The sequence below is a fragment of the Callorhinus ursinus genome, unplaced genomic scaffold, assembly GCF_003265705.2.
Source record: "Callorhinus ursinus isolate GAN/ISIS: 27379988/994484 unplaced genomic scaffold, GSC_fseal_2.0 scaffold110, whole genome shotgun sequence".
NCBI lineage: Eukaryota > Metazoa > Chordata > Mammalia > Carnivora > Otariidae > Callorhinus > Callorhinus ursinus.
In genome coordinates, this window is record NW_027397172.1 from 1,084,480 (window position 1) to 1,153,447 (window position 68,968).

The window sequence follows — 68,968 nt, forward strand, 5'->3', positions numbered from 1 at the left end:
GCAGACGCTTAACCACTGAGCCACCCAGGCGCCCCAATAAATAAATCTTTTATTTATTTTTTTTTAAAAGATTTTATTTATTTAGTCATGAGAGACAGAGAGAGAGAGAGAGAGAGGCAGAGGGAGAAGCAGGCTCCCAAGGAGCAGGGAGCCCAATGCGGGACTCGATCCCCGGACCCTGGGATCATGACCTGAGCCGAAGGCAGACACTTAACCATCTGAGCCACCCAGGCGCCCCAATAAATAAATCTTTTAAAAAATACTCAACAAACTAGGAATAGAAGAAACTACATCAATATAATAAAAGCCACACAATAACTCACAGCTAACTGCATACTTATGGTAAAAGACTAAAAGCTTTTTCTCTAAAATCAAAACAATACAAAGATGTGAGCTTTCAACATTTCTATTCAACATCTATTCTCTGGTCTCTGGCCAGAGAAATTAAGCAAGAAAAAGAAATAAAAAGGCATCCAAATTGAAAAGGAAGAAATAAAATTATTTCTGTTTGTACACGGCATTATCTTACAAGACCCTAAAGATCATACAAAATACTATTAAAACCAATAAGCAAATTGAGTAAAGTTGAAGGATACAAAATCACACAAAAATCAATCGCATATCTATACACTAAAAATGAATGATTCAAAAAGAAAATTAAGGAAACAATTCCACCTATAATAGCATCAAAAAGTATGAAATATTTAGGAAAATCTTAAGTAAGGGAACCAAAGGTTTGTATGCTGAAAACTATGAAGCATTGCTGAAAGTAAAGAAGACGCAAATAAATGTAAAGACATCCCAAGTTTGTGGTCTGGAAGACAATATTGTGAAGATGTCAATGCTACCCAAAATGATATACAGATCCAATGAAATCCCTACCAAAATTCCAATGATGTCTTTTGCAGAAATAGATAAATCCATCCTAAAATTCACATGGGAGGGCACCTGGGTCGCTCAGTCGTTAAGCGTCTGCCTTCGGCTCAGGTCATGATCCCAGGGTTCTGGGATCAAGTCCCACATCGGGCTCCCTGCTCAGCAGGAAGCCTGCTTTTCCCTCTCCCACTCCCCTTGCTTGTGTTCCTGCTCTCGCTCTCTCTCTCTCTGTCAAATAAACAAAATCTTTAAAGATAAATAAATAAAATAAAATAAAATTCACATGGGATTCCAAGGTACCTCAACTACTCAAAACAACCTTGAAAAAGAAAAAAAATAATTGTAGGACACATGTGTCCTGATTTTAAAACTTACTACAAAGCTACAGTAATCAAAACAACATGGATACATACTGGCATACAGACAGACAGAGCAGGTGCTTCAAAGTCTTTGTCAGACATTTCCAACTTCTATGCCATGTCAGTGTTGATATCTATGGATTGCCTCTTGCCAGGCAAATTGAGATTTTTCCTGGCTCTCTTTGGGCTGAGTGATACATGTTCATTGTTACAAAATCAGTGGATTGTATCCTGGACATTTTGAATATTATGTCATGGGACTCGGTGTTCTGTCTAAATCCTATGAGAATGTTGTTATTCTTGTTTAAATAGGCAATTGACTTGGTTGAGTTCAGGCTGCAAGTTTTATCCAGTTTTCTGTGGGTTATGATTTGGTATCCGTTCCATTTACAAAGTCTTCGCAGTGCTATTCAGCTCTGTCCTCCAGATGCACCATCCAGTGGCCAGTCTGGGACCTGGGTGGTGTCTGCCCTAGTTTAGTTTTCAAAATCTATGGTGTGCTGTTTAGAGTCAGACCCACACAGTTAATAAACCACTTTGCAATCTTCCCAGTCCTTTCTAGTTCCTTGGGGTTGGTTCCCTTTTGTGGTCCTCTGTCCAGAAAGCTACGGCTTTATTTCCCCCATTTTGCCACATTCTCCCATGACTGGACCCATATGTGGAGCCAAGTGGTGGGGGGGTGGAGAGAGAGAGAGAGAGAGATTAAGGCTCTCCCTCTTGGGAATCACAGGCCCTCTGATCAGAGATGAAGATTCTCCTCACTCAGAATTTAGGCTCCCGAAGTTCCCCTGCTGTCACTGCTCCTGCTGCTGCCACCATCAACTCAAATTGCCTAGGGGGTGAAAAAAGAAAGACCAGAAAAAAGGCAAAAAGAAAAACGGTATCTTCCCATATTTCTCTCCATGTTTAGAGTGCCCTTTCCCACTCCTCTAGCTCCTGGAGCTCTCTGTTCGTGCTATGTGCATTTCCAAATTTCAGACTGTGTTGAGTCTAGACTAGGGGATACTTGAGGGGGAAAAGGAGGAAATTCACTACTGGTCCAGTAATACTTTGAATTCTGGCATTCTTCCCCAATGTGCCCATTATGATTTATTTTTTCTCTCCAGGTTTTATGTCTGCATTCAGAGGGAGAGACAGGGTGGAGTGTGCTGATTCCATCTCATCTGGAACATTTCATTTTGGAGGATGTCCTCAACACAGGGGTGCGTTATGACTTTGGTAGGTCCTAGGCACTTTTGCATTTGTGGGCTCCTTCCTCTATAAAGGAAAAATAAAATACATTTCATATCGCTTTGGTACAAAGATGAATATAATCCAGACTGGGTGCATTACTATTAACATTCATTTATTTCTTCTGATTTCAAAATAAATTAAGACTAAAATATTTTTGTGGGTCTCTAAAAATATCATGGATAAATTGGCACCGTCTCAGTCTGGGTCTGTTCAATGTTTCATTGAGACTAGACCCAGAACGTGTCAGAGTACTGCTGAAATGATACTGTGTTATTCTCAGCATATCAAGATGACTTGATCATCATAGGAACCTTGGTTCTATTGTCAAATTGCTGCCTGCTGGACATTTCTTCCCTAAAGTTAGCATTTTCTCCTTTGTGCTGGATAAGTATTTTGTGGGGAGATATCTGAGGCTTTGCCAATTCTCCAGTTGTCTCTATTTGCCTAACAAACTACCCTCAAATTTACTGCCATTACAAAAACCATTTTATTGTGCTTTTGGATTCTGTGGATCAGGAATTCAGACAAGGCACAGGTCTGCCTTGTCTCTGCTCCTCCATGATCTGGGGCCTCAGCGGAAATGACTTAAACTACCGGAAGTGTCTTAAATGGCTGGTGGCTGGAGGATCCACTTCCAAGATGGCATCCAGGCTGGGGGTGCTGACAGATAGGCTCGGTGGGGATTCTTGTCACCAACATGTGGTTTCTTGTTGTGGCTTGGGCTTTTTACAGCATGACTGTGTGGTTCTGAGAGTTCACAAGAACACCAGAAAGAGGTTCCAGGGGAAAAGGGCAGAAGTTGCAGGGTTCTCCTGGTCTGGTCTTAGAATTCACAGTGTCATACCTGCCATGTTCTTTTGGTTACTGGTGAATCTCTGTGCTCCGCCCAGATTCAAGGAAAGGGAAACTATTCACCTCCTGTTAGGGGGTGTGCCAAAGAGCATGTGGGGTAGGGAGATTTTGTTGACACCAATTTTGCTTTTGGAAAATACACTCTGTATTTTACAGTATTCTCTTCCTCATCGAATCTTCACCTACCAGCCTTAGAGCATCCATGAAGTCTCCAGCCTGAATCAATCAACAACTATGAGGGTTTCTCTATTTCCATCACTCCCTCTATTTTTATTGGTTGGCTTTGTACTGTAAGGAAGAGGTTTCCCTTCTCCTTAAACAATATGATGCATGGATTTCTAAGTTACAGTGTGTTGTAGTTGGTTATCATCATTTTTATTTTGATGCTCTAATTGCCCCAGACTTGGTAGGTGGGAGCCCCTTTATGTCCTTTTGGCATCTCATTATTATTCTCTTATTTTTATTTATTTTTTAAAAGTAGGCTCCAGGGGTGCCTGGGTGGCTCAGTCGTTAAGCGTCTGCCTTCGGCTCAGGTCGTGATCCCAGGGTCCTGGGATCGAGCCCCGCATCGGGCTCCCTGCTCTGTGGGGAAGCCTGCTTCTCCCTCTCCTACTCCCCCTGCTTGTGTTCCCTCTCTTGCTGTGTCTCTCTGTCAAATAAATAAAATCTTTAAAAAAAAAAAAAAGTAGGCTCCATACCAAGCATGGAGCCCAACATGGGACTTGAACTCACAACCCTGAGATCAAAACCTGAGCTGAGATCAAGAGTTGGACACTTAACCGGCTGAGCCATCCAGGTGCCCTGTCACTATAATTCTTTGAATGCTTTCTTATTTTCCAGGTGCCCCACTGACACTGGAATCATTCTTTTCTTCAAGAAGACCTAATTCCTTTTGGTGAAGGATGTTGTTTAGAAACCAGGATCTGGGTGTCTGATGTGCTTGTTGCTAATGGGATGGCGATGCTTCTAGGCCCTCTCAGGGAGCAGTGCTAGGGCAAAGTGCACACACACAAACACATGTGTATGTATATACACACACACCCCCACATATACATATACATATATATAATTTATATAATTATATAATATATATTTGTTATATGCATGTGTTTATACACATACATACAATACCTACACACACATATGATTCACCCTGACAGCTCCAATTCCTCAGGCCTGCTCCTGCTCCACATTTGTAATTCTCCTCCAACAGTGAGAAAAACCTGGCTCCCATTATCCTCAATAGATTTGCTCAGTCCCCTGTGTGTAACTGATTTTCCAGCCGTACCAGCTGCCTTCTTGGCTTCCAGCCATGTTGCCATCTCCACGGGAAAGGAAGGGAGAGGGAGGGAGGAGGGGGGGGAGGAGGGTTTCAAGTCCTTGGCAAGCTTGCCCTCCACTCCACCCCTACTTCCCCTGCTTCAGTAAGTCTCTGTGGCTAGGGGCCCTAGGCTCTCTCTGCCTCAGCCTCTTCTTCAGCCCCTTCACTCCTTCTGGCTCCCGAGAGAGTTTCTTTCTTTCCATTTTATGATTTTTTAATTTTTTTATTTTTTAAATATCTTATTTATTTATTTGACAGAGAGAGACACAGCGAGAGAGGGAACACAAGCAGGGGGAGTGGGAGAGGGAGAAGCAGGCTTCCCGCGGAGCAGGGAGCCCGATGCGGGGCTCGATCCCAGGAGCCCGGGATCATGACCCGAGCCGAAGGCAGACGCTCAACGACTGAGCCACCTAGGCGCCCTTTATGATTTTTTTTTTAATTACAAAAACATTTCATGCTCATCTTTACGAATTCAAATAATGCAAAGCATGTAAAGTGAGGCACGAAAGTGTAGAGCCGCCCCTGCACTCCACCTCCAAGAGAGAACCAGAATTCTTTCCTGTGCTTCTAAGAGCACTCATGTATATTTATAAAATTTTAAATATTCATAGGCTAGTTTGATATATTTTCATTGCTTGTTTTCTGGGTCTGAGCATAACACATCTGCCACAATCTTAAACAGACACATTGGAATCCATTAAAAGAATGTACAGTAATTTATCGTTTGACCTACAGACTGGTTTCAAAGGTAACTTTCAGGTGGCGCCTGGGTGGCTCAGTCGTTAGGCGTCTGCCTTCGGCTCGGGTCATGGTCCCGGGCTCCTGGGATCGAGCCCCGCATCGGGCTCCCTGCTCCGCGGGAAGCCTGCTTCTCCCTCTCCCACTCCCCCTGCTTGTGTTCCCTCTCTTGCTTGTCTCTCTCTGTCAAATAAATAAGCGAAATCTTAAAAAAAAAAAAAAAAGGCAACTTTCATTGGTGCCGGATGCCCTTCATAACCAGTCCCCCCCCATCCCCAGCCCAGAACCCTGTTCAGCATCGGCCGGTGGGGTTTTGCCCGGATTTGGTCGGGGAAGGCGGGCAGGGATGTGGAAGGGGAAGGAGAGTGAGTTCTGGGTGCTTACTACCTCACTTCTCCGCAGGGTTGCACCGGGTCGGCCATGACCCTCACAGCTCCTGCAGGGGGCGCTCTCCATACAGCTCCTCCTCGCATCCCTCCAGGCCCAGGGAGGGCGACAGCCACTGCCCGGTACTTTGTGGTTTCCCTCCACCTTTCCCACACTTGAGTAAATAGTCCCTTTATCAAATTCAGATTAGCCTATTTGCATGTGCGGGACGGTTGCACGCGGGGACAGCACAGCATGGTCTCAGGGACCGTTTGCCAAGCGCTCACACACACCATGGCAAGCAGTTCCACCCACCGAGGGCTCGCTAAAATGTGCATGCAATTACTGCCCCGCCCCCACCCCGAGAGACAATCCCGGGCTTGTTATTGCTGAAGAATAGAGAACAAACCCTCGGGGGCAGCACCAGAGGCCCCTGGTCCGCCGGGCGTCTGCACATACCACACCCCCTGCTCCAGCCACACAGGGGTAACAGGTCCCGGAGACGTCAGATTTCCGTAAAGCATGTTTGAGGCTAATTGCCAGCGCACAAAGAATTCTAACAGACGTCTTCTATTCTGACTCAGCCACATGGACAGCCACGCAACGCGGGCTCTGTCCCTAACGCGCGGGCACACACACGCACCCCACAGCCATCTGGCGGTCCCTGCCACAGCAGGTGATGCCCAGAGGTGGGGAAGCTCAGTCCCGACTGTCCGGGAGAAGGCGGCCTGGGTTGTGCTGCATACTGGCCATGACCTTGAGTTGCCTGCCTCCCTGCTGCCGGGAGCCTCTCCTCAGGGATCACGAAGACCATCAGGGCCACGGTTATACTGAATGAGGCCGGCACAGCCTCTCAAGCCCAGGGCGCTCAGCAAGTGCTAACTCCCTCCCAAGCTCCTCAGGGGCTCACGCGGGTTCCCTTTGTCTCTCCTGGCCCAGGGGTCATCTCTCCACACAGCCCATGGTCTACCCACCGGTGTACCCTTGGCTGCTGGCCCACTGAATGTTGCTGACCACCCGTCCCTGTGGCCACCTTGCAGCTCCATGCACAGCCCTACTGCGGCACTGCCCTCCCTGGGAGGCCTTCCCTCTCAGCTTTCTGGATTTTCCTAACCACACTACCCCAGGGGAGCCCAAAGTCTGGCCTGAGCCTTTTTACCTTTTTTTTTTTTTTTTTAAAGATTTTACTTATTTATTTGACAGAGAAAGAGAGCGAGCGAGCACAAACAGGGGGAGCAGGAGAGGGAGAAGCAGGCTCCCCACTGAGCAGGGGCTTGATGCTGGGATCATAAGCTGAGAGGAAGGCAGAGGCTTAACCAGCTGAGCCACCAAGGTGCCCCAGAGCCTTTTTACTTTTTATCAAGGTGTGCACCCAGAAGAAAGGGGCCTCTGTCCCCAGATCTGCACTCTGAAGTCTGAGTGGACTCAGCAAGCAAGCACTTGTGAAGGAATGAACTGCTTTGGTGTCCTGAAATAGCATTAAAGTTTTTCCCCCCTTCTGATCTTAAAAGTACAACATACTCACCAAATTTTTGGAAAACACAAAAATAGTAATGCGAAACCAAAATAGAAATCCAACCACCCAGAGGTAATTATGATTCCAATTGTGGTAATTCTTTTAGGTCTTTTTCTTTTTAAGATTGTATTTATTCAGGGGCACCTGGGTGGCTCAGTCCTTAAGCGTCTGCCTTCAGCTCAGGTCATGGTCCCAGGGTCCTGGAATCGAGCCCCGCATCAGGCTCCTTGCTCAGTGGGAAGCCTGCTTCTCCCTCCCCTGCTCCCCCTGCTTGTATTCCTGCTCTCTGCTCTCGCTGTGTCTCTCTCTGTCAAATAAAGAAATTAAATCTTAAAAAAAAAAAGATTTTATTTATTCATTTGACAGAGAGAGGGGGGGGAGAGCACATTCAGGGGGACCCGCAGGCAGAGGGAGAGGGAGAATCAGGGTCCTGGGATCAAGAGCTGAGCTAAAGGCAGACGCTTAACCGACTGAGCCACCCAGGCAGCCCTTCCTTTGGGAGGTAAGCTCTACACCCTACAGGGGGCTTGAACTCAACTCACAACCCCAAGATTAACAGTGGCATGTTCTACTGACTGAGCCAGCCAGGCACCCCTCCTTTGAGCCTTTTCTATGTGTGTGTGTAGGCTATGTATATATATATTTCTCTGTATATTTGTACATTTATGTATATAATTAGCACATGCTTTCATATGCTTCGTGTTTTGCTTTTGTTATTTAACATCATTTTTCTCGTTTTTCTAATTTTTATTTTTCTGATTATTTAAATTTCCCATTTTCCTATGTAAGCCTTCTAAAATTCAGGAACAGCAGTTCAAAGGCTGAGTAAGATTCCACCCTATGAGCAACTCCAGCTGGTGGAGATCTAGGCTGTGTTCCATCATTGGCTACAGTAGCAGCGCCCTGGTAATTATGTTATTCATTGTCCTCACCTCTTGTGATACAGTTATGCACTCAGCCATGGGAGTGTTTGCATCTTGTTCCAGTCCAGTCATTAATAGGGCCCTCGCTCACTGTCAGAGGTGTCACCTTGTGGAGAATAGATTACATGGACTTCCCTAGGAGGACTCAGAGGCACCACAGGGGAGAAGGGGTTGGCAGGGTGGGGGGAGGCAGATGGAGGTGGTTCCTGGGTTATGTTGTGGGCACCTGGTTGGAGGATGGTGATGCCAATCCCTGGGATGTGGTGGCACTTGCAGGGAGTGTGATGAGTTCTGGATACGTTGAGTCAGAAGTGCCCAGGAGACTTTCCAGGACATTCTCTAGGGGCAGCTGGAGACCCATTCCTCGCCCCGCAGAGGTCACTCAGTGTGGGTGGGGGGTGGACTTTGCTTTCCATGAATTGCTCAGGAGCTCGGTGGAAGGAAGAAGCCATCCCAGGCACTTCACCAACACCTGTGTCAGGGCACCAGTGAGTGGGGGAGGGGGAGGAGACGGGACACTGAAGTTTCCAGCAGTTTATCATGACCTTCCCCTAAGCTTATCACACACAGGTCTCAGATGGTCGATACTGAAATACAGCATTGTTATAACCTGTACCTCAGTCCAAAAAAAGGGGGCTGTCTCAGCTGGAGCTCTATCTTGGCCGGCTTTACTTTCCAGCCTCCAACCTCTGCCTCTGTAACTCAGTGGCCCCTCAGTGGGGAATCAATGATGGCCCCCTCCCCTCACTGACAGAGGAAAGATCTGATGCCCAGAGAGAAGAGCGACCCCTCAAGGTCGGGTCTGGGGGATGCAGCCTAGAATTCCAGAGGCGGGGTGAAAAGAGTAACCACGGCTTCCACATCTAAATTAATCCTCGCTGCAACCCGGGGAGGGGGCCATCATCATCCCCATTTGCAGATGAGAAAGCAGAGGCTCAGAGACGTGATGTCCCTTGGTTTCACTTCTGGGTAAACACTCCAGAGAAAGTCGCATGCGGGTACTAGGAGACCCAGCAACGATGTTCAGAGCAGCTCCATCTCTGCAAACGGCCAGAGACCCACACCGCATGGATGAATCGGAGAAACAGAACGCTGAGTGACAAAAATGGGAAGAACGCACACAGCCAAGTCCCATTTTCATAAAAAAGACAAGCAAAAAGAACAGCGTTGTGGTGGGCTCCTGGCTGGCTCAGTCAGTGGCATGTGTGACTCTTGATCTCGGGGTGGTGAGTTCGAGACCCACGTTGGGTGTAGAGACTACTTCAAAATAAAATCATGGGGCGCCTGGGTGGCTCCGTCGTTAAGCAGCCGGCTCTTGATTTCGGCTCAGGTCATGATCTTAGGGCTGTGAGATCGAGCCCCACATCGGGCTCCATGCTTAGCAGGGAGTCTGAGATTCTCTCCCTCTGCTCCTCCCCCTGCTTGTGTGCTCTCACTCTCTAAAATAAGTAAATAAATCTTTAAAAAAATAAAATCTTGGGCGCCTGGGTGGTTCAGTTGTTAAGCATCTGCCTTCGGCTCAGGTCATGATCCCAGGGTCCTGGGATGGAGCCCCGCATGGGGCTCCCTGCTCAGCGGGAAGCCTGCTTCTCCCTCTCCCACTCCCCCTGCTGTGTTCCCTCTCTTGCTGTCTCTCTCTCTGTCGAAAAATAAAATCTAAAAAGAAAACAATAATAAAAATAATATCTTAAAAAAAATCCTTTACAAAGATGATGCAGAGAGGTAGGCCCTCAAAGGCGCACGTGGAGCTTCGACATTGTTGGCTGGACCCTCTCAAGTTTGGTGGGTGGGTCTGTAATTATTCTGCATTATATCTAGGACATTGATTCTCGAGCTGTTTAGGTTGAATACTGCGTATTTGGACCAGAGAAGAACCCACCTGGGCATGCTGCGCTGTCAGGATCAGGCATGGAGAGACGGATGGCTCGAGTGGCCTCCTGAGCGTTAGCAGAAGCTGCTAAGAACCAGCCTCCTGATGGGAGGTCTCTGTTCCCGGAGAACATAATGCTGCAAAACAGACAGTAAACGGGGCACGTGGCTGTCTCTGTATGTAGAGCTCTGACTCTATGATTTATAGCTTTTGTACTTTATGTTTCATCTTCAGTGACTTTATATTGTTTTCGTCTCTGGGCAAAAAGGTGCCTTTCATTTCAAGAGGTTTTCCTTTTTTTCAAAAAAAAAAAAGCTTATTTAATTGTTAGAGAGAGAGAGAGAGAGAGTGCACGCACACGAGCTGGGGGAGAGGGGCAGAGGGAGAGGGAGAAGCAGACTCCCCACTAAGCGGGGAGCCCAACTCGACTCGGGGGCTCGATCCCAGGACCCTGAGATCATGACCTGAGCTGAAGACAGATGCTTAACGGACCGGGCCGCCCCGGTGCCCCTCAAGTCGTTTTCCTTTTTAAGCTGCAGTTCTAAGCACTCACCTTGGTTATTTTGTTCTACACCCGAAATCAAATCTTGTTCGCCCTCTTCTCTTTTTTCCAAGTTTTGTCATGTTGTCCTATTTTATAATTTCAGGAAGGAGCACGAGGGGGAGAAAAAAAGGGGGGAGAAGGAGGGGCAGGACGCCACAGCCATAATGACTGAGGGGCCTGCCTGGGACGGGCGGCGGGGCCACCGAGGCCCCCTGCGCTGTGGCCGGAGCTGGTTCCTGCCCAGGACCCTCTACCCGGGTTGGAGCAACCCCCCAGGGCTGCTCTGAGGAGGTTGAGGCACTCAGATGGCCTTGGGCACTCAGATGTCTGGGACTCCACTGACTCCCAGCAGACCCCAGATGAAACGAGGCTTTGTGTGTGGGCCTGAGGCCCTGTCCTTGACTGGTTCAGAGCCTTGTTCTGCCCCAGACCAGCCTGCCAAGAATGGGAGCACCACGCAGGACCAGGAAGGAGGTAGCTAGGCATTCTGGGACCCTCTGCGGGGAACTCTGGGGGCAAGGTAGTCATCAGCCCTTCCAGCTGGCTTCCAGTCTCTTGTCTCCCTGGCTCTGTTGATTGTTGAGCTTGCTTCCCCAGGCTGAGCGCCACTCCCCTCCCCCGGGGGCGTAAGACCCAGTCCTGACCACCCTGCTCTCACCCTTCCTGAAGGCAGACAGTCCTCTGTGCCAGACTTGGCTTCTGCATGCAGGTCTGTCTCCCTGCTGGCAGAAAGCCTGGCTGATACCCCCAGCCCCCACCTGCCATCACGATGGGCTGGTCTGGCAGGGGAGTGACACGCAGCTGCCCCAGAAACCACTCGGTCCCTGCCTGCCTGGGTGCCTGGTCCCTCAGGCCTTCCCCCACTCTCCCTCCCCAATGGCCCCAGAGAGGATGCTCTCTGGGACTCAGAGCTCAGTGACAGTGGGGTAGGGGGGGCAGTGTGGAGCCACCATCTGGCTATAGCAATGAGATTCAGACACATGAGGCAATTCGTTTGTGAACAATCAAGACAGCATATACTTAAGAACGAGGTTCTGCTGGGCAGATTCTGCAGGGAGCTTCCAAGGAGGCGGAGAGGACCTGGCAGGGGGAAGACAGATGGGTGAGTGGGCGGGGCTGGGGGCGTGGTGCTCAGGGCCTGGTTGGGAGCCCCAGCCCCCTCTCGGTGACATGTTGGAGACAGATAAAGCTGCCTCCCTTGCAATGAGGCCTGGAGTGGGAGGGGCACGGAAAGCTCTCAGGGTGATTTGAGAAGGGACCAGAAGCTGGTCTGGCAAGGCCCGAACGTGGGCAAAGGCTTGGCATCCAGGGCAGGGCTGGGGGGTGGGGAGGGGGGCAGGGACGCAGCAATCTGGCTAGCTGGCCCCAACTAACCCAAGTGCCTCCCTTACATTTTGGGGAGTTCGGGCAGCATTTTGGGGTCATCGCTCAGCAGTGTTTGCATGGAGGCATTCTGGATGTTTTCCTGTTTCCCTGGAGTCTGAGTTCAGCCAGGAGCACAAGAGAGCCCCAGGCAGCTGCTGGCCTGCCCTCTCCCATCTGAGTGTTTTGCTGGGAGCGTCCCCATCCTCAGTGTCTCTGGGCCACTCCCGGCTGCCCCGGGCTCCCATGTTGTGAGGTGCCCCCCTGGGGCCTCACCCCTCTCCTGTCAGCCCCTGCACAGGCTCACAGTGGCCCATGCCCTCGTGCTGCAGGGACAGTTGTGGGCTTGGAGCCCAGAGAAGAGAACCAGGCCTGACTGGCTGGCCAGAAGGCAAGGCAATCTCCCGAATTAGTCTGCTGCTTTAGCCTTTGGCAGGTGCCCCCCGCCGCCGCCAGCACCCCGGCGGCTTCTAAACGCACCCTGGACATTCAGGGGCACCAGGTGCTCAGGGGTGAGAGAAGGCAAGACTCAGGCGACAGGGTTTCAGAACTCATGATTTATTGACACTTAGTGACCCCTGGGAGGAGACCGAGTTTCTGGCCCCCTCATCCTGGCACTCGTCCCTACAGACAGGGGAAATGGCCATCCCGTCTCGGGACGAGACGCCTCTGGCGGAGAACACCTCTCCCAGGAGCCCTGATGAGATGTGCACAGATGAACCCTTGGCAAGGCTGGCATGGCGCATGAATGGCAAAGCTCGGCGCATTTGGCAAAGCTGCGGAGCCTCGGCGAAAAGCACAGGCCTCCTGGGGCTGCCTCCCTTGGGCGACAGGCAGAATCAAACCCAAACCAGCTTATCTTGCATAGGCCCAGCAAGTTTCCATTGAGCCCTTGTCAGGGTCAGGCCTAGGAACCGGCGGAGCTGTACCCCAGGCCCCAGGAATACTGCTGAGGTAGCCGGGCCACCTGCAAGGGGACACGGGAAGGGGTGAGGGCCGCATGCCGGCTGGGGAGGGTAGGGGGAGAGAGGGCTGCGGCCAAAGGCTGGCTCGGGACCTCGGAGAGCTTGTGCGTCTCCAGTGGGGCCTGCCCCTGTCACTGTTCCCCCTAAAGCACATCCCTTTCCTCGTCCTGGGTGCGAGGTCAGGGAAAGCCCAGCTGTACCCTGCCCCTCTCCATTCCCTTTTGCCTCACATATGCAGAGGGAGGGAGCCGAGCCTGTCTGCTTCTCCCACCCCTGCTGGCTTGCAGTCAGCTCTACCTGTAAAAGCAGGGCCTGCTCTGAGCTTTTGTGTTCCATGTAAGGCCCAACCCTAGCATCTGCAGCTCCATTCTTTCCCAGCCCACTTAACTGTAAGAATAGACGCTAATAATACTTCATCACCCCTCCCTGCTAGCAGCCAGGGAGGGCTCTCGTGGCACGGGCAGCAGCTCCCTGGGACGCACCAGGCTTGCCTCGGGTAGCCCCCGAACCTCCAGAATCACAGCTTTGGTGCAACCCTGTGCCCTAGAGAGGAGAAACTGAGGCCAGGGAGGCTCCATGACTTGCTCAGCTCATACAACAAGCTAGTGGCAAAGCGAGGATTTGAGAAGGGGATTGGGGCTTCCAGACCTGGGGCCCTCTTAGGACTGTGGCCTGGAGAGGAGGGGGGCCAGGGCTTTCAGAGGCCGAAGACACCCAGTGGCTCCCAGTCCAGACCCAGTCAAGAGGGAAGAGGCCTCTATGCCTAGGTGCTTGCACAGAGCCGGTGTCTGTGCAGGAGGAAGAAGGGCTCCCTCAGCCCCCAGGCAAAGATGAGCAGCACCAGACAGCAGAAGCCTCTGCCAGACGGGGGTGGTCACTGGGCAAGCCTGGAGAGATCTCCTGATGGAGCCTCGAGCCAGGGCGTGAATCAGACCACCACACGGTGAAAGCCACACTCCACGGGGGAAGCCCCACTCTTGGTGGCAATCACAGGATCCGACTGGCAAAGAAAGGAGGACAACAGAAGTCCACGCTTCCACCCTCTGCTAAGGTCATGCCGGGGAGCAGCCAGGCCGCTGGTGAAGGGCAGGCCCACATGCTGCCTCTGACCAGCCCTGCGCTGGGGAAGGGCCGAAGAGGGGGCTTCAGACCCCTAGAAAGCAGCGACGCCTTCAGATTAAGTGGGGCAATTCTAGGTCACTGTTGGCTCCCACCAAACCTCTGAATTGCAGTGACCATGTTTAAGATGCCTTCCATATCGAGCCTTGGGGCAGGGCATCGGCTGCATCATATGGGCTCCCTCATCCCTGTCGTGGGAGTGAGGAGTAAAGGCTAAGCCTGCGGGGGGCAGCTCCCACTGCCCCGCTGCCTGCCCTGAGCTGCCTCCCTCCCTTCCTGCTGCAGGGTCCGGGGGGGGGGGCGCCTAGGCTCCCCTGTGCACTGGGATCACGGTCCTCCCTGCACTCTCCTTGCTGGGGCCTAGCCACTGCGGGTGGATTCTGAGTACCCTCATAGGACCTCCCAGCCTGGGGGACCTGGTGCCAAGCTTCCTCCTGCTGCCCACCTCCCAGCGACATTCTCCAGAAGCCTCAGCTAAGCCACCCACTGCCGTTCCCAGACCTGTAGGCCTGGGTCCTCCCACCGGAGACCCCTCTCTCTGGGCCCTTGACCTCTGCCTGGACTCTTCACCCAGCCCTGCCACTTCCAACTGGACACCCATGCCATATTCGCCTCACTGGATGTGAGCAGCCCGAGTCACCCAAGTTTCGTGGCTCCCGAGCCTCATGTGCCCAGAGCATGCTAGGGAATGTAGAGCTCTCCCCCATGTGGTCAGAGCAAGATGGCAGAGGGTGCAGCCGTGGCAGGCGGGAGACAGGAGGAGGGGTTTTGGGGGCTGTGGGGCGGGTGGGCGGGATAGGCTCCAAACAGAGCCCAACGCCCTCAGGCTGCCCTCGGACTTGCTGGGGACTCTAAGCGTGTTTTCCAATGAAACCAATTTGATTGCTAACACAAGACATTCTAGGACATTCCAGTCAAACGAGGAGCCCACTTCATGGAGCTCAGTCCCTCAGCCTGGGCACCAGGCCAGAGACATGAGCAGCAAGGCCCAGGCGTGGAGGGAGGCTGGCGGGGCTGTGGTCGCCCTGATCTCCCGGAGCCCTGCCGTCTGGCCCAGGCCACACAGCACAGCCTATGTTCTTCAGGGCTGCTCTGCTGTCAGCAGCGAATGGAATCACAAGAGGTGGAAAGAACTCGTCTGGGAAGAATTCTAGCCAAAATCATGCCACTATAACAAAATAAATCCTGCTTCTGTAAAAACGGAAACATGCCTGTTAGAATCCGTCCAGGCCCGGTGGTTCTAACCCTACCTAAAGCTGTTTAAGGCACTTGAATGGCTTATTAACACCACCTGGAAAAGTTTTTGTTTCAATCCTGATTTAGGGGAAAAAAAAATTCAGTAATACTGCAAAAGAAGTTTCTTCTAAAAAAAAAAATCAATACTTAAGTTTTCTAAGAATAAAATAAAAGCTAAGCTCTGCTTAAGTTATATGACACAACAGGTCAACTTGGCACTGACAAAACAAAGACAAAAACCTGAAATACTGCTTCTGAGTTAGACTTCCCTGGGGAGAAAAAAAAGACCACAAACAAAAGACACACGTGTCATCATTCTGACCTTCCCCTCCCTGGGTGTGTGCGCGCTGGGAGGGGACCAGGGAGGCTGGGGGCCGCCGAGCACCCACCGCAGAACAGATCCCTGATGCTCCCTCCTTCCCAAAGGGGCTGTTTTCCCCACTCTGGGAAGCCGGCTTGGCAGGCCAGGACCAGCCAGGGGCATCTATACAGATGAGTCCTCCCAGCCGTGGCCAGTGAGGAGCCAATGAGAAACCTGGGCCGGACACCCAGGACACACCTGGAGATGTCCATGGCCCCTGGGTCTGTCCAGGGTCTCATATGCAGTGCCCTGTTGCCCCAGGCGTGTGCCCAGCGTCTTTGGTCCGACTGCGGCCCGCGCCTGTGGCCTCTGGTCCTGCCCCCTACCCAGCGGGGCCTGGAGAAAAGCTAATCCACTTCCCAGGTCATCTCTTTGGTGAGGTCTCCTCCCTAGGCCTCCTTTGGAGATCCGGGCCATCCCACTGCCTGCACGAGCAGGGCATAAATACCACCCCCCCCCCCCTCGTGCAGTTCTGCAGCCACCAGGATGGACTGATGCAAGCAGCACAGGGGACTCGGGGCCCTGGGAAAACACTGTGACGGGGACACCTGCCCGCCCACCGCCACCGCCTCCGCCGGTCAGGTCCTAAGGCATCCGAGGGGGAGGGGCCTGAGGTGGGGGCAGGGGGCCTGCACCTCCTAGCTTCTCTGTGGAGTGTTGGTCTCTGGCTCTGAGAGGCCAGAGGGCACATGCCCTGCCCCCTGGGCCCCGCCCTTCAGTAGGTCTTGGGGGTCCCTGAGGAAGACCACCATGACCGTGATGTTGTCGTGGGAGCCCCGCTCCCGGGCTGCAGCCACCAGCTCCTCGGCCACCTGCAGCCCGCTGCCCTGCTGCCTGACCAGGTGGCTCTGGACAAGGCCAGCGACCTCCTGGTGGGGGACGACGTCGAAGAAGCCATCACAGGCCAGCAGCAGGTAGTCCTCGGAGCCCGTCAGCTTCCGAGAGGCCGAGTCCGCCTCCCCTGACACGTAGGGCTTCTGGAACACGTCCCCTGCGCGAGGGAGAGAAGGGCCTCACGTCAGAGGGCCGGGCTGCCTGTTGCCGAGGGCCACCTGCCGGGCCCAGGCCTCACCACGGCCACCCCCCTCTGGCACCCGTGCTCACTGGTGAAATTTGGTAATTTCACACAGTGCTAAGGGCTATGAAGAAAATAAAGAGAGGGCGATGTGGCTGACTTATTCTGGTGTCCCAGAGGGCCGAGTTAGGGCCCAGTCAGGCCAGAGGTCAGCTCGACAAACAGCCTCTTCACTGCCAGTGGAGCCTGGCCCGGAGTCGGAGACGGGGGAGAGCTGAGGCGGAGGACCTCACTTTTCCTTCCTTGTGCTCAGGTCTGCAGGTTCCCTTCCCCTCAGGACCCTCTCTGTGGGACCCCACATCCAATCCACTAGCCAGTCCTGCTGGCTTTACTTTCAAAGTGCGACTGGAACCCACCGCCCCCTCCTCACACCCTGCCCAGGCCCGCGGGTCCCCCGCCTTCCACTCCTGCCCTCCGAGGGCGCACCAGCCCACGCCGCTTCCTGACATGGACCTGCCCAGGGTGTTCCCCTCTGTGGAAGGAGCCTCTGCTTGGAGAGCTCCGCCACCGCCACCTCCCCACCTTAGTGTGTCCAGAGGCCCTACGGTGGCGGCAGCAGCAGGGAGAAGGTGCCACATTGTGGGGTTCAGCAGGAACAGAGTGGTGTCTAGGTACCTGGAAGGAGAGGTGTGGCTGCCGAGCCCCAGCCTGAGGCCCAGCGGCAGCAGGATGCTGACAAAATAGGATTGTGGAAGAATAGGGGTCTTTTTTTTTTTTTTTTTTTAAGATGGAGAAAAGAATCAGCATGAATGGGGGGAGGATAATCGATAATCTTCATTTATGGACTATTTGAAAATGACCTTCCAGCACAGATAGTAGCTATCCAAGGGTCTCCTAGTAGGTTTTTTCTGGGGAACTGTTTTAACGAGGAGATAATCGCATACAACTTAAACTGGGATTATTCGTGAGAGATGGAAGTCTCTGAGGTGGTTGCACGTGGGCTATCTAAATTCACCAGAGGTCCTTCACAGACTGATTACACGGCCCCACAGGTGCTTCATCAGCACTGGACACTGCTGTCCCCAACAGTTGGGTGACCCTCGGGCCGCAGACAAGAGGCCTTGGTCCCCCGCCCCTTGCCTCCTTACCGATGGCTCTGGACACGGCCAGGGTCCCGTTGACTCTCCAGCAGTCCATGTGAGACACGAAGCCGCCCAGTGCCTCGATGCGTTCCTTCTCGTCCTGTGGGGGACAGCCAGAGTGGGGGCCGGGGCAGGGTGCCTGGCAAGGCTGCGCGAGCGCAGATGCATTGGTTTCCGACACTGAGCTGTGACCACAGCCCGGGAATGACACCCAGAGGAGGCATCAGGAGAACAGCGAGAAACCATGAAGAACCTGCACGTCCTCCTCTGAATGCAGGCAGGGCCACCTCAGCTGCACTGCAGACACAGCCAGACCAGCTGTGGCCACTGACCCCCCGCTGCCTCACCTTTCACTCTGGGATACTGTCCCCTCCTCGCAAGCCGCTGGGGTGAGAGCAAGCCTGTGCTGTGTGTGGCCACCTGGCAGGCCTGGATGAAACCTCAACAAGGCCTTGTCCTTTCTCAAAGGCCCCCTGCTCCCCCTCCTCCCAAGAAGTGAAAGCAGCACCGCCATGTTGGGCCCCAGGGTACCAGCTTTCTCAGCTGGGAACTTCCCATGCCCCCACAGGACACTGTCCGCTGGATAGGCCAGTCCCCTCTCTCTGGGACCATGGATGTGGGCCCTTCCACCCGGAGACGCTCTGTGCACATACAGACCCGCTGCAGGGCGGGAGGGAGGGGGCACACCCATACCAAAGGCTGGGCCACCCACACGGTTCCCTGCAGAGGCGGCGGCAGTGGGACTTGGAAGGTTTGCAGGAGCCCTGACCTGTTGGCACGGCTCCCTCTGGACCTGAGAGGCCACCGTGGTGTTGAGCAGTGCCAGAAAAAGACAAAAAGGATCATGAACGTGGGCAGGGAAGGAGGAGGAAGGAATTCGCAGGTGGAGGGGAGAGAGAGACTCAGAAGGGTCTGGGGAGAGGCAGGTAGATACGCAGGCTGGCTGTGCTCTTTGCCACGGTGCCACGTGGCAGGGCTCCGGGAAAGGCTGCCCGGAAAGTCCCTGCTGGGCCGCAGAGGTGGCGCGGGACAGCAAGCTTGCGGGGACACGGGCGGGCAGGAACCTAGAGGCTCGCATCTAGTCCTGACTTAGACCGCATTTCAGCCGACTGCCCGTCCTGGGGCAGGACGGTCCACCAGGGAGCAGATGCCAAATGGCCCAGTGCTGCAGTGGCGGTGGAGGGACCCGGGACAGCTGCCATTTCTCAGCTGTGTGCTCTGGGCAAGTTACTTGACCTGAGCCTCAGTCCTCTCCTCTGTACTCCCGGGAGAGCTTACGTAGGAGGTGAGGCCAAGGAATGCTGTCCCTCCCCGCTGTTGTGGTGATCACTGCCTGACACTCCCTGCAGTGCTTTCCAAATCTAGAAACCAAGAAAGGACAGCTCCATTCAGTTACACAAAAACCAAAGTGTCTACAAGGCAAAAGCCCATAAACATAGACAAAGCGGCGGGCTATTTGCAAATCGCCCTGCAGACAAGGAGCTGACCTACAAATTGATAAGGACAATAGCAGGAGACCAATGAGCCAAGGACAAGAAGGAAGGGCTCTCCAGAAAGGCAATGTAAATGATCTTCAGTGGTTGAGAAGGTGCTCGGCCTCAAGTCCGTAATGGCTAACGCCCCAAGCTTTCGGAGACGCCCCGCCCTCAACCCCGGCCACTCGAGTCACAAGGGCCCTCCCTCTGGAGGAACACCAGGAGCTCCCTGGGAAGGTGGTCCAGGGCTCCTCTTACTTTGTTGCCCACCTGACCATCCGCTATCCTGCACGGTGCAGCGTGACAGGGGCTGGGGATGTCCCAGGCACAGAGGAAGGGGGCCCTTACCTGTCGCTCAGGTCTGTGAGGTTCCATCAGCTTCACCACCTGTCCCTGCTGCACCAGGATGACCTGGGAGTCCCCAAGCCAGGCGACGTGCAGGGTCTTTCCTGCGATGAGCGCACACACCCCCGTGGTGCCGCTCTGCAGCCGCTGCAGGGAAAGAGGGACGCCCGTCCAGGCTGACCGACTCCTGGAACAGTGCTCAGCCAGGTAAAAGCTATGTCCATCACTGTGGTGAGGGTTACACAGCTGTAGACAAATGTCAAAACCTATCCAACTGCACACTTTATGTGTTATTGAACCAACTGTACATTGTACGCGTGTAATACATGCAATCTGTTATGGGTCAATTATGTCAATAAAGCTACCTTAAACTAATAATAACCTAATTTGAACACCTGCTTCAGGGAACCATTACTTTGGGAGGTGGCCCGGGGGCTGAGGCATGTCAGTTTTTCATCGGGCTCCCACGTGACAGTTCTGGATGCTATACGGTTTTCCGTTAAGATGCAAGGTCTGGCTTTGCTGATTTCCGCTGGGGTCTGTGCTCAGAGTGTCTGATGACGCTGTACCCCCTTCCGAGTCTCCCGATGAGCCATGTCAACTGGGGCAGATCCGTTAAGCCCTCTGGGCCTCAGTTTCCCGATGTCTAAAATGGACACAATTTTAGTAGCTACCTGCCAGGGCTGCTGGGAGGGCCCCATGGAAGTTCTACAGGTAAGGTTCAGTGGGTGGGAAGTTCACAGAGGAGGGGTTGGATGTGTTCTTCCAGAAACAAGTGCCCGATCCCTACATGGCTACGATTCCGGAGGAGAGAACACGCCCAGCGGGCACCAGCAGCCTGCCAAGACCCTGCCCAGGTGAGCAAGGGGAGAGGGGGCCGTGTATTAATCATGGGTTTTTTGATCTTTTCTTAAAAAAATATTTTTGGAAGATTTTTAAAATTTTTAAGTAATCTCTACACACAACATGGGGCTCAAACTCACAACCCTGAGATCAAGAGTCCCATGCGCTTCCGTCAGAGCCAGTTGGGCGCCCCTATTTTCGGATGCTCTGACAAATTGGGGTACTTGCTAATCATGGAGCGAATGCCCCTTCCAGCACGGCTGGTCCCTAAAGATAGCATATGTCTCCCCCGGGCGCACAAACTTCTTGCACGAGCCAGCTGGTCTGAACCCGTGTCCTCAGCCGCGTCCTGTGTCTCCTGCCAGGCTCTTTCCCCTGGCCTGGATGGCTGGGGGCAGCCCGGGTAGCCCAGAGCCCAACCAGGTCATTCAAACCATCCAATCCTCCACTTGCCCTGATGTGCCTGCCCTGCCTCACCCTGCCTCGCCCAGGCCTTGGTGTGAGGCCACCTGAAGGCTTCGCCATGCGGTGCTCCCTTCCTCTGCCTCCGGACCAACCCTGGGGCCTCCTCTTGGGCACTGGAAGTAATCAAACTCCTCTTTCAAGGTGGCCTCTGTGCCTGTCATCTTGCCATACCTGAGCAAAACAGAATCCTGGGCGCATTTTACAACAGCTGCCTTCCCTGGGAAACCTGCACCCCCACCAGAGTGGGGCAGGTCTATGCTACTGCGGGGCCAGGGAAGCTTCATGTTGCCTTTATTCAAATGAAAAAAAGCCAGCCTCCCTGTACTAAGAATGCAGTCACATGATGGCCAGTAGAGTTTAGTGGGGACCTTCTGACACCACCAAGTGCTCTGATTTCTCTCCCTCGGCCAGGGCCAGCCTCTCTGATGTGAACGGCTGTTGGCCCACACACTGCATGCAAGGCCCATTTACCGGTTCTCACCTCTCGCTTGGCTTTCCAGAGAAACATCTCATCGGTGCGCCGGAAGGCTTCTCTGAGGGCTCCGGCGGGGTCTGTGGGCAGCTCAGGCCGGCGGGCAACGTTGCTGTGCACGTGCACGGCGGCGTACCGTGCGGCATCCACCCCTCCGTGACCATCAAACACAGCGAAGTAGGCTCGGTCCACGGGGTCCTGGTGGGGAGTGCAGCGGGAGTCACACCGACCTCGCCCTGACCCACGCTGTCACCTAGCCAGAGGCTCTCGTCTGGGGCTGGAGCCCAGGCGCGGACTGGGGTGGGTCTGGGAGAATCGGCATGGCCTTGGACATCAGGTAGGTCATCCTGACTCAAGCACTTAGGAGCAGCAAGACTTGGAAAAGGAAAGGACAAGCCTCCAGAGCCTCGGTTCACCTTCTGTTACGAGTTGCTGGAGTATAAAATGAGGGAAGATGTACCAGGAGGCTCCTGGTGCCTGAGACAAAGCAGGGCTCAGCAACCGTGAGTCTGGGGCGAACATGACTCCTGGGGCCTCCCCTTCTAACAGGCTCAGGCAGAGCATTCCCTTTCCTCAGTCCCTTAGCTGGGAAAGCAAAGTGACCCAGAAGTGCTTGGTCAATGAATCGGTCCTCTGAGCCTCCCTGTGACATGCTTGGCCTTGCCCCCTTCAGAGCACAACGACAGGCATCACTCCTGCCTCGGCTCTGGCTGGCCGCTCTGCTCGGAAGCCCAGGTGGCCCCCACCCACCCCCTACACAAGGCCTCCGTGGCTGTTCTGACTGGGGTCTGGGAGGAGGAGCACTGCAGGTGGAGCACTCACGGACAGGCCGAAGAGCTGGTTGAAGGTGGGAAGGCACACGTGCCGGTCCTCCATCTTGCGGCGGGTATTCCGGATGGCATGCATGGAGACCAGCCATTGCCGCTGAGGAAGCTGGGCGGTCAAGGGCACCTGCTTCTGCCACTGGCTGCATACTTCCCAGAGCCGGTTAAAGAAACTCCACGCCAGGCCCTTGGCATCCAGCACTGATGCGCATGACAGAGGACTGTTAGGGAAGCAGCTGGGCTCCACTTGACCTGCCTGCCTCCCTTCCCCGGGGCCCCTGCAGCTCTCCAACAGTGCCCCCCACAAGCCTGCACAGGCCCCACCAACCCATCAGCCCCGGGGGCATTCCGAGCCCCCCAGCCCAGTTAAACTATGCGTGACAGCCTGTGTCATGGACACCCAGCGATGTCTGCTTGGGCAATATGCACAGGAAGGAGCCTCCCGTCCCACAGTGAGCAACTCCACTCATGGCAGCCCACCCCAAGGAAACAGCCAGAAACGCAAAGATAATTTCAGGACAAAGTATAAAATCATTTATAATTGCACATTAATTAGAAGCAATAGGTATCCAGTGACAGAGTAAATTATGGTCTATTTTTTTGATGAAGAATTAAGCTGCTATTAAACATGATTTTCACAACTAAACACGCAACCGCCACACTGCCCAGCAACTGCACCCCTGGGCATTTATCCCAGAGAAATTAGGATGGCATGCGCACAAAACCCTGCGTGCCCCAGGGTTCACAGCAGCTTCACCTGTAATAGGCAAAAACTGGAAATGGTCCAGTTTTTCAACCTGTGAGCAGGTAAACTTCGGTACATCATGCCACCGACTACTACTCACGGAAGGAAGGAGGGAAGGAAGGAGCAAGTGAGCTCCTGGCGCGTTACAGAAACTCAGATGAATCTCCCCAGAGTGATGTGGAGTGAAAAAGCCTATCCCCAAAAGTTATGTACTCTATGATTCCACTTCTAGGCATTCTTGAAACGACAGAATTACAGAAATAGAGAAGATTAACGGTTGTCAGGGTTAGGGACAGGAGCATGGGGCATCAGGGTGACCACAAAGGATAACATGAGGGATCCTTGTAGGATGAAACTGTTCTGTATTTTGACTATGTCAAGATCCTGGTCGTGATAATTTACTATAGTTTTTTAAGACATTACCGTTGGGGGAACTGGGTAAAGGATACATAGAATCCCTCTGTGTTATTTCTTTCAACAGCACGAGAGCCTACAGTTATCTCAAAGTTTAATGGAAAAAAATTAAAGGGTAAAACAAAAATGGACTTCTAAAGAGTGCATGAGCATGTAAAATGCTATGTCATAATATTAACGAAAAAAACATTAAGGAAAAAATGTCACAAAAAAAGGAGAACAGAAAATCCCACACACAGTTTGATCATGAGGACCTGAAAAGGCCTTCAACTGCTTGGACCAGAAATTTGAAGGCAGGAAAACCATACAATCAAAATGTCAGCAGTGGGTGTCTGCAGGCGTGGCTCTACAGGTGATGTTTTTTCTTAAGAACACTTTTTTGGTATTTTCTCAATTTTCCATGACAAGTGTTAGCCCCAGGTGATGGTTTCAAAATATGTCCATTATTCTTTGATGCCTGATTGGGAGCCCAGTTCCCTCCCCTTGAGCATGGGCCTTAGGGACCCGCTCCTAATAAACAGAATCGTCTGGAAGTGACCATGAACTGCTTCCTAAGAGGCACTGTGGCTCCCACCAGGCACACTCTCTCTCCCTCCCTGTCTGTCTCTGTCTGTCTCTCTCCGTCTCCTGGTGAGTCACTGGCCCCGAGGGAAGCAGCTGCCACGGTGTGAGGACACCCAAGCAGCCCCGTGGAGGGTCCACACGGGGAGGGACTGAGGCCGCCTGCTAACAGCCAAGTGACCGAACCCCTTGGAAATGGAAACTCCGCCCCACTGGCCACAGGCTCAGGACCACGATCCCATGAGAGACCCTGGGCCAGAACCACCAGCTCAGCAGCTGTGGGTCAAATTCCAGACCCACAGAAACTATGGGATAATAAATGTTTGTTTTAAGCCACTAAATTTCAGGAGGAATTTGTTATGCGACAACAGGTAACAGCCCCCCCTACAACACACACACACACACACACACACACACACACCAAAATCCTACCCACACTGCCTTCTAAAGAAAAGCTTAACAAGGAACTAACAACGGACAGGTCCCAAAGAATCCTCAGGTGGTGTGCCTCAGAGGCTCAGGTCATTTCCACACACAAAACCCTCCTGGGACTCTTGCTGGCCAGGGTGCATGAAGCTGGCACAGGTGAGTCAGGGCCCGTCTCCTCGGAGGGGTGTTCAAGGGCAGACTCTGAGGAGAGTCGCAGGTCACACTTGAAGGACTCGGGGTGGGGGGAGGTGTTGGAGAAGGAAGAGCTCCTGCCCAAAGGTGAAGGCCGCAGAAGAAAAAGAGAAGGGCAGAGGCCAGGGAAGGCAGAGAGGATCTGTGAGGACGAGAGGTCATGGAAGACATGTTGAGGGAATCCAAACGTGAAGGCGGGGTGTGTGTGTGTGTCTAGAACTGGCCACCGCCAGCACACCCAGGACACAGGTGCCATTCAGGTGTTTGGCAAGAAGTGGGAGACCAGGCGGGCTGGCCTGAGGGGCTGTGGGTAGAGGAAGGCTCAGCTCCGGAAAGACAGGTCCACATGAGCTTGGCCCAGTGCATCCCCTGCCAACAAGTCGTTCTGCTGGACCGCACAGCACTGCCTCCCTAGCCTCCCCTCCGCTGTAGACAGCTGTGTTCAGAAGACCATCTGGGCCGCTGAGCTCCTTCCCTCTCCCTCTGGGCTCTGCTTTTTTATTTTATTTTATTGTATTTATTTATTTGTCAGACAGAGAGAGAGCACAAGCAGGGGGGACGACTGGCAGAGGGAGAAGCAGGCTCCCCGCAGAGAAAGGAGCCTGATTCGGGGCTCGATCCCAGGACCCCAGGATCACAACCTGAGCTGAAGGCAGATGCTTAACCAACTGAGCTACCCAGGAGCCCTGGGCTCTGCTTTTATTAGGCCTAGACACCCAGGGAGGCACAGGGCGCCGAGTACTCTCTTGCCTTAGGTTGTGCTACCATTTCCGTCAACACGTTTGAACTTGAATTTTGGCTTGAGCAAAGGCAATTACCACTGACAATGATAAGCAACGGATAAGCCAACGGGAGAATTGTCCGCTCACTGACTCCTGATGCCGCCGGCAGGAGACGCCTGCTTTCCAGGCTGAGGGCCTCATCCTGGCGCCCACAGGACCAGCCCACTGGAGAGGGGCCGGCTGGTGTTTCCACATGATCCAGCCACAGAGAGGTCTTAGTTATATCTCTGTCCTTGAGCAGTGGTGCTTGTGTCACCTGCCGGGAAGCGAATTTTGCAAGAAGGGCTTCGAGATGATAGACTTAACTATGTTCTGCTTCAGTGACAGGGACGGCTGATCAAGGCTGCGAGCCCAGGCCTGTACGGAGGGCGGCGGCAGGCGGTGGTTTCCTCCCCCGTTCCCTGGCCTGCAGGAGCCCCCAGGGGCAGGGCTCTGCGGGTGTCAGCCACCGCCCGGGGCCTTCCCGCCAGCAGGTGGCGCTGGTTTCCCGCCGGGACTCGGGGGCGGCGCGCTCCCTTTGTGGGGCTCTACGGACAATGGCTGCCTGTCACTGTGGGCCACTGTCTCCCGCACCTCCCAGGCAGGAATGCGAGGCTGTGCTGGGATGGAATGTGGGCAGGGAGCCACGGAAAAGGCCGGGGACACGGACAAGAACTCAGCATGTGCTGAAGCGAAGGGCCGCGTGGGTTTGTCTTCTTTCTCTGCCCCGCCCCCCCCTTCCTTGCTTTGCCCTCACGGCTCGCTCTCGGGCTAAGCTTAAAGGAACATAGATAACAAATATGGGACAAGATGGAAGTAATCATATGCAAAATATAAAGAGACCAAATCAATAAATTATATAGTAGTCCCCCCGGATCCACAATTTCGCATTCCGTGGTTTCGGGTACAGGCGGTCAACTGTGGTCTGGAAACGGGGTCATCCCGTTTGTTTTGCCAGAAGGTCCACAGTAGCCCAAAGCTACACTGTCATGCCTGCGTCACTCACCTCACTTCATCTTATCACGCAGGCATTTTACCATCACACACCATCACCAGAAAAAGGGGGAATACTGTACACTAGGATACCGAGAGAGAGAGAGAGAGGAGGACCACCTTCATATCACTTTTATTACAGTACATCGTTATAACTGTTCTATTTTAGTATCAGTCATTGCTAATCTCTTACTGTGCTTAGTTTATAAATTAAAGTTTATTACAGGTATGCGTGTATAGGGAAAAAATGCAGTATATATAGGGTTTGGTACGATCTGCAGTTTCAGGCATGCCCTGGGGGTCTTAAAATGTAGCCGCCTTGGATGAGGGGGGCCTACTGTATTAGGAAAGTAAAAGAAAGATATGCAAAGTAAGAGCCCTGGCTTTTTATGAAGAGGTTCACTGCCCATTTCTGGGTTCCCCTGGCTGTGCCGGGTGGCTCAGGGTGCGCCCTGCTAACCAGTATCTCAGAAGGAGGCCGACCCACAGGCCCCTTCGGCCCCTCCCCAAGCTAGCTCTCAGACGCCGTGGAGCCTCCATCTGACGGGGTCCCGAGTTGGACCAGCCCAGGCAACAGGCCCAAGTGCTGGCATTTTCTACCAGCTGGACCCTGAAGCCGCCCCCAGGAGCCGCGCACACGTCACCCTCCTGACTCCCACACCACCCTGAGGCAGTGTCAGCTGAGGCAGAAGAGCAAGTGGGCGACCGAGGTGCCACCTCAGCTTCCTCCCATGTAGAACGGGAAAAGCATTATTCATCTCCTGGGTGGTTCGGAAGCTCAGGGAGACGGCGGCTGCGCTCCCCCTGCCGACCTGATGCTGGAGCGGGCGCTCTCTCTGCATCCTGACCCCACCGCACCGTCAGGAGCATGCATGGCCGCTGCCCTTCCGTGGCCCTCAGCCACGTGCTGCCCACGACTGCCCTTCCACCAGCAAACCGGGAAAGGCACCACCCCCTCACCCCCACCCCTGCCAGGTGCCTCGTCTGGCGGGTGAGTCTGTCGCCTGCTAAGCCTCCGGGCCAGAGAGGGAAGAGAACTCACAGGTCACAGGGGCCTTCTCTTCCTTGTCGTCATCTTCCTCTTCCTCCTCCTCCTGCCCGGGCAACTTCCTGAACTCAGAAAGGTCCGTCTGTAGCAGCCGGGAAACTGCCTCGTGGGCCAGAGATGCAGCAAGTGTTGGCGGGGCGCTCCTGGGGACAGGAACAAGGAGTGAAGTGGGGCTGGCACCTCAGCAGAAGCTAATATCCCAGTGCCTCCCCGAATGCTCCAGATGGAGACCCCCTTTCTCCTCAGGAATGCCCTCCCAGAGGAAGCGATGACTGCTTGTGCCACAGCGTGTGGCGGCAAGCAGATCGGCCTCTGGGGCCTTGGGGAGCTGGATGGGACAGGTCCTGAGCTACACCGAACGTGGGTGGGGGCTGGTGGCGGGGAGAAGAGGTGTCTGCTGGCCCCTGTGGCCGGGCCGCACACACTGCCCAATGTCCAGCCTGATGACAGCTCCTGGCCACCAATACCAGGTGGGGCCCTCTAGAGCGTCAGGAGTCTTATGGGTTGAATTGTGTCCCTCAAAATTCGTATGTTGAAGTTCTAGCAGCCAGTGCCTCACAATGTGACCTGATTTAGAAACAGATGCAATTAGTTGCAGTGAGGTTGTATAGGAGGAGGGTGGGTCCCTAATCCAGGAACACCGGTGTCCTTATAAAAAGGGGACATTCAGGGGATGCCTGGGTGGCTCAGTCAGCTAAGCGCCTGCCTTCGGCTCAGGCCATGATCGCGGGGTCCTGGGATCGAGCCCTGCATCGGGCTCCCTGCTCAGTGGGGAGTCTGCTTCTCCCTCTGCCCCTCCCCTACTTGGGCACGCTTTTGACAAATAAATAAATAAATAAATAAATAAATAAATAAATAAATAAAGTCTCTCTTTTTTTTTAAAGGGGGACATTCAGACACAGATGCACACAGGGGGAACTGTATGTGAAGATGAAGGCAGAAGCTGGGGTGATGAGCCAGAAATCACCAGAAGGAACCAGCCCTACTGACACCCTGATCTTGGACTTCCAGCCTCCAAAACTCTGAGACAACACATTTTTGTGTTTAAGCTGCTTGGCCTGCAGTCCTTCCCACACCACATCCATGGAAAGCCCTCCCTGGCTCCCCGGCGCATAAGGGGTCCATTCCTCTGCTGCCCCTGTACCTCTCAATGCATCCAGACCCCAGAATCTGCCTCCCCACCAGCGGGAACCCTTCATAGGCCAGACAATGTGTCTGTCCTCAAGGGCTGGGGGCCCACGCCCAGGGTAGCCAGTGATTCTCCACTGGGCAGACACACCTGGCTTTTCCCTGAGGACAAGGACCTCCCAACAGCCAGGCAAATGGGTCACTTCCCTTTGGGGGCTGGGCATCCACGGTGTGTCTATAGATGGTCTCAGGAATTTACAGGGATGAATCTGATTTTTTAAAATGAGAGGGTGACTCAGGGGAGAGGCCTCTGGAACTGCCTTTGAAAAACAACCAGCCAAGACATGAGAAATGAGTTCCCCTGCCATTTGGGGATTTCCTGCTAACCACTTGGGTTTTCCTTTTTCACAGCAGGGAGAAGGGGCACTGTTCTCTTTGCTCCTGGGGAGGTGGTGCCATGGATTCCTGCAGGCCTGCAAAGGTCACTGGGGCCAGGAAGCAGCTTCCGGCCTGGGGAACACAGACAATGCCTGGCCTCAGGCCATAGGCCTCGCTTCCTGGATGCGCCCTCCCTCCCCATCCAGGGCTCCCCCCCCCCACCCCCCATACACCCTCCAGGCACTCAGGCCCTGCAGCAGTCAGGGCTCCTAAAGACTCCAGAAGATGCTGCAGTGAACAGAAGGTGGGTGCAAGGCCCAGGTACCCAAGAAACACTCTAGTTTCACCTGCTCTGGGGTTTTCAAGTTTGTAGCGTAGCAGCCGAGATGAAAATGCAGAAGAATAATTATAGCATAAGGTGTGCTTTGCTCGGGGACCTGAGATGGGACACAGAACCGCTCACAACAAGGAGGAAGACAGGATGTAAATCACTGCACCCTTGAACTTGGTGATCTGACTTCCCAACAGTCTCATGGAAGACACCATTTACAACCTGAGAAAACACCGTGCGCCACTATGCTTGGGGCCCCGTGCGCCGCAGGGATGGGAAGCAGCCCGGGAGCTGCGAGGAACGTCTGTGGGGGTGCTCCTGACAGACCCAGAGTAGACAACATGTGATCACACGTGTGAACACCATGCTGCACGGGGAAGAAATACGCGAAAAGAACCAAAGGAACTAAAAACAAATCCATCAAGATGAATAGAAAATACATGACTTTAAAATATTATGTTTTAAAGGTGTTTTAAGATGGATGCGTTAGGAAGTTGATGGGGGCCATGGCCCTTGGCCTCTCCCTCATGGCTAATAGACTCAGGCCTGCTCCGCCATCCTGCTAATTAACGGGGCGCCTATTCAACGCCTGAGCCCAGGGCCTGCCATCAGGGCCTCACGGGGCAACCCCGTCACCTCAGGCAAGTCCTGCTTTTCTCCTACACGTAGCCTAGACACCTGCCCTCCAACATAATTGAAACCCGCTCAGCCCCAAGGCCCTGCACCCAGCAGACCCCTCTAGTCAGACCCCCGACTTCTCCAGCTCAGGGCCCTCCCTGGGCAGGAGGGCCGGTTACCTGCTCCTGCTTGGCCACCCTCCTCTTCCTCACCTGCTTCCATCTCCACTTCCATGGAGCAAAACCAGCCCCACCTTCTGGGATCCTGCCCCTCTGGGCAGGGCCCTCCTCTGTGCCCTCTCCTCCCCCCACCGGTGGACTGACTGCTCACCCTGGTGGCCCTCCCAGGCTTGGCCCTATAGCTTGCCCTCTTCTTTTTTTTTTTTTTTAATTGTTATTGCTATGATGCAGTTAAGTTTTTTTTTTTTTTTTAAGAGTTTTTTTATTTATTTGACAGAGCAAAAGAGCACAAGCAGGGGGAGCAGCAGCAGGAGAGGGAGAAGCAGGCTCCCCACTGAGCAGGGAGCCTGACACGGGGCTCGATCCCAGCACCCTGAGATCATGACCTGAGCCGAAGGCAGATGCCTAACCATCTGAGCCACCCAGGTGCCCAGCTTGCCCTCTTCTGACTCTGAGCCACCAGCCTTGGGCTCTCCTGCCTCCGTCCCCAGGTCACTTCCTCTCTCTCCCCGGGGACAGGTCATCTCCGACACAGCAGGCTCTGTGCTGGGTGTTTTCACTCTCCCCGGGCTCTGGGCTCGCGCGCAGGGGCAGACGGGCACCAATCCTCCCCGGCCTGCAATTCCTCCCACCGCCCCTAAAGCCCCCACAGGAGGCCCAGTGGCTGCTGGTGGGACAGACCCTGCGGCCCCGGGCCCTGAGGAAGGCAGAGCCCTGGGAGCCCTCCCCTCCCCCACATCCAGCAACTCTGACCTATTCTGTTCCACTGACTCGCCTTATGCCACCTGCCTCTAAAATACTTCCTCAATGCAGAACAAAACAGGCCAGTTAACACCCACTGCACATGCCACACCCTAAAGGGACATGGTCACTGGGCACGTCCGCCTGAGCTCTGTGGGGCCGTGGGGCTGTCAGGATGGACCAGGCCAGCTCACACCGACCTTCACGCTCAGTGACCCAGGCTCCCACACTGTACGGGGTGAATAAGAGTCATTAACTCGGGCGCCTGGGTGGCTCAGTTGGTTAAGCGACTGCCTTCGGCTCAGGTCATGATCCTGGAGTGCTGGGATCGAGTCCCACATCGGGCTCCCCGCTCAGCAGGGAGTCTGCTTCTCCCTCTGACCCTCTTCCCTCTCGTGCTATCTCTCATTCTCTCTCTCTCAAATAAATAAATAAAATCTTAAAAAAAAAAAAAAAGTCATTAACTCTGTTGGATCCTAGCAAGCAGGCCCTTAGGGGGTGTGTGCAGGGATCGAGCTGACCTGTCACAAAGGAAGCACGCTTGGGGACACTAAAATGCCAGGATGCTGAGGCTGGGGCCGTGGTCCGACTTTAGGGGTGACACGGTGACTAGGGACTGTGGGCCCGGCCCCTGGGGAGGGATGAGGTTCACGCAGACGCTGCATGGGCCGTTAGCCTTTAGTGTCTATTGCTTTCTCCCTTCAAATCTCACCTCTGTGCCTCAGCTGCCTGGCCTGGGAACAGGGGACAGCACCATCACCTCTTGGGTCATTTGACTAGGCTGGGCACATGGCCTGGCCCTGCCCCCACCCTGAGGCCTCTGCCTCCCAATTTGTGAAATGAGACAGAAACAGGATTGACTGCGCCTGTCATGGGTTGGACTGTGTCCCCCCAAAAGATATGTTGAAAAGTCCAAACCTGCTCAGAATGTGACCTTATGTGGAATTAGGGTCTTTGCAGGTGTAAGATGAGGTCATACTGGCCCTCAATCTCAAAGGACTAGTGTCCTTACAAGAAGAGAAGAGACCCAGACAGGGAGGGAATGCCACGTGAAGACACAGACGCACGGGGCAGACACCATGTGACAAGAAGGCCGGGCTGCAGGGATGCCTCTACAAGCCAAGGAACCCCAAGGACTGCTGGCAACACCGGCAGCTGAGAGAAAGGCCTGGAACCAATTCTCCACACCCTTTGAGAGAGCAGGACCCTGCTGACACCCTGATGTTTGACTTCCGGCCTCCAGAACTATGAGACAATCCGAGCTACTTTGTGACGGCAGCCCTGGGGAAGTGATGCGGCCCTGTCACGGGGATGTCATTAGGGAGCATAACCGGCACGGGGCAGGGTGTGTGGGGTGAGCGGGAGCTACGGTCAAGTTCAGCCGGTGGCACGTGCCAAGCCCCTTGCTCCCAGCCCGTGCTGTCCCCTCCTGGCAGGTCCGCCTCCTACCTGCTGCTCAGGAAGCCCATCGCCAGCTCGGCCAGCTCACCCTCCACCTCCTCCTGACTCAGCACTGTCCCCGGGACCTTCCATGGCACAGGGCTCTCTAGGCTCAGCGGCGCTGGGAAGTCGCAGAGGAAGGCGTCCAGGAAGCCTGGGATCTCCTCTGCCAACTGGCTGCTCTGCTGGGGGGCTCCAGATGCCATGCCCAGAGCATCCCGGGAGGTCTCTGCTGGGATTCCGGGTGGTCTTCACTCTGAGGAGAGACGTGAGGGTCAGAAAGCACATGGGGATCGGTGCCCTCACCCCACAATGCTGAGTGTGCGGTGCCTTGCTTTCTCTCCTTCACCTCGGAGCATCATGCAGCAGGTGCCACGCCAATCCCAGGGCCTCAAGGCAGAACGGCAGGGCCACTGGCCTCACATAGAGTTCAGGGGACCCAAGTAAGGGGAAGCAACAACCGTGGTCAGTGTCCTGACACAGCTTCAAGAGGGGGCACTCGGAAGCCCAAGAGAAGTGGCTTCAGGAGACAGAGCTGGAATCAGAGGCCACATGGATGCCCTGAAGGAGAAGTGACAGAGAAGGCAGGCATGTTCCCGGTAGGGGATGGCTGGCGTAGACAAAGGTGGGCAGGAGGGGGGGCACCAGGGCCAGGCCCCTGAGGCAGGAAAACACAGCAGGTAAAGGGGCTCAACCTGACCCTGGGACCTCAACAGCCAGAAGGTGAGGAAGTGATGGCATCACGTCTGTGAGCCTTGTGGGGAGAAGGGATGCCTATCAAGGGAAGAAAAAGAAGGGCCTGGATGGTGCCGGCGCTGGTCCTGGGATGTTTTGGATGTGGACAAGAGGGGGAATAGGAAGGGACCCCAGAGGCTGCAGGGCACCCCAGGGCGTGGGCAGGAGAGAAGCCAGGAAAGCTGGGGACACCTGTGATGTGTCCTCTCCAACAGGAAGAGTCCTGGGCCTCCTGAGTCCCGGCTGAAGGAGAGGCACCAGGGACAGCCCAAGCCACTGACCCCACTGCCCTGGGCACTGGCTCCTACCTCTCAGGCTCTTCCTCCCCCGTCCTCAGGAAGGCTAAGGGCTTACTAGCTGCCAGGCCCTGTGCATTGCCCATAACAACCCTGGGAACCAGGACGAGCCCCCATTTCACAGATGGGAACACTGAGGCTGGGAGAGGGGCAGCCCTTTGAGAGTGGAGGAAGGATTCTGGAGCCCATACTCATCACCATCCCACCCAGCTCTTCTCCCACAACAGCCTCACTCACACCTGGCTCCCGCCCCATCCTCCTCCCCAAGGTGGGCCTCCAGCTCCTCTCCCCCAGCTCAGGACCTCCACTCACCACCCGCCCACCCTCTTCCCTCACCCTGCCCCCCTGGGTTCATGGGCCAGCGGAGGCCTGTCTGTCAGACTCCTGCACGATCCGTCTGGACTCCCACCTCTCCTGTTCAGCCCTCCAGACCCAAATGGTCCCAGAGCATCTCTCTTCTAGCATACACCCTCCCCCATTCGCTCTCTAGGCCCCACTTCCTACCCCACACCCAGATGTGCCACCACTGGCCACCAACGCCGAGCACAGGCCCTTGTTTCGCCCATTCCCCTCCAGCTGGGAGCTGTTCTGTCTGAGCCTTCCCAGGGCTGGGGCACCCCCAGGGCCTCCATGACACCCAACTGGGAAGCTTGCTTTGGGAGCAGTAACAGCTTGACTCGAGGGTCCAATCCCAAGTTGCAGGCGGAGAATGTGGGGAGCAATTTCACGGCCCATCCCCTCCCTGAGGCCTTCCCGGTTGTGATGAGCGCAGGCAGGGAGAAGGCATGGGAGAGACTCTTCTGTAATTCCTCATGCCTGCAGACGTTACCGGAGGGCAGCAGTGGACAGGGGTTGGAAACTGGAGGCTGAAGGGCCCTGCCTCTGAGAGGAGGGGTGAGAGTCGGCCTAGCACCCACACCCATGGGCACGGCTGCCCTTTTCCAGAGCCACTAACTCAGCACAAGTCTGTGGCAGAATAAAGAAAAAAAAAAAACAAAACAAAAAACCACAAGAAGAGCATGGGGTGAAGGGGAAAGGGCAAGTTAAATGTCTAATCTGGGAAGGACTTGCAAGGACAAGGGGGGGGTAAATGCAAAACAAACCAACGAACCAACCCACAAGACCTCTTTCAGGGCCCTGTCAAAAGTTGACTTTTTAAAGCAGACACAGAAATAATACAGAAATTAGGGCACTCATGAGGGAAGGTTATGGGGACAGATTTAAAATCACTGCTATCCTCCATGCTTACTTATCAGTAGAAGTAAAGGCCTGCAGCCCCAGGTTACAAAAGGTGAACAGGTCAAAAGATAAAGAGGCTAAAATAAAGAAGCAGAAATTAGGACAAGAGCAGGTTGGACAACCGAATCATAACCACAAGGGTAAGGCTTGGTGAAATGGGGAGATCCGAAAAGGCTGGGAGCCTCCCCGGGGGTGGTAAGGATCACCTGGGGAGAAGGCAGGCTGCCCAAGAAGCAAGCCAGAGAAAAACAAGAAGAAGATGGCGTGAATTTCCCAGCAGGCTCCGACACCCGTCGGCAGAGAAAGAGGCCAAGCCACCTCCTCTGCTAGGGAATAGCTCTGGCCTGTTGCTTAGGGGAGAGAAATGTGAGTAATGCAGAGCTGCCCTCGAGCAACACCCGGCGCCCCTGGGGTCGGGAAATGCCGCCTGGCTCCCTGTGAGTCCTGAGCCCAGTCCGAGCCCAGAAATAATGCTCTACAGATGCTGAAATCTTCGGCGGTGCACGCGCTCCCGTGTTAAGTCTATGATCGGGACCTAAATGAGAGGAGGGCTGGCTCACCAACCTCCCCAGAGTGCACAGGAGGGCCCTGCTTGAGAAACCCTGGCCCCCAGCATAAAGCACAGAATGCAAGACGCTTCGCCTGCGTCCTCACTTGCTGGTGGCATCTGCTCGGCATTTTGGAATGCGGGTACCTCCTCGGGATGCTGTTTTCTGTGCCTGGGGCTCCCCCCATCCCCCCCGAGTCTGCCCCTTTCCCTGGGGGTCGGGCCCCTCCTCTCCGCATTGCTGCCTCGGTACTCTGCCCCGTGCCCACTGACCCGTGCCCAGGGTTGGGCACAGGCCCCGAGGGCAGCCTGTGACATGCCTGCTGAGTAGGGTTGGGGGAGGAGGGCACGAGGCGGGGGGAGGGAGGGAGAGGGCAGGCGGCGCGGGCGTGACAGTGCTTGTGTGCATGCCTGGCCTGCATCTGCCCGGGTGTGGGCTGCCTTATCCTCAGGGCCTGTGCCAGCCACCCTCCTTTGCTAGACAGGCGGGTGGCCCAGAGCCATCCTGCCGGCTGAGGACCAAACAGGCTGGTTTCTACATCAGCAGGCTGAGGCGAGAGGCAAGGAGAGGAACCAGGACATGGCTTTCCTTCTCTGGGGTCCAGCTGGGGAAAAAGACAAGAGTAAGTTCCTTCCAGGGCTCCTGGGTGGCTCAGTTGTTTAAGAGACTGCCTTTGGCTCCGGTCATGATTCTGGAGTCTCAGGATTGAGTCCCGCATCTGGCTCCCGGCTCAGCAGGGAGTCTGCTTCTCTCTCTGACCCTCCCTCCTCTCATGTGCTTTCTCTCTCTCTCAAATAAATAAATAAAATCTTTAAAAAAAAAAAAGGGTAAGTTCCTTCCTTGCCCTTCTTTTTTCCAACAAACTCTGAATCTGTGATATAGGCTATACAGAGAGGAGCAAAACAATCCCGCTCCCAGGAGCCCCGGGCCTACAGATAAAGGCAGGAAGCGCGCAGGAGGGAGGGATTCCCAAGGCAAAAGCAACCCCCCCCCCCCCCCCCGGCTCCCGACAGCCCCGGTGCCAGGAGGGGCAGGGGACCGTGCCGTGGTCCTGAGCTCTTGCCGGCCCAACGGGGGTGGACAGGGTCTCAGGGGTAGAAAGCAGGATAAGGTGGTGGGAGATGAGGCAGAGCTGGGTGCAGGGTGTCCAGCTAGATGCAGTGCTGAGGGGTGCTGGGGTGGGGAGGGGGACTTGTTGAGTCTGGGTGAATCATCAAGGACCGGGGGTGGGCAGGGGAGGAACACTGGGCTGCCAGCCCCCTTGTCACCGGCCTCCACCAGACTGGCCAAACGTGGCTCAGGGACCGGGGACTCCCGGCTCCCAGAATGCTGCCTCTCTGCACTGCTCATCAGCTGCCAGGCAATACCCTCCAGGGGCCCTCGGCTGCCAGCGTCCAAGGCACTCCTCCTGCTGCGTCTCTTTCCACCTCCCAGCAACCTGTTGTCATTACCCCCACGTGGGGGTCATGACAGGTGCAGGTGGCGGGGCGGGTACAGCAAAAGAACCAAGCAACTCGTTCAAAGTCCCTCGGTGGGGTTCACGCTGGGGAGTCACCCGCCAACCCCTCACTGGTCACCAGCCTGGGAATTCAGTCTCTCGTGGCCTCTTCTTTCATCTCTATGCCCATCACCCTGTTCCTGCTCCTCACCTCTGTGCTCCTGTGCCTTGCCTTGTGGTATTCCATTTTGCTCCCCCCGCCCCCCCCGATCCAAGTTCTGCTGAGCTGTCACACCTCTGGGGTCCAGCACACTGTCTTCCATGTGCTAGATCCCAAAGAAAAAATAGTTATTTTCCTCTAGTTTATCGGTTTTGACTCATAAGCTCAACTAACGCACATTTGTACAACTGCCTTTTTCTTGATTTTTTTAAAAAAGATTCATTTATTTATTTTAGAGAGAGCGCGTGCATGAGCGGGTGGAGGGGGAGAGGGAGAGAGTGAGAGAGAATCCTCAAGCAGTCTCCCCGCTGAGTGCAGAGCCCAACCCAGGGCTCAACCCCAGGACTGAGATCATGACCCGAGCCGAAATCCAGAGCTGGCCGCTTAACTGATTGAGCCACCCGAGCACCCCAACTGCCTTTTTCTAGGTGGTAGGGACAAAATATTTGTTCAGAGTCCTGCTCGACTTCAGAACCCAGGAGCACAGCAAAAAACAGCAATCCTTAAGAAAGGAAACTGCATCATCATTACAACAGTATTGCCTTCCTTCTTAAAAACTTCTCTGTAAATGGAGAACCTTATTTCTTTGTTCATAAGTAACCACTGCGAAGAATATGGCATCAATTTTCCAGAGCTTTTCCTACACACGTATCTTTTTTCTTTTAAAAAAAAATGTATGGCAAAATACACGTGACACGTAATTTATCGTTCTGCCCATTTTTCCATCTCCAGTTCGGTGGCATTAAGTACATTCACATTGCTGTGGTTCGGTGCAAGTCTACAGGCTTGACTTTCTCACTAGATGTTCCCTGAGTCAGGAAGCCCACCCCTGTCCTCTCAGGCATTAGCCCGGCCCTCTGTGCATATGGTGTCTGGCCAGTGTGATGGTGGAGGGAAGACGGGGGCTGCCTTCTGCCCCTGCCAGTGGGTGGTGTGGGCTGGGATAAGCAGCCTGACGCCTGGCACCTTCCAAGAGGAAGTCAAGATAGTCTGTGGAGAACAGTGATCGGAGGAGAAAGGTTTTAAAGACAGGGATGGCCGCAGGCAGTATCTCAAAGGAATTCTACAAATGAACTTGTATGGAGGTTTACAGCTTTCAAAGTGGTATTCAAAGTGGTATTTGTTTTGTTACCTCTTGCACAACTACTCCCAGAAGTACAGGCTGTCAGGCCACATTGCGGATGAAGAAACAGGCTCGGGGAGGGTAAGCTACCCGCCTAGGGTCACACAGGTAGGAAATGGCAAACCCGGACTCACATGAGGTCTTCTGATGCCTTTTGTCACTTCCAGTTTGGTTATAGGAGGAAAAGACTGAGATGTGACAATAGGGCCAGATATGGGCATAAAGGCCAGGAGTGAGGGGCGCCTCGTGGCGCAGTCAGTTGAGCAACTGACTCTTGGTTTCGGCTGGGGTCGTGATCTCGGGGTTGTGAGATCAGAGCTGGGGGGTCTATGCTCAGCGGGGAGTCTGCTGGGGTTTTTCTCTCTCTCTCTCTCTGAAATAAATAAATCTTAAAAAAAAAAAAAAAAAAGGCCAGAAGTGTGCTAGAGATGACCTCAGAGTACTGGCCTTACATTCTATCTCCCATGGTGGGAGTACAGCTAGGCCCACAGGACTTGCCCCAGGAAATACCATGAGGACATGTGTCACTCAGGCCATGTGTCCCGCTGGGTGGAAGGCTGTGGGGGAGGAGTCCATCACCATCAACTAGTCCTGGCTATGTGTTAGGCCCTGCATTAAAATCCCTACAATCAGGTGCCATTTCTCCCTCCCTGCAGCAAAGAGGTTAAGAGGCTCGCCTGAGGTCACACAGCTCCCAGCGGTGGAGTCCATCACCTCCCTGCCTGAGATTTCTATCTCACACACCTAGGGCTGAAAGTGCGGCAGCCCAAGCATTCGCTTTCACTAAAACACTCGCTTAATCACTTGGACGAGGGCCACGGATGGGGGCAGGCCATGGGGTAAGGGCACGTGGGCAGAGATGTGGACCGGCAAAGGTGCAGGGGCTGGTGGGATAGAGGTCGGAGCAGTGGGCCCGGCCCAGATGCTCCTAAGAACAGGGGCTCGGCCACGGGCAAATGGGGGCACGTCACCCCTCGGCATCCATTCTGCTTCACCGCCCTTGGTTCCCACCTGGCCTTTGGCTTGGCCACACCCCCGCCGGCCCCTGGCCCCCCAGGTCTGCACCCTTGCCTCCCTGGCCCTTCAATTCTCTGCCTCGGGCTCCTCAGATCTTCAATTGCTCCCCTCCGCTCTTCAGCCCCCCACTCGGCCCCTGAACCCCTTGGGTCTTCCCATTTCGGCCTCCCTGCCTCCCCAGCCCCCCTTTTCCACACCCTCCGGTTCCTCAGCGCCCCGTTTCTTCCTTATACGCCTCAGGTCCCCACCTGAGCCTCACTCCAGCGCGGTCAGCCCCCCGGTCCCATGCCCCGGGCTTCCTCACCCCCGGGACCCCCAGGGCCTCACCTGCTACTCCGCCACTCCGGGCCCCTCGAGCCGCTCCCGGCCGGCCCCGCCCACTTCCCGTCCCCCGCCGCCGCGGGCTCCGCGCAGGCGCAGTCGGGCCGCGGGCGGGCGGGGTCGGGCCTCTGCTGCCCCCTGGCGGCCTCGCGGCCCTTTCATTACAGGTGGAGAACAGCTGCGCTCCACCCAAAGAGTCGCGTGGTGTCGCGGCCCACATCCTGGGTTCTGGAGCAAAACCCGTGATCACTGGTGAATTGCCTCGCTTCTCGAGCCTTGGGTGGTTGGTAGATGGGGACAGCAATCCCTACCTCACAGCGCCCAGACATTAAGCAACATGTGCTGTAGGGAGCTGGTGAGCAGCGGAGAAGGGATGCTGACCCAGACTGCCCCAGGGCCCGCGGGCCATCAGGCAAGGAGGCACAGTACCTGGGGCCCAGCATACTTTTAGCGGTTGTGTTGGTTTCTTATTGCTGCTATGACAATAACCACAAACTTACACAAATTTATTACTTACAATTCTGGAGGTCAGAAGCCCGGAAGGTCTCAATGGACTCTTAAGTTTGAAGCGTCGGTAGGGTGCGTTCCTTTCTGGGGGCTCTAGCAGGGAATCCGTTCCCTTGCTTTACCGGCTCCTAAAGACTGCCCATTCCTTGGCTTGCGGCCTCTTAAGACTATCTTCAAAGCCAAGAACATCCAGACGAGTCCTCGCGCTGCCTCCTCGGATTCCCTGTTCCTATTTTTTTTTTTTTTAAAGATTTTATTTATTTGACAGAGAGAGACACAGTGAGAGAGGAAACACAAGCAGGGGGAGTGGGAGAGGGAGAAGCAGACTCCCCGCAGAGCATTGAGCCTGACGCGGGGCTCGATCTCAGGACCCTGGGATCATGACTTGAGCAGAAGGCCGACTGAGCCACTCAGGCGCCCCTCCCTGTTCCATTTTTTAAAAAACTCTTGTGACGCCATTGGGCTGCCCAGCTGAGACAGGATAATCTCAGTATTGCAAAGTTAGATGATGGGGTTGCCAGAGTGGCTCAGTGGGTTGAGCAGCAAACTCTTGGTTTCGGCTCAGGTCATGATCTAGGGGTCCTGGGATCAAGCCCCGCAGAGAGTCTGTTGAAGATTCTCTCTCTCCCCGCCTCTCCCTCTGCCCCTCCCCCCCCACACCCATGGGTTCTCTCTCTCTTTCTCAAATGGATAAATCTTAAAAAAAAAAAGTGAGATGTGAAACCTACATTCTGTCTGCAACCCTGATCCTCCTTTGCCATGTAATCTAACACAGGTTCCAGGCATGAAGACATGGACATCTTCGGAGAGGGCATTTTTCTGCCACAATAGAGGCTCACGAAAACGTTTTCTTTTCAAGCTAGAAAAAATAAATGAACTTTTAGATTAAAAAAAAGTTTTAATATATATTAATATATTCATCTTTATATTAATGCAGTTGTACAGTATAATTTTAAAAAATTAAAAAACATTTTTATGGAAGAAGGGCCTTCAAAAGCCATACTGCAGCCCCACCTCCTTGACTTTCAGGCCCACATATGGGCCTCTGTCCTTTCCAGGAATCACGGTCTCTAGAATGCTTCACTAATAGGAGGGGTTCAGTGAAGCAAGAAACCTTGGAGAACTAGCAGTTGGCTGATATGAAAGGAAACCATTTTGGGTAGACGTGAGCCTGGAGGGTAGGAGGTATTTAGGCAGAGAAAGCAGTGTGGGAGAGGGGCGCTGGCTCATGCCATTCTCCTACTTACACCTTCCTGGATCCTATAGGCCCCTGTCAGTGTGGTGACCCCAAGCAAGGCTTCAGGTTACTTCTTATAACTTGTCCTACCTTGGACATACATGTTCCTTAGCTCATCTGGGCCTGTTTCCTTACCAGAAAAACGGGGACTATAGCAACCAAGCTATCTCATGGGGTCGTTGTGAGACCCTGCATCAGTGTTTCTCAAAGTCTGTCCAGAATGCCTGCATCAGGGTGACTGTGGGGTGAAGTTTGAGAACCAGGGCACAGGTGAAGCGGTGCTCGGCACAGGGCCTCCCGCACCGTGAAGTGGGGTGCCTGGGAAAGCTGGGACACCTGCAGGCCTCTTCAGCGAGGGCCCGCATTCAACTCTTTGAAGCACTGATTCCACTCAAGATTCCATTCAAGGCTTAGAGATGACAGCAAAGTGAGGCACTGCCACTTGGCCAGGAGCTGGCCCCTTAGGGGCACTAGGCCAAGGCATTGCCTTTGAGATGACTTGGGCCCTGTGGCTTCTGTCAACCCCTCCCCGTCTGCATTCCATCACGCCTTCAGCTTCTGGCTCTTGGCTTTCACCCTGGTGAAAGGAAGCTTTCAACGTCACCCACCCTACCCAGCCACTGATTTCCAGCTCTGCCTCTCTTCCCAGGCTGCGCCCCTGGCGTTGGTGAGCCGAGCACACGGAGCTCCCAAAGCGCTCAGCCTGGGTTTCCCTCCCGCCTCTGCCCCCTCTCACTGAACCCTCTCCTGGTCCCCACATGTCCATTATTCCGGATCCCCACCCAGAACCCTCTACTCCCCGGCCATAGGACCTCCTGCGTCTGCGGGTGGTCACACCTACCTCCTCCTATCTTCCCGCCCCACCCCTTCTCACATTGCCAGACTCATTGCAGAGGTGGGGTGACATTGCTCTTGGGTTTTCAAACCATCAGCGGTGCTGTGACCTTGGAAAGAAGGTACAAACCCTCACCCCTGACTTCCGGGACTCCCGCTTGGCTTCCTGTTGCCGGCAGTGCTGCTTTCTTAAAGGGGGCCCACAGAGCTTCCTTGGCTGCTGGTATCTGCAGGTCTTCAGGGGTCTGACTGATCCATGGTGGAGGGGGGAGTAGGGTCCTAACTGCAGGTCTATGGTGCCTTCTCCTGTCTAGCAGCCCCAGAAGGGGTGCCACACTCAACCGAGCAAATGCACCTGAGGCACCTAGTGGCGATATGCACCAGAGTCTCGAAGTGACCAGAATAGGCGTTGTCCGGGTCAATGGTCTGTGTCCAGCTAATTCAGCTGGACAACCAGGGCCTGCTTCTGTGGGTCACACACAAAGGCCTAGTCTGCAGGAGTTCTGCCCCCTGCTCCTCCAGAACAGGTCAGCCTGAAGCTACGGACCTCCCTGACCTCAAGGGCAGAAGGTGCTGTCCTAAGGAGCATGGAAGGCTATTCTGGCCAGAGTGGCCCTCGTATCTTCCTGTCCTCCTGGCTCCTGCAGCCACGTTGGAAGAGTTGTATGCTGTTGGGGATTCGAGATGAAGGGGCCCAGAAGGTAGACTCCAGCTTTGAATGCCAAGGACATTCATACACAAGGGACAGTTGCAGAGAAAGAGGAATGAACCCTTTATGATTAGTCCTGCTTGGGGCTGAAACCTCAGTGCAGAATCCCGGTAAGGAATAGGTAGTTTGGGTTTAAAGCCTAAGGTACAGTCTCTGCCCCCCTAAGCCCCTCTGGTCATCCACCTGGGCTGCCTGTGTCTGTGTCTGTGTCTGTGTCTGTGTCTGTGCATGTGCGTGTATCTCGGAGCAGAATGGAGTTAGGTCACCCTCCCATGGAGAAGGCCCTGGGTCCACCTGCTATGTGATGGGGTGGCAGAGCAGTCATAGCCCTGTGCCAGGGACACTACCCATTAGCAGATGTGGCCTTGCTGATGCCGCTGAGTCTGGTCCTAGCAAGAGGGCAGTGGGGGGGAAGGAACACAAGCATCTGAGGGCCCCCCTTCCCCGGGGACACCATCCCAGCAGCTTCCCGGGAGCCTGCCCTCAGGTCACGTCGTCACCTCCCCAGCTCACTGCATATTTTCTTTGAACTTCTAGAGTGCTTCCACAGTGTTCCAGGCACACCCAGGTTGGTTTGCTGGGGCCTCCCAGAAGAGGGAGCCTGGAGGGTGCAGTGCCTGCTTGGAATGCTGGGCGGTCACAGGTTTATTGATGGAAGCTCTTCTCAGAGCCTTGAACATTCTAGTACCTGCTACCCAGATGGGGAGTCCTCGTGCAAAGCGTCTCTGACCTGCCCCTCACAGAGGTGTGGCGCCACACCTTTCGGAAAGCTGTTTTACCACCAGCCTGCGGGGGCCAGAACGGGAAGGACGGCAGGTGCAGCACAGCCCACAGGGCCGTCTGGCTGATGGAGTCTCTTCTCAATCGGGCATGCAGACGGCTTCTGTGGGGCTCCCTGTGGCTCAGCATGGCACCCTGGCCCAGCTCCTCCGAGGAAGCGGCTGGCCTGCCTCTGTCTGGGACAATAAGGGCTCGTGGCAGAACAGGAATCAGGACAGGCCCTGGGAGGCCGCCAGGGCCGCACGCACCACACACAGACCTGCTCAGAGCCGCCCTCTGACCCCAAGCAGTGGGCTGCGGGGATGGCCAAGGTCCAGGGAGGACTTCTTTCAGCCCTGCCTCCTCCCACAGGCCGCCCTCCTACGACATCTGCCTGGGATGACAGGCCGTTGGGGCCTTCCTTTCTTCCTTGCCTTGCAGACATCGGGACGCCTCCGGCTTGCGCACACAGCTACCGTGCCGTCCCACACATACTGAAGAAAGGTGTGAGCCTCGGACAGGGCTCGATCCCCCTTCCCACACTCGGTGGCCTCCTAACGGGCAACACCGGGGTGTGGGCAGAGCAAGGGCACTCAGGTGGTGTGTGCAGAATGAAGGGAGAGGTGGGGCAGGGAGACCGGGAAGGGCAGGGAGGAGAAGGGCAGGGAGGACACCATAACCCTTTGGCTCCAGTGAAAGGTCCCGAGCTGTTTGCTCTGGAGAAGACAAAATGCATTTTAATGATTTCCGTGGCCCATGGGACACCTGGGTGGAGCCTGGTGAGGGACGGTGGGGCCATCATACAAAGTAGGCAGCCAGGGCTGACATCTTGTCCTTGGGCCGCCTGGCGCTGGGCTTCCCGGGGGGCCGCCGGCCCCGGGCCCGCCCTCGGCCCTGCCTCCTCCCTGGCCCGCCGCGGTGCATGGGGTGGCAGGAGGCTGCGTGCTTCAGCTCCACGAGCTCCTGGAAGACGGGGTCGCAGAAGACGCAGCCCGTGTGCTGGGTCTCATCACCCGGGAGCGGGGACTTGGCCTTGTTGAAGTCCACGGCGAGTAGGGCAGCCTCGCAGGTGCCACAGGTGTCGGCCGACACGCGCACTCGGTAGGCGTTCTCGAAGCAGTGCGCCACCACATTGCACTTGTTGCAGGCCACCTTCCACTTGGGGCCCGAGGTGGGGTCCAGCACCAGCACGCCGCTCTCGCATTCCACGCACTGGCCGATGCCCAGCATGCTCAGCGAGTGCTGGCAGGTGGGATGCGTGCACTCATTGCAGCCCATGCCTGGTGGGGAGAGGGCAGCCTGATGCGCACCCCCAGCCCCGCCCCGCCCCCCCCAGGGGCCTTCTCCAGGGCCTCACGGTCCACACCCTTCATCCCAGCAGAAAGCGTTCCTCTCGGCCTTGCACACCCTGGCTCTGGATTCCCCTGCTGCCACTGCCCCTGCTTCTCTGCTTCTCTAAAACCTCCTCAACCTCTGAGCGCCAACACCCCGATCATTTCCAGAAGGCCCTCCTGGTGGCCTCCAGCCAGGTTCATCCTCCCCTTCACTTTGCTTCCACAGCTCGTTATGCCACTGAGTCACACGGGGCCGTCGGCTTCCCTGGAAGCTGCTGGAGGGCAGGGAAGGGCCTCAGTGACCCCAGCAGCTCAAATGCAGATTGTCCCTGCCTCACAGGTGAGGTTTGAGTCAGGAGGGGTGAATTGAGACCCCTGAGGGCTCCCGAGACCCCCAGATGAAAGTGGGTAGACGCCTCTTGCTGTGCCTCGCTCCTGTCTATAGCATGGGGTGATGACACCCCAGGGGCTGGCTGGGGTGTCAAAGAGACGGCACAGGCCAGGGTGAGTGTGCTGGGCCCTGGGCCCCCTCTAGACTCTCGGTCCCACCTGGACACATGCTCTCCTTTCTCTAGTAATAACAGCGAGGAGAGAGAACAGTGGTGGATGCTGACTGAGGGCGCACCCCTTGCCAGGAGGGGCCCCCCAGCCTGCTGCGTCCTCTCACTCACCCTAGCCTGGCCGGGGGCACAGCACGCCTACTGCCCAGATCCCGAATGAGCTGACTGTAGGTGCCCACTCGATTCTGACCGGCATGAAGAGGGGCAGATGCCTGGCTCCGCCTCAGCAGGGCCCAAATCCACCCCAGGTCTCCTACCCCCATGCCGGCGAAGGGGCCGGGGAAGGGCCCCTCAGAGGCCAGCATGGTGTGGGGCAGGGGCAGGGCCTGACTGCCCAGGGGGACGGGACAGCCTGTCTCCGGAGGGAGCGTCCGAGGCCCAGAGACACGGCACTCACCTTTCTTCATGTCTCGGAAGGGCGGGTGGTTGGAGCAGTAGGGGCACAGTGGGTAGCTCTTGCCCCGAGAGCCCGATGACCACAGGACCAGCTCGAAGTCATCCAGTGGGCACCGGAGCTCCTTGTAGAGCTTGATGGTGCCATTCTGGGGGAGGGTGTAGGTCTCGTCACAGTGCGAGCAGTGCAGGCGGCTCGGCTTGGCCTGCGGTAACACCAGGGAGGGGGTTCGGGGTCACCGAGGCCACCAACTCTCCTGTCCACCCTCACTCTCATAATACCGAAGTAACTGGTAACGAGATACGTACCGCATGTAACACGTGATCTATAACATATGCTACACAACACAGACTATGCAACACATAACGAGTCGTGCATGATACGTGATACAGAAAATGTAACGTAATACATAATACATGACATACATATATCATATACACAGCCTGATACACTGTTTATATAAGACGTGAGTACTATGTAACACAAAATACTAAGGCATGATGCATAATATCTATGTATACCTCCGCAAGTAATAGCAGAATACAGACCTATGTAACACACATGTCACGCGTAATCTGTAATGCGTAACACATAATACATAATGCATAACGTGGAACGTGTTGCCAGGCAACGACCTCTCAGGCAAGGACCCCTGGCCAGGAGTCTCAGGACACCTGCTTGCACGGGTGAAGAAAAGCAGTTCTAAATCCCCCGTGTGTATGTGAATACCCAGGACAGCAAATAAGGTGTTGTTGGGAAAGAATGGACAACGTGTTTAAGCGGCCTCACAGTTAATATGCTCCTGGGGTCAGGGGGACACTGTGGGTGTCTGCGTGAGGCTGCGGTAGGCCTCTCAAGCATGTGTGACCACCAGGACCAAGACTATTATTCCTGGAGGACTGAAGATAAAGCAGAGGCCTCCAGAGGTGACAAGACTTGCCCAAGCCTGTGCACAACGGTGCCAGAGGCCAGAAGGGGCGGCCACAGCCCTTCACCCCACTTACCTGAATGTACTTCATGAACCGGTGGCACTTCCCACAGCGGGACAGGGGCTTGCCCGTGGCCGCCAGGGGCGAAAAAGACACCTCCATCAGCTCGTCCATGCCTGAGGGCAAGTAGTGCAGGGAAGAGTCACATCCTCCGGGCCTGGCAGCCCCCCTCCACCTCGGACAGGTGGGTGGAAGGGAGGCCCCCATGAGTGCGCAAGGATCGCAGTGAGTGCGTCTCTATCCCCGAGGGTGCGGGGATCACGGGACGGCAGAGCTGCAGCCGCATTGGTCACCTGAGCCGGGTACCTCGCGTGTGGTGTTGAGATGCCCACTCTTTAACCCCGATGATGATGAGGACGGCCCAGCAGTGAGGCGCCACTGCCTCGTCCTCCCAACAGAGCCCCAGAGCCTGGAGCCCAGATCTGGATGCTGGTCCCGCATGGCCGTGGCGGCCCTGGCCCAGGGGTAGGGAAGAGGCAGGCCTCACCGGCGATAGAATCCACGAAGTAGTGGAACTTCCTCTTGAAGACATCCAGTGTGTGGCCCAGGACCTGGCGGTAGTCGGCCTTGCCCTGGGCGATCAGGTTCAGCTGCTTCTCGACCGCACTGCGGATGGTGGGGAGCACCAGCTCCGCATCTGCGGCGGGGGCGGGGGGGGGGTTGAGGTGCCACTGTGAGCACTCGCACCGAGGGGCTGTGGCCGCCCCCCCCGCCAGTGCAGCCTGGAGTCATGTGACCCCAGGCCTTTCCCGATCTCCTACCCAGAAAATCCTGTGTGGCGTGGCCAGGGACATCCTGTCTCTAGGACGGTGTCACAGTTCCTGGGAGTCCTTGGGCCAGGCCTGTGCTCTGCCATCTCCCCTGGTCCCCTGGGAACCTCTCAGGGACAGAGCAGACAGCTCCACAAGGAGGACCCGGGCCCCACCAGGAGCCAGTCTGTGGGGAAGAACCCCCTGCACCGCCCCCCCCCCCTTTGGATCCTTTGCACGTGACCATTCATGCATCAACCACACAGAGCCCCTGCTGGGGCACGTCCTCAGGGGGGCCAGTGTAGCACCCTTATAGTGGGAGTTTATTGGCCCGTCAGAGGCTGTGGGCCGATAAATGCAGCGCCACAGCTCAGCCAGACTCACCGATCTTGTAGTAGCCGTGCACCAGGACGATGCCCAGGTTGGTGGGTCTGAGCCGGCGCCCACTCTCCACAGTGACATAGTTGCGCTGACAGATGTTGTTGATGTGCACGGGGATACTGGCGTCTGTCCCTGAAACACACAGCAAGGCCCCGGGCTTCCTCAGCCTGCGCCCGTCACGCTGCAGGCTCCATGTCTGCCCCCACCCACCACGCGGGCCCTGGTTCTCAGCCCCTTCCCCTCTGTTTTTGGCCAACACTGTGCGAGACACCACAGTGTGTTTTGAGAATGGTCTTATGAATCAAAAAACGGCCCTCCCAGTGCCAGCGCTGGGTGCTTAATCCCCCTCTACAGACAACAGAGGCTGACAGAGGTTAAGGAACTCTGCCAATGTCACGGGAGCTCATTCTACCTGCCCCTCACACCTGGGAAATGTCACCTCCTCGGCCTCTCCTGCCTCAATCCTGAGACACTCGACCCTTCTAGAACCAGGGCTCAAGACCCCTGAACATGGAGGAACTCCCATGCTCGCTGCCAAATCGTCCCCTCTGAAACCTGCTCAGTATTGCCCACTTTCTGGCTCCTAGGTCCCTCATGATCAGTTTCCGGGGCGGCACCTCCCCTGGAGACTTCAGGGATGCTGCCCTTACTGCTCCGCCATGCTGAGGAGCCTCCTTAGATGGTGCTCAGAGGCTGAGACCACTGAGGTACCACACTCGAAGGATGATGCTGGGACTGGGATCTGAACCAGCACACTCCCCGCCGTGCCCACCGCATTCCTGCCACCACTGGAGTGGTACCCCCCTTCCCCGGCGAGAGCGTCTCCACGCAGCCCTAGGGGCGCCTGGTCAACAGTGGCACTGTCATGTTCAGAAGGTCACGTGAGCCCTCTTCGAGGACACAAACTCATTTTGGTCATGGGGTCTAGGGAGACATGGATGTCTTGTCAACGGGGAAGGAGAGAGGATGCTGGGGGAGCAGCACCCCCACCCCACAGCATCTATACCTGAGGACCCAGGGCAGGACCCACCAGAGGCACCCAGGCCCCTGGAAGAAGCAGGCTCAGCTCTCCAGCTGAGGCCACCACTGTCACCAGAACCCCAGCCTTGGGTGAGACGTCACCTGTCACAACTGTTAGTGATAGAGCAGAAACCAGGTACAGCAACCTGGATTGTTCGCAGCCCTCTAGAGCCTGGTCAGCTGGTGCGGCACATCAGAGAAGAGGCAGTTCCCATCAGAGTGATCACTGCCTGGGGAGCTGGCCACACCCTGGGCCCCAATTACCAGGTGCTGGGCACGGAGGGGTCACTAAGCAGCTGTGGAAGCACCGTCTCCTGGACCTCGGTCCTGGGATGGGGACCCTCGGGCCCGGGGCCTGGGCAGGCGGGAGGGCGGGTGCACCCACCGATGCCGTGCTTCTCCATGAGTGTGATGAGCTCAGCTTCTGTCAGGTAGTCAGGCGGGCTCGTCTGCTTCTCCAGCATCTTCATCTCGCTCACGGGAAAGGTGTCGCCCCTCTGACAGGTGGGCAGGCTCTCCTCCAGAGGCACGCTCTGCCAGGGCATGATCTCCGTGAAGCCTGGAGACACAGGGTGCTGCCACTCAGGGTCCCATCCCAGGCAGCCCAGGCCCAAGACACTGAGACCCCCTCCCCAGGTCTGATGGAGCACATTCTGTCCGTCTGTGGAGGCGTGGGAGGAGCCACGCTGGGACCTGCAGTTTTACCTGGAGACAGGACGGTTTTCCCTGTGCAGGTGAAGTGCTCGGGCCCGATTCTAAAGGAAATGGTGCTCTGGAGGTACTTGCAGTCGTAGCTAACCGTGGCGATGAAGTGTCTGGTGATGTACTCATAGAGCCGCCACGCCTCGCTTCCTGCAATGGACAAGGAAGCTGGTCACTGGCCGGGGACTGGCTCTAAGTGCCCCCCCCCCCAGCGCTCTTACTCAGGCAGCAGGGCCCAGGCTGTCCAAACGGGATGCCAGGGCTGGCCTACACCCAAGCTCGAGAGAGGAGGAAATACACAGGAAGGGAACGTGAGTCTCCCAGGCCACGGCTTTCCTTCATAGCTAGGGCTCCCACCTCCCACCCCTGCTGTGAGGTGGGACTGCTCTTCAGGGCCTGGCCGGTCTGCAGCTAGGGACTTGCCACCGTCACTTCCAACTGGGGCTATGCCCAGTGGCTCCTGTCTCTACCTCCCCCCTTCCCTGACTCCCCCCCCCCCCCCCCCCCCCTCCTCCCGCGGGAAGCAGGCCGGGCCCTAGCACTCCCTATCTCACTTGGTCCTTGCCCTTCTGTCTCACCCTCCCACTGCCGCCTCCTGCGAGCAGCTGCCTGCACCCTGCACTCAGGCACGCCACCACACACCTGGGGCCACTTCACTCCTGTCCTGTCCCTCGGCCACAGAGCACAACTTTCAGGCGACCCCCTCTGCCACAGCCAGGGGCAGGTGGGGGAGGGAGGGAGCCCCCACATTGCCAATGGGGCCTGACACCATCCAAAGGTGCCATGTAGCTTCCCACCCAGAAGCTTGGAGAGAGTGAGTGAGAGAGAGAGAGAGAGAGAGAGAGAGAGAGAGTGTGTGTGTGTATGTGTGTGTGTGTGTGTGTGTGTGTTGGGGGGAGTGCCCAATACCTAATTCGGCCTCTGTGGCAGACCTCATGGGGGTGATGGGGGGATGGTCACCAGCGTCGTGGCCCTTCCGTGGCCGATTGATACCTTCTGCTAACAAGCGCTTTACCTGAGGGAGAGAAGACAAGGTGGTGTGAGTCCGGGTACAGCCGTCCTCCCACGGGGAGGGAGCCAGCACCAGTTCTGGGTTTGGCCAAAGAGCCTGAGCTGGGACCCAAGACCCTGGCAACAAGTGTGCCCAGTGGTTCTGCTCACCGTGTCGGCCCAGTAGGGGTGGTTGGCCTGCTGCCGCAGAGGGCCCTTCAGGTCAAAGTTCTCGGGGTAGTGGGTGGTCTCAGTCCGCGGGTAGCTGATGTAGCCTTGTGTGTAGAGTCGCTCGGCGGTCTGCATGGCATGCTGTGGCCCCATGCCTGCGAGAGAGGGCAGGCTCAGCTGGACCAGAATGCTGGGGATGGCCAGGTCCCTGCCCATGGGCCTGGGCACTCAGGCTCCCCACCAAAGGCGGCCAGGGCCTCCTGGTAGGTGAGGATGGCTCTGGGTGGGCACCGTGAGCGCACGGAGCTGCTGGCCAGGCAACTGTGCCCGGGCAGCATTCTCCAAGGCCGAGGTCCTGAACCTGTGAAGGTGGACCCAGGATAGGGATGCGCCACAGTGTCACCCTCACGACATGGGCTATGCTGATTAAATGTGGCCTGCAGAGTGCTGATATTGGACACTCTGGCCATGGTGCACATGAGGTCTGCCTCAGGGTTGGCTGATGTCCCACTATGACAGCAGAATTAGCACTCGCCTCCCCATTCTGAGCCCCCTGGGTGTTTCTGTCCTTATGGCACTCCGGGACCGCTGAGGGAGGGCTTGTCCTCCTGCTTCCCCTGACCAGCAGAGGCTGGCCCTCGGCTGTCGGTCACTTGGTGTCATCGTTGCCCTCTGAGGATCCCTGAAGGGGACGCTCTGTGAGGACACTGCCCAGCTTCCTGGGGCCGCAGAGGCCACCAATACCTTGAGGCCAACCGCTGTCAGAGAAGGCCAACTTTCCAGTCCCCACCCCTTCTCACTACCATGGAAACAAGGCTCAGAGAGGTTACGTCAACACTGGTCACACTTGCCCCTGCAGGAGACGGGCCTGGAGCGCCAACCTCCCACTCTTGGCCTCTCTCCCTACACCAGGGGAGCTGCTCTGGGGTGCTAACGCCAGGCTGCCCCTGTCGGGGAGTGGATTGCCTCTGCTCTTGTGAGGATGCACATTTCAATCATTTCATCCTCAGAACAACCAACTCCAGTGATGGTCGTGATGGTCGCCCTGTGTTCCTGTGAGGAAACTGAGGCTCCAGGACAAGAAAGAAAGTAGCCAAGCTGAGATTGGACCAGAGTTTGGGTCCGGACCTGGACCTCCATGGTCTAATGCCTCTGAGGGGACTCCACTGAGCCAGTGACACATGAGGCCTTGCCCCACAGGGGGTCACTGACCATGGCCTTCCATGTACAGCCCAGGCAGCAGCTGCATGGATGTTTAGTAATACAAAATGGTCTGAGTTTTCCCCACATAAATTCAAAGAGCTGTTGAATATTAACCAATTATCCTCTGAAATGGGATCCTCTCACGTGTTTGTTAGTTTATTAGTTATTTTCACTCTGGAATTTTTTTTTTTAAAGATTTTATTTATTTATTTGACAGAGAGAGACACAGCGAGAGCAGGAACACAAGCAGGGGGAGCGGGAGAGGGAGAAGCAGGCCTCCCGCTGAGCAGGGAGCCCGATGCGGGGCTCGATCCCAGGACCCTGGGATCATGACCTGAGCCGAAGGCAGACGCTTAACGACTGAGCCACCCAGGCGCCCTTCACTCTGGAATTTAAGAGAAATGAACTCTGCATGAGGCTCAGATTCCCACTAAGCCTCACAAGACACTGCAGGTGGGCTGTTCCTTGACACAGGTGAGCACAGAGGGATTACTCGGCACAGGTGAGCACAGAGCAAGGGGCCTCGGCCCAGATGAACACAGAGCAGGGGGCGCTTGGCATAGGTGAGCACAGAGCAGGGGGCGCTCGGCACAGGTGAGCACAGAGCAGGGGGCACCTGGCACAGGTGAGCACACGGTGGGGGCACCTGGCACAGATGAGCACAGAATGGGGGCACTTGGCACAGGTGAGCGTGGAGGGAGAGTGCCAGCACAGGTGAGAGCATCAGCACTGCCCTGCATCCCCAGGCGCCGCAGCAGGGCTGAATGGCTCACCGCGTGCCCGTCCTGAGAAGTCTTTTATGGGCTTTAGAGGAACGCCCTTACATACCCAGAGAAGAGCTAGCTACTCGCAGCATCTCCACAGTGTTCAGGGCGAGGGGCCTCTGCTTTGCCTTCTCTTTCCTGCTTGTGGCCTCCACCTAGAGAGAAGACAGAACAGATTCAGGGATTCGGGCGGCAGGGGGAAAGATGCCATAACAGAGAATCCGGATGTGTGGGAAAAGGGTCTCATTTCATTCATCTGGTCTCCCTGCTTCTTGATTTCACTCTTCACAGTGGTCTCAAGACTTGAACATTTATGTAGGCCCAGGAAGGGAAAAAGAAAAAAAAAATTCTTTTCTAGAGAATTTCTAGGAAAAGAGAAAACTTGGAAGAATGGCAAAGAGCGAGGAGAAGGGGTTGCAAACTCAAAATCCTCCACGAGCCAGTGGCGGCCGGGCCAGGGGGACGGCAGGTGAGGCCTGGGCCAGGCCACGGAGCGCGGGCCCACCTCGGGTTAGCCACTTGCCCTTTGCTGCACCCGAGCACTCCCACCAGGGCCTATGCGTGGTGCTCCGTCTTCCAGGTCGTCAACAAAAGCTGCAAATCAGGACTCTTATGTGAGTTGGTAACTATTATTCCAATGTTGGTGACTATTTTAAGTATCTGTAAACACCGTGTAGTTTAAATAAAATACTGGTCAGCTTCAAACTCTGGGCTTGAACAACTGTCAGAAGAGACGACTCTGTCTTGCCCGTGGCAAAAACAATCCAAACAACTCAACTCCGATGCCTTGCCCCTCCCAATCCCATGGAGACCTGGCCACGGGTCAGTGCAGTGCCTTCTGATTTCCAGATGGACAAAGGTGGGGGCAAATTTAGGCCAAAATGGGTGTGTGCTACAGTGGAGGCTGGGGTCACTGTGGGTGAGATCTGGAGACGGTGGTAAGGGGGTCTCTTGAGGAACATGACTGAAGATAAAAGTATGAAGCAGCTCTGGAGAAAGTTCTGGAAGCCTGAGTCAACTGCATGGCTGAGCAGAGGGCACCCAAAGAAAGCATGGAAAGGATAAGAGAAGGCAGCTGAAGGCGACCAGGCCACTCCTCCACGACTCTGGTAGCTGGTAAGGCTTCGGGGAATGGTGGTGGAACTCCACCACCTGGGGCAGCCAGCCCCTCATCACCCTCTTCTAACAGCCAAGCACGTGACCCTCAAATTCATAAAGACCCTGAGTAAGAGCCACAGTACCATAAAGGCCATGAAAGCCGACCGAGGTGGGGATATTCCATAGTAGCTGTGGGACCCCGGACAGGGCCACTGACGTGCACACAGGTCCCTCTGGAGCTGTTAGCATTCAGTATCAGAGAAAATGGACCTCTCTGTGAAACGGAGTCCTGCCAAAAGGAGAGAATGCCCCTGGGGTCACGTGGAAAGGGGCTGGCAGGTGGCGGATGCAGGGCAGCGCCCAGGGCAGAGCAGGGGCGCGGCATCCCGCAGTGACTACAAGCGTCAGTAACCGTCCTTTCCAAAACACGTCTGTTTCCAAAAAGGAGACAAAGACGGGACACTGGGTCATGAGGTGCTCTCCCAGCCAGAGGCGCCTAGAAGCCTACTCCCACCCAGAGCAAACATGACAGATGTGGGCGGCGCAGGCCCACCTGGGCTTCCTTCTCCAGCTTTGTCAGGTTTAAAAACATCTGTGCGATCTCCCGGTCGAACACTCGCACTCGGTCCCAGTCCAAGAGAAGAGACCTGTCTTTATCCACATTAACCTGAAGGAAAAAGGGTAAGAAGTTGGGAAAGAAAACATCCAGGTGAGCACACTGCCAGGGAAGAGAACTGAGTAGATGAAGCAGCTCCTTGTCTGGGAGGAAAATGGTCCCGTCCCTAGGTCTCATGGCCACCCCTGTACAAGTGTATACAGGTGCACAGACACACAGGCTGAGACCCTGCCCCACCCCAAGGAAAGGCTGCTCTGATTCCAGGCCTCTTCCCTGAGATTAGGGAGGTGGTCTCACAAGGGGAGCCCGAAGCCGAGGCTGCTGTGTCCTTAAGGAGTGTGGGAACCTCCACCTCAAACGCCATCCCTGCCCACGCTCTAAGGCCTGGCCAGCACGAGGTGTGGTCCTTCTGGGGGTCCCCAGCCCTATGTCAACCAGACCAGCTCTGTATGATTTAAATCTTACAAGCAGCTTATATGGAGAATTTTATTTGAAGAAAGGGTTCTAAGGCTTCAAAAAGTTTGAAGTCACTGGCCTATGGCCCTCAGTCCAGACCTTGGACCTGACCATCACAGCTGACGGCCCTGAGGCGTGACCTCCCGTCTCTGCGCTGCCAAAGCTGACTTCATTCCTGCTTCTCTAAGTTCAATGCATCCAGGCCTATGTAGGCTGGGGTCCCTTCTCCGGGCACCCCGCAGACCAATCTGGCCTCCCTCCTCTGTGTCTGTGGCCTGGGGGGCTTGCAGGGCTATGATGATGATGGAAGACCCTCAGAGTCCATAGCCTGAACCCGGGAAGACCCAGCGTGCATGGGGAAGGGAAAGCAAACCTTGGCCTGCAGCACCCAGTAGGTCTCCGGTTTGAAGGACTGGATTTTATCATGTCTCTCCACGCAGAAGCCCAGGGTAGGGGTTTGGCATGGCCCAAAGGAGATGAGGGAGCTGTCCAGATTGCCATATTTTCCCTGGAAGTACTTAGTTTGAAACCTACAGGAGGCACGGGGCAGAGAGAGCTATTCTGGTCATGGATTCACTCCAGATACCATCATTAACCAGCCATGTGAGTCCAGGACCGGGCCAGCTGGTGGCGGTGCCCTGCTCAGAAGACAGGGGGACAGGGTGAGGACACGCTCAGCAGGGGGCCTGGGGAGGGTGTCGGGGGGGCACACACGGCGGGGAAGGCATGAGAGAAGAGCAGATGGGGCTGGGAAATCCTTCTATTCTGTTCCATCCCCTCCAGCCTCTCCTCAAGACCCACACAGTGTAGAGGAACACCCCGCTCATCACGTGGTGCCCTGTGTAGTCTAAATCAGCTAGATCGTTTCCTTCATAGAATGTTGACATTGGCCTAGAGCTAACCAGGCCCAGGGCAGCCAGAGGGGACTGGCGAGGCAGCGGCTCTGGCCAAAGGGCGGGCAGCCAGTACCTGGTGAACGCGCAGCCGATGCGCAGGTCCAGCTCTTGCCTGGCGTCCACCGACAGCGCTTCGTTGTGGTCGGGCTCGCCCAGGCGGGCCATGGCGGCGCAGATGTCCGTGTCTGTGATGGAGCTGAACCTGGCCCTGAACACTATCTTTTCGCCACCACGGGTTGAATTCATGACAGGCAGCACAGTGTCTAGGACCTGGGGGAGGCGGCCCAGCGGTCACCCACCTCGGAGGCCTCTGCCTCCGGCTCTGCATCCCACCTGTGGGGCCGCAGCTCCTGTCCCAGCCAAACCTCGCTGTGCGTGACTCCCTCTCCCTCCTCCGTCCCCTTCCCGGCCCAGAAGCTTCAGTCTCTCCACAGCACTCCTGCTACATGGCTTCCTTTCCTTCCGCTGACAAACCTGTTCAAACACCCCCCTCCTCACTACCACCCTTTCTCTCTTCCTTCTGCTTTCATCCCCGCTAAACCAGGAAATGCTAATGCCACGAACGCCAGGGGGCGCAGTCTCGAAATCCACCCCACTTGACCCATCTCCCTTCCTTCTAGAGGGCAGAGTGCCTCTAGAGGGGTGGGTGGAACTTTTAAGAGACTGAAGAAAAGCCAGGGAAGGAAAACAGAATGAGGAGGAAAAGGCAAAGGGCAGGAACGGGGAGGGCACAGGGGACTCCCAAGGTGGGGGCCTCGGGGCGCTCAGGGCTAAAGCACAGCATGGGGCCTGGAGCCAGACTCACTGGGAAGGCCGTGCAGTGTACGGGGAAGAGGTGCTTTTGTTTCAGAGGGGAGAAAGCCCTATGAGCCTCCACCCCCAGATGCAAAGGTCCCCCCAGGGGAGGAGCAACCCTGTAGGGGAAGGGCCGGGAGAGGAGCGTCTGGGAAGGGACAAAGTGTGATCGTGTCTACTGAGGGTGCTGTGCGGGAATGGGGGGGTGCCCTGAGCTCCCTCTGTCACACAGGAAGCATTTCCTGAGCCCCAAGGTGTGCCAGGCCCCAGGTGAGAGCTGGGGGTGCAGAGGCAGGAGGGTGAGCGGCACCAGAGGACACCTGCAGTCAGGACTCGCGTGAGGGTGCCACAGCTGCAGCTGAGGCAGGCTCAAGGGCATCTTGGGTGGGGAGAGGACAGTGAAGGCCGGAGGAGAGGAAAGGAGCGAGGAACGCAGCCGAGTGGCAACCAGCCTCGGCCGAAGGTCCCTGAGAGGTGCCCAGTAGGCTGGGATGATGAAAACCAACGCTCTCCCATCCACCAAGAAAATTCTGCCCTTTCTGTTGGCTTACACAGTGCACCCCAGCAGGGGAAGCAACATCCCTTTGCCCTTGGTAGAGTCCATATGTTTGAAAGTGTCTCTGCAGTTTCCAAAATGAAGGAGGAAAGAAAAGGCATTTCTAAGGCAATGTAGCGGATTCCCGGGCTGCAGCCGCTGGAATGGGGTGACTGCGGGTACGGTCGGCAGGAAGGCCCGAAGTGAGGACTGCAGTGGGGCCCCCTCTCACCTCAAAGCAGATGTTCTCCCCCTCCTTGTCGCAGTCCAGCCACAGCACAATGTAGTCGCAGCCTTTGCCCTCCACCTGCCACACAGCATACAGCGACTGGCACCTCCGTGGCCCAGCCCGCAGTGCCCACCCACGGTGCTCCCGCCCGGCCCCTGAGCCCTGGGGAGGAGGACGGGTGCCCAGAGCAGGGCCTAGGCAGTTAGGCTGCCTTCGCCACTCAGAGAACTTTGCTCAGAACTTAAGTTTTTTGGACACAAAAAGGTTATAATGCAATATCATCTTAACCCCAAAAACTGCACGGGAAGAGGGCTGAAATGAGAAAAGCTTCAAGGTTAATGGTGGTTGTCTTAGGTTGTGTGATTATAGGTAATTTTTTCTTCCTTCTACTTTCTAATATTTTCCATAATATGTATGCATTTGTTTTAAAACTAGAAAAACCACCACCACCACCGATTTAAAAAGCAGAATTTCTGCTCTCCAGGACTGAGTGACAGGGCTGCCCTGGTGGGCCAGTCGATGGTTCTAAGGCGAGGAACAGGCCTGAAAGGTGCCTCATGGGCCAGCACAGGGCGCTCAGAGAAAGGGTGGGGAGGCCCGCCCAGGGCTTCCAGCAAAGGCCTCCAGGTTCATGAAAGGGGCAAGGACTCAGGGAGGCCGCCTGCAGTGCCGGAAGCCAGGGATGGAGGCTTCCCAGGTGCCGGTGCCCTAGCCCGCCCCACACACCTGCAGGAACTTCACCATGTTCAGCTTGGGGTTAGCTTCCTTCTTCTCTGTCGGCGCTTGGCTGAACAGCTCTGCAGGGTCCACCTTGTCCCATCGGTTGTACTTTCCTACAAACCATAGCCACAGAGCTTGACCTCTGCAATGGTCATAACCCCAGGAGGAAAGGGACGGCTTGGAGAACAATTTGCCCAGGACAGCCCCACAACTGGAGGCAGAGCTGGGCCTTCGTTCCCCTGGGCTGCTGAGGTGATACCACACCATGGCCACCCCCAGGAGCCACCCCTGGGCAGGGCCGCCGCCGCCCCAGCCTCACTTCAGGACGTGCCCTGTGGCTGGCAGTGCCATTCCTGGGCTGGCTCACTTTGCCAGAGCACTGAACCACACCACTCGTACTTCTGCCTTCTCTTCCAGCCTGAATTTCTGCAACTCTCCCCCCACCCAGCACGTGAACGCACACAGGCCAGGTGCTCAGGTGATCCCTGTGGGGAACCAATCTTTTGAGCCTCATGAGTGGTACCTCCACCTACTTCTCTACTTAGGGCTCAGTGCTTGCATGCTGAGCCCTCTTTCTTTTAGTCCCCATTTCGTGCAGCCTGGGAGAACGGGGTCAAATAGAGTCAAGTTCAAATCCCAGCTGGCTGGTGATAAAACTCAAGAGTCCAAATGCTTGGCTACACAACTGAATCAATGTCATTGCTGTCACTGAGCAGCAAAAAGTGCTGAGACTTTGCTGTATGCTAAGCTCCCTACCTTCACGGTCACACTGAGTCCTCCAACAATCCTGGGAAGTGGCTGGCACTGTCGGAAGACCCACTTCACCCATGTGGGACAGAAACTCAGAGAGGCCCCAGTCCCAGCCCATGAGCCCCTGGAGCCGGACTCTTGTCAACCACAGGGCCCTGCACCTGGCTCTGCTGGGTCACTAAAGCTGGCTCTTCCAAGGTGACAGAGAGCAAAGATGCAAGGGTGACAATGACGGCCACCGAATGGCCATGGGCAACAGTTACATTCAGCAGGAGCCACTTCCTGAACGCCTACACAGGCCAGGCCCCCGGAGTTGGGCATTCACCACCTCTAGGAAGCACAGGAAGAAGGAACATAGGGCATGCAGTGACTAAACGGTGTCTCTGGGATGGGGAACCAGGGGGCACTGAGCTCCAAAACCTGGGTTCTGGGCACCTCACCCAGGGACCCCGGGTCACCTCTTCATGATCCGCTGGCCTCAGGACTCATGGGTTCTGCACACACTTCTCTGCCTGGAGCCCTCCCCTGGCTCCAACTAGAACCACGGCAGCACTCTGCAGGGCTTCCGTCAGAAGGGGCTTGGGGGCTCACCCAGGAAGTCCAAGGTCATCACGTGACCGCAGACAGACGTCATCTTGAAGCGGACGGGCTGGCCAGCGAAGGTCCCGCTGTACTCGTGCACTGAGCACGTTCCGTTCAGCCCTTTGTGTGAGGACATGTTTCCTGCAAGGGAGAAGTACAGTGATGGCTCACCACGCAGAGCCCTGGGTTGGCTGAAGGCCAGGCGCGCCCTCTCTGAACACTCTCAAGAGCGGGCACTCTTGGGCCCTTCGCTGCATTTCTGCCTCACTTCTTTCCAACTTCACTCGAAGGCCTCTGGGGGCCTCCTCATTATCAAGTCCCCCGATGTCTTCTCATGCTCCCCACTGACAGCCCCTCGGCCTCTGGGGACTGGGCACTTCTCAGCTCTCCCCTTCCCTTCGGAGAGACGCCAGCCCGCTGTCCTAGCCAAGGGGAGGTCACGGTGGGCATGGGCCGTTTCTAGGCACCCAGCACTCAGGCACCCTTCCTGTCTGGAGGGAATTCAGAGATAAGAAGGGAAGCAGCACCCCACCCGCTGCCTCAGTAGCCAGAGGGGGCTAGCCTGGCATCTCAGGAGGGCTGTAGATAAGGGTCAGCCTGGTGGCTACTCTCGAGTGACGCGAGGCACACCAGCTGCAGCTGTAACCGTTCAAAGCAGGGGCAAGGGTCCTGGGGTGACAAGTGTCCGTGGCGTGGTCTCACACTTACACTGGGGTCTAAGATCGGGGTCAGACTTAGACTAGGGTGGGCTCCTGGCTCTGTCTTCTTTCTTCCAGTGAATTCTCTTTCTGTGTAAGTTACCAGGGCTGGTTGCTGCTTATGCCCAACAGCCTGACAGGCACAGTGCTCTTACAGGGGCTTGCCTGGTGCCAGGCTGTGACCTGGGCCTGGATCCTTTGGGAGTCCCAGCCCTGGCCCACACCGGCTGTGGCAGTAAGCGCACCCCACAGTGACTAGTACCGAGGTGCTGCAGTAGTGCCTGCTGTCCTGAAGCACGTCAGCTCCAGAGGCGGGGTCCCACTTGGGGAAAGAAAGAAACGACTGTGCTTACAGTCCTTCCCCCCCCGCCCACCGCCGAGGTCTGTCCTCCCTACCTCGAGAGAGGATTTTAGCAATGGACTGGGCCAAGGATGGCTTTTCTGCAACCATGAGCACGGTCTTCATCTTGTGTTAAACCTGCCAGGGGCTTCGGCCCTTCACACTCCAGTCTCAGAGAGATGGCAATGAAGGTCAGAAACTTCTCTTCTGCAGCTCAACACTACTGTCAGCGCTGACTCCTGAAGAGAAGAGACACACCGAAAACAGAGATACTTCCAGTGGAACCTCTACCACTAAGAAGGAAACTCACTTTACAAAATGAAAAACAGGGGCATCTGGGTGGTGCAGTTGGTTGAGCGTCTTGGTTTGAGACTCTTGGTTTCAGCTCGGGTCTGATCTGAGGGTCGTGAGATTGAGCCCCTCATTGGTCTCCACACTCAGTGGGGAGTCCGCTTGGGTTTCTCTCTCCCTCTCTCTCTGCCCCTGCCCCCGCTTGCAAGTGCTCTCTCTAGAATAAATAAATCTTTTAAAAAAAAAACACCCCAAAAAACAAATAATTTCTTTGGGGCGCCTGGGTGGCTCAGTCGGTTAAGCGTCCGACTCTTGATCTCAGCTGAGGTCTTGATCTCAAGATTGTGAGTTCAAGCCCTGTGTTGGGCTCCACAATGGGCATGGAGCCTACTTAAAAACAAAACAAAACAAAAAAGGGGCACCTGGGTGGCTCAGTTGGTTAAATGGCTGCCTTCGGCTCAGGTCATGATCTCGAGGTCCCAGGGTCAAGCCCCATGTCAGGCTCCCTGCTCAGCGGGGAGTCTGCTTCCCCTCTCCCTCTGCCCCTCCCCCTGCTCAGCTCTTTGTGTCTCTCAAATAATATAAATAAATAAATAAATAAATAAAGTCTTTAAAACAAAACCAAAAAAAGTAAAACAAAACAAAACAAAAAACACCCAAACCCCCAAAATCAGGGTGCCTGGCTGGCTCAGTCAGTAAAGCATGCAACTCTTGATCTCAGGGTTGTGAGTTCAAACCCCACATTGGGTGTGGAGTTTACTTAAAAAACAAACAAAAAACAAACCTGAGATAAGAAAAAGAAGTCAGGGAAACTTGAAGACATTGGACAAACCAGGGCAATGGAACTGGCTTAGAGAGAAACACCTTGGGAATTTGGGTTCCTCTGGGAGAAGTTGATGTGGCTCCATGACCTCAGGTCAGTCTTAGGAAGACTTTCTGGGCTTTGGATCTGGACTGATAGGCTGGGGTAGGGCAGATGGCTGGCCCTCCTCCTAGGGCACAGTTCTGTTTGCTCCCCAGGGCTGAGAGTGGCACCTCCACCTTAGCTGAGAATTGGGATGCCCTGGGACATTTTTTTGTTTTTATTTTTAAGATTTATTTGAAAGAGAGAGAGAGAGAGAAAGAGCACACAAGCAGGGAGGGGCAGAGGGAGAGAGAGAGAAGCAGACTTCCCGCTGAGCAGGGAGCCTGACTCGGGGCTCATGATCCCAGGACCCTGATCATGACCCGCGCCGAAATCAAGAGTTGTCAGATGCTCAACTGACTGAGCCACCCAGGTGCCCTGCCCTGGGACATTTTATAAAATGCAGATGCCAGGCCATGTTACCTAGATCGTTCTGACCCAAAACTAGGCCTGAGACCCACTGGCCAGGGAATCCAGACCCCAGCAGAACTCAACAGCCCTTTTCCAATGGGCTCTGATCTATCTTCCTGCCTGCCCCACGCAACCTCTAGCCTTGCAGACCATCCTCTGGCCAGTTAAACTAGACACCACTGTCTAAAGAAAAACATACTCCCAAGCCTCTGTTCCCTTGCTTGGAATATACCGCCAAGCCCAGAGAATGCAGCTCGACCATCTGAAGGCCCGGCTCTACTGCTAACTGTTGTTTAAAGAGCTCTCCAAGCACCCGCTGGCAGGCCGAGAAGCTTCCTGCTGTCCCCCTGCCCATTACAACAGACTGCGCACCCTACCACGGTTAGTTACTGTCTCATCTCCCCAGCTGCGCATCAGTGGCCTGAGGTCTGGATCACTGTTGGCGACTGTGACAGCTGGTTCCAAGATTGCTACAGGACACTTAATTCCTGCTGGCTAAATAAAAGAAACACGAGCCCTTTCTTTTTTGATCATTATACATACGGCCTTGACGTTGACAAATATGACATCGTATTAAACAACAACACGACATCTACTGAGACAACTGGGCAAACTTTGGGGGGGGGCGGTTAAAGCTAGACTCCTACTTTACACTTTCCACCAAAACAGATTCCAGATCTAGCAGAAATTTAAGCAAAAAGATGAAACCAGAAAAATACTAGAAGAGAACATAAACTTTGGTATGAAGAGAAGACATCTAAGGACTTCAGAAGCGCAGAAACACACCTCTCCGTGTTTAAAAGCATTTGCCTTCCTTTTCTGTGAATGAATTCCATTTTCTCCCCAGCCAGACTGCTCTTTTCTTATTTTTAGCAATGATTTTAGTTGCTAAAATAACTTCCTAAATAGTATTTCCTAAATAATGAGGAAATCGGCCATTTGTGATATAATGGCCAACAACACCCATCACGGTAAAGTAGGGGTAAAATGAGCTTGTGCCTGTCTCACCAGCAATAATCACAGGATGAGCACACAGGTGGGTGAAGGTCCGGTGACAGGCAAACTCGAACAGAGGTGGTGTAAGTTCGATTGGAAAGACCTCTACGTGGAGCGATTTGACGATGTCTCTCAGAACTCCAGGAGCACATCCCCAGCAATCCCACTGCTGGGAATGAATTCAATCATCCCACAATTATTTACTGAGCACCTACTACATGCTCAATACATGTCGCCATGGGCCACGTGGGGCGAAGCAGAGCTGGGGTGGGGAGGGACTGCAGGGTGAGCCCTGCAGTGTCTGGGGGACGTCCAGGGAGGTTTGGGGGACAGTAGGGAGGGCGGCTTTGGACTTTGGGTTTGCCCTGAGGGAACTGGGAGGTAGCGCAGGAGCAGGCTGACCTGACTCCAAGTGTTCAAGGGATTCCTCTGGCTGCTCGAAGAAGGGAGTCACTGGGCCCCCAGGGAGCAGCAGCGGAGGTGCTGAGGGAAGCCTGGGGTCCAGGCAGATTCCGAAGGCAGAGCCAACAGGACTGGGAATGGGAAGTGAGGCGAGTGGAGAATGACTCCAGGGCTTTTGGCCTAGGCAGTTACAGGACGGGATTCCCATTTGTTGAGATGGGAACTGGGAGGAAGGAGCTGCGTCGGGTGTGTTCAATGTGAGCTGCCTGCTGGAGGACGCGGTGGCATGTGGCGGCATGTGGAGCGGGAAAGGAGCCCAGGCTGGGGGTCGGGGAGGTGAGCTGACTCAGGAGAGGTGGGACCCTGAAAGCCCAGAGAAAAGGCACTTCAAGGGGGAGCCACCACCATGTCCAAGGCTACAGATACCCACAGGCCGAGTGAGGTGACAGCAGAGACCTGACCTTGGAGTCTGGAGACGTGCAGGTGCCAGGTGACCCTGAGGGGCGCTGTTTCATCAGTGCGTGCTAGAGGTAAAAGCACGAGGTGGGGGAGCTCAAGAAGGCCTGGAAGGAGGGGAGAGGGAACAGTGGGCTTTTGCATTTTAAGATGGAAGCTACATCAGCACGTTTGTCCGAGGACAGACCTGGTCGAGGAACGAGGGAAGAGAAGATGCAGGAGGCGAGGAGGGAACTGCCAGAGAGACGTCTCTGGGTGGGTGAGAGGGTAGGAGCCTGAAGGGGGGCCACTCTTCTTGTAAGGCAAGTTCAACAGTGAGGACAGGACGTGGCGCTGGGGGCAGGCTGACAGCCAGGGGAGAGCTAGATTGAGCAGGGACAGGATCTGCTAGGTCGGTATGAGGGACAGAGAGGGGCCGGGATTGAGGGGAACGATTTTCTAAGATGGGTGAGGAGGAGGGAAGGACGTGGGAGGGTGCAAAAACTGCAGGTGCTAGAGTGGGGAGGAGGAGTCAAAGAAAAGAGAGGTCAGAGGGCAAGGTGCCTGGCTGGGCCCTTTTTCTTATGGTGTCAAAGTTTCTAGAAGTTTTATGTTTCTAGTACTCCTCTTCATACCTAAGGATCCTAAACACTTTTTCAGTAAAGAATCAACAGGTTCTTTTCCAAAGATCCGTTTAGAGAGAAATGTTTTGCCGTAGCATCTTCAAAGGGAATACCTCATTTATCCAGGGCTAGGGATACAACTGGACAAAGGCACACCGGCATCTGTCCTGATTTCAGATCACCTGTCCACATGTCAGACTAGTCGCTATTCCACACTGATACATGTAGGTCTTTAGCAGCTTTGGCTCTAGGTCAACAGTTTATATTTCAGTTCTGCATGGGTACTCTGTAATGATCTCAGTATCACTGATTTACTAGGAAACAGATATGACTTCCTTTAAGGATTCAGAATCATGGAATCCTGGGAAAGGGACTCTGGTGATGAACTGATACAGCCACCTCAAGAAAGAACAAACTAAGACTCAGAGAAAGATTTTCCAAAAGTTACCTGGGAAGTTTGCTGAGTTGTGGTTGAAACTTCTGCTTCCTTACCAGGTACTTTTTTTTTTTTTTTTTTTTTTAACTGCATCAGCTTCTACCTCTTAAAAGAATTCTGCAGTCTTAACTGTGATTAATTTTCTGTGATTATCTTGGGGCCTCTCCATTTTTCCATTAAGGCACACTCCAATTTCAAAAGGGAAGTCAATGAGAATAAAAGTGGAAAGCAACGGTTTGCAAACTTTGATCATACTGTCATTATACCATTTAACATCTAATGATGCTCTACCGACATCATTACTCACTTAAGTTTTTGCTTTTTAACAAATGCTTAAGTGTATACTTTTAAAAAAAGGGAAGTAATATAGCCTTGTAGGACCTGAAAGCCTGTAATCAATGGTCAGAACCAGGTTCTTTCCGTAACCTACATGGTTAATCAAGTTTGATCCTGTTGCTTGCTAAAGCTGAGTCTGAAGTTTGTTCTCTTATTTCAAAAGGGGAGATCAGCAAGTGCTAAGGGAGTTAGCACCCCAAACTGGAACTGTAATTAGGAGGGCCCAAAGTGAGAGAGAGTAGCAGGTTAGCTTGTTACTACCTGGTCAACTCTCACCAGCAACACCACCAATGGTGTGTGGCCTTTGGGACGGTACCTAAAGTCCTTTCCTGTCCATCTTGCGAACAACTGAACTTAGCCTGGGAGTGGAGGCCGAGCAGTGGTCCAAACAGCATTTAGAGCCCTAGGATCTCCCACCTTAGTAACTTAACCCAATACCCATGGAGTCAGGAAAAGAGGGAAAGAAAGCTCTTCCTCTGCAGGCAAGCAATTGCTATAAACTGCTACTTTGTTTAATCTTGCCAACCACTCTACAAGGCTGGACTTGTAAATTTCTTTTAGCTATGAGTAAACTGAGGTTCAGAACAATTCAGACTAGTGTCAGGTGACCTTTGCCAAGGTTCTAGGGACCCCAGGGCTAAGTGGCCATCAAGCCCACGTTGGACTTTCTCCCCGTCCTGCTCCCAAAGGCGGGAGTGATAGAGAAGCAAGATAAGGCCATCGTCTTCCTTTTCACCTGCCGAGAAATTACTGCCCCTGGATTCCAGCTAATTAGTTCACAAAAGGACCCTCCTTCATCTCCATCAACAACAACTGAGAGAAACACACCAGAGTGCCCTCAAGACTGAGCCAGGGCCCAGGGGGCAGCGAGTGGCCCACTGCCTCCCGGAACCTCAGTTTCCCTACCTGTGACAACAAATTCAGACAACAGACCGCACCTCAAAGAACTGCAGGGCGGTTCGATGAAGGGGAGTATAAACTGTAGCGCCTATTCCTTCCAGGCACCGGACTAAGCGCTGGCCCATCGTCACCTCCCTGAACCCCCACTGCAAGCCCCCGGGTGGGGGTCCACCCCCTCCGGGAAAGAGGCGGCGAGAATATGCAAGAAGCCCGGATCCTCTCCCATGCCCCGGGGCTGGGGACCGCCCGGCCAGCATTCGGGAAACGTGCCCGAAAAAGGCCGGCGTTTCCCACTTCCCGGCGTAGCCCGCCGCCCGCCGCCCGCCGCTCACCCGCAGCCCCACCGCGGCTCCCGCCTGGCCTCCCGCTTCGGCTTTCGCTCTGGGGGTGGGCTCAGCAACCTCCACTTCCGGGTCCGGCCGCCGCTGGCGTCCCCTCGTCTGCCTGCCGGCGCGCGCACGTCCGCGTCCGCGGGTTCCGCGGCTGGCGCGTACCGGGAGCACGGCCTCCAGCCAGACCCTGCTCGGCGTGGTCGGCTGGAACCCCCAGCCCTCCACCCAGACTCCTCCTCACAGCCGTCGTGGCGAGGGGGTCCCAAACCTCCATCCTGACCCCTCCCCGCGGCCTCCCCAAATCCTCCACCTTATTCTTCTCCGCCACCGGGGTAGCAAGAATGCATTTTATAATGATTATAAAAACTGGATGATAAACATGAAAATATACATATGCCGTTAATAATTAAAATAAAAGTGCAGATATGTGTATAGCGGGTTTCTTTCAATGCTATGAACGTTTGTGGAGTGAATGAACTGTGTAAAATATATCCGGAAGACGAATTGGGCAACAAAAGCAATTTTTTGTGTCTGTTAAAGCATTAGGATTATGGAAAGCTTAAAATAATTTTCATGACCTTATTTAAATCTCTCTTAAATAATAGTATACACGCATTTATTTCCCTTGCTCCCTGTAGACGCTTTCCCTAACCTGCCTTTTTTGGAATAGGAGCCCTGATAGATGCTCTGGAAAAAGAAACGTTTTATGGTCAAATGAAGGTTGGGGAATGACAAAAATCAAAAGTCACAGTGAGATTCATTTTCAAAACAGAACTCCTGATTCCAAACCCACTCCTTGGCAAGGTCTCCTTTTCCAAAATGGCAGCTTCATCTTTCTGGTTGCTCAAGCCCAGTGCCTTGAAAGCACCCTGCATTCCTCTCTTCTTCTCAATTGTGACCCATCTGAAAATCCTGCCATTCCTGTCCTCAAAATATGTTTGAGATCCAATCAATCCTCCCTGCTTCCACAGCCACCATCTTGATCCAAGCCCTATCTCCCTCCTGGTCTCCTGGACTGCACCCTGCGCCCTACAGTCTGTTTTCCACACAGTCTGTTATAGGAGTCAGGTCTAAGATTGGATCTAAGGGGTGCGACCAACTGGCAGAGAGGCAACACCAGAGACCCTCCGCTCTTTTAATGCAGTTTGGGTTCATTCTGTGCACCGGGAGATAGGACCTGCGGCCTGGACCCAGCAGGGGGCGCTGCGCGGTCAGCTCTGGGGGGCTCTCAAGAGTGTTCTTGTCAGAGCTGAGAAACCAGCTGCCCTCTGCTCTCGCCTGGAGAGCCCTGCAGCTGAGTCCTCCGCACAGATCTCCCAGGGAACTGCGGGGCAGGCCGTCCTGTGGACCCTTAGGTTGACAAATGACCCAGATTCAGAGGAACCCTTTGACCTTCCTTCCTTCCTGCCCAGGTGCCTGGTAGTGGTGGATGGGATACCTGAGACATCTTGGCTCTCTCTTCTCTCTCGTTGGGCATAGGCTGGGCCATGGTCCCGATAATACGGTTAACCCACCCAGTACTTACTCGTTCTAGGCAACTTTCTATTTATCAGTGCCTTTAATTCTCATTTCAACAATGATTACCATCATTCTCATCCTTATTTTACACATAAAGAGACAGGTCGCGCAGATGTAAACGGCAGAGCCAGCTTTCAAGACGAGGTAGCCAGGTTCCAGAAGCCAAGTTCTCAACCACTGGCTGTGGGGCTTCTCACTGCTTTCTCACTCTCTTTATCTTTTCAGGCTTCGGGGCCCGGTCTGTGCTGACTCAGCTGGCCTCAGTGTCGGGTTCCCTGAGAGACATGGTCACCATATCCTGCACAGGAGGTGGCAGCAACATTGTGGGATGTACCTTAAACTGTACCAGCAACTGCCAGGTCCCCAAAGTCCTCACCTACAAGAACGACAATCAGCCCTTAGGATTCCTGACTTGTTCTCTGGCTCCAAGTTGGGCACCAGGGCCCTCCTGACTATTGCTGGGCTCCAGGCTGAGGACAAAGCTAGTTATTTTTTTTTTTTTTAAGATTTTATTTATTTATTTGACAGAGAGCACAAGCCTGGGGAGCAGCAGGGAGAGGAAGAAGCAGGCTTCCCGCTGAGTAAGGAGCCTGAAGCAGGACTCGATCCCAGGATGCTGGGATCATGACCCGAACCGAAGGCAGACGCTTAACCGACTGAGCCACCCAGGCGCCCGACAAAGCTAGTTATTACTGTCACTCCTATGACACCTCAGTTAAGCCTGCATGGCTCAGAGCTCCAGACCCCGAGGTAAGTGAGACATAAATCTTTTGGCTCTCACAGCACATTCATGACATCTGCTGGGTAAATTTTACCTTCTTGTCACCAAGATGGTTTGTAAGTCAATTCTGGCATTTTTGTGTTTTTAGTATTCACACCTTATGTATGCCGGCTCCACGTGCATTTCTGCCTTCATGGCTGACGATGGCATATTGAGAACTGTGGCCTTTATATTGGAAGTCAGTTTGGCTGGACCTAAACTCCTCCACTCATGTTTTCCTTCCTTGAATATCTTAAATATGTCATTCCAGTTTCTTCTGGTATCAAATGTTGCTCTCGATAAGTCTGATCATCTGATTTTTCTTTCTCTTGTGATTTTTTTTTGTCTCGATGCCCAAAGTCTGTTTCTTTTTAAGTTTATTGATTTTACTAGAATACATCCTCGTGTTTGTCATTGGGATCAGCTTTCTCAGGTTCACCGTTTCCCTTGGAATATATGGTTTCAAAGATGCTTTTTCAAATTTAAGGG

The 68,968-nt window shown here is 55.0% G+C and overlaps 2 protein-coding genes, 1 long non-coding RNA gene and 1 pseudogene across 5 annotated transcripts; 1 reads left to right on the plus strand and 3 right to left on the minus strand.

The window, feature by feature from the left end:
- Positions 1 to 2,298: 2,298 nt before the first annotated feature.
- On the minus strand, positions 2,299 to 10,680 carry LOC112812475 (uncharacterized). Its single transcript, XR_003205309.2, has 3 exons — positions 10,608 to 10,680; positions 10,064 to 10,191; positions 2,299 to 2,492 (listed from the first exon to the last, which is right to left on the minus strand). It is a non-coding gene; the product is annotated as an uncharacterized lncRNA (long non-coding RNA).
- Positions 10,681 to 12,502: 1,822 nt separating this feature from the next.
- PPM1F (protein phosphatase, Mg2+/Mn2+ dependent 1F) lies at positions 12,503 to 39,188 on the minus strand. Its single transcript, XM_025857289.2, has 8 exons — positions 39,124 to 39,188; positions 32,190 to 32,436; positions 27,360 to 27,508; positions 22,221 to 22,423; positions 21,408 to 21,596; positions 19,622 to 19,765; positions 17,805 to 17,898; positions 12,503 to 16,632 (listed from the first exon to the last, which is right to left on the minus strand). The coding sequence occupies exons 2-8, from the start codon at positions 32,384 to 32,386 to the stop codon at positions 16,280 to 16,282; spliced, it is 1,329 nt and encodes a 442-aa protein (XP_025713074.1). The 5' UTR covers positions 32,387 to 32,436; positions 39,124 to 39,188; the 3' UTR covers positions 12,503 to 16,279.
- A 4,673-nt stretch (positions 39,189 to 43,861) lies between these two features.
- On the minus strand, positions 43,862 to 66,310 carry TOP3B (DNA topoisomerase III beta). 3 transcript variants are annotated; one of them, XM_025857333.2, is made up of 18 exons: positions 66,202 to 66,310; positions 60,192 to 60,374; positions 59,107 to 59,238; positions 57,772 to 57,878; positions 57,049 to 57,123; positions 55,560 to 55,756; positions 54,964 to 55,120; positions 54,072 to 54,185; positions 52,485 to 52,575; positions 50,454 to 50,608; positions 50,202 to 50,307; positions 49,296 to 49,442; positions 48,976 to 49,149; positions 47,574 to 47,702; positions 46,928 to 47,077; positions 46,456 to 46,556; positions 45,455 to 45,656; positions 43,862 to 44,443 (listed from the first exon to the last, which is right to left on the minus strand). In XM_025857333.2, exons 2-18 carry the CDS (start codon positions 60,259 to 60,261, stop codon positions 43,962 to 43,964), a joined length of 2,589 nt encoding a protein of 862 aa, XP_025713118.1. In that variant the 5' UTR covers positions 60,262 to 60,374; positions 66,202 to 66,310; the 3' UTR covers positions 43,862 to 43,961. The 3 variants fall into 3 exon arrangements, with proteins under 3 accessions (XP_025713118.1, XP_025713119.1, XP_073745689.1); XM_025857334.2 differs by lacking the exon at positions 66,202 to 66,310 and adding an exon at positions 65,876 to 66,118; XM_073889588.1 differs by lacking the exon at positions 66,202 to 66,310 and adding an exon at positions 62,750 to 62,875.
- Positions 66,094 to 68,968, plus strand: part of LOC112812513 (peroxisomal trans-2-enoyl-CoA reductase-like) — a 4,433-nt pseudogene continuing 1,558 nt past the window's right edge.

Coding starts and splice junctions, on each gene's coding strand:
- TOP3B (XM_025857333.2), bottom strand. CDS start 60,261: ATGAAGACCGTGCTCATGGTTGCAGAAAAGCCATCCTTGGCCCAGTCC. Junction 57,879..59,106: donor GATGACCTTGGACTTCCTGG/GTGAGCCCCCAA, acceptor TATGGTTTGTAG/GAAAGTACAACCGATGGGAC. Junction 44,444..45,454: donor CTTCCGAGACATGAAGAAAG/GTGAGTGCCGTG, acceptor TCTCCCCACCAG/GCATGGGCTGCAATGAGTGC.
- PPM1F (XM_025857289.2), bottom strand. CDS start 32,386: ATGGCATCTGGAGCCCCCCAGCAGAGCAGCCAGTTGGCAGAGGAGATC. Junction 27,509..32,189: donor ATGGGCTTCCTGAGCAGCAG/GTAGGAGGCGGA, acceptor TCCTGTCCCCAG/GAGCGCCCCGCCAACACTTG. Junction 21,597..22,220: donor ACCAGCTCTTCGGCCTGTCC/GTGAGTGCTCCA, acceptor ACTCCCCACCAG/GACCCCGTGGACCGAGCCTA.